The 65,349-nt window shown below is 35.6% G+C and overlaps 3 protein-coding genes and 1 long non-coding RNA gene across 5 annotated transcripts; 2 read left to right on the top strand and 2 right to left on the bottom strand.

Moving 5' to 3' along the window:
- Positions 1 to 16,233: 16,233 nt before the first annotated feature.
- LOC121731520 (dnaJ homolog subfamily C member 7) lies at positions 16,234 to 28,561 on the bottom strand. Its single transcript, XM_042120978.1, has 8 exons — positions 28,384 to 28,561; positions 27,708 to 27,958; positions 26,866 to 27,064; positions 26,639 to 26,777; positions 23,995 to 24,112; positions 19,757 to 20,174; positions 18,529 to 18,707; positions 16,234 to 16,371 (listed from the first exon to the last, which is right to left on the bottom strand). The coding sequence occupies exons 1-8, from the start codon at positions 28,449 to 28,451 to the stop codon at positions 16,247 to 16,249; spliced, it is 1,497 nt and encodes a 498-aa protein (XP_041976912.1). The 5' UTR covers positions 28,452 to 28,561; the 3' UTR covers positions 16,234 to 16,246.
- Positions 28,562 to 30,864: 2,303 nt separating this feature from the next.
- Positions 30,865 to 33,224, top strand: LOC121731563. Of its 2 annotated transcripts, XR_006036253.1 has the most exons (3): positions 30,865 to 31,243; positions 32,180 to 32,368; positions 32,787 to 33,224. It is a non-coding gene; the product is annotated as an uncharacterized LOC121731563 (long non-coding RNA). The 2 variants fall into 2 exon arrangements; XR_006036252.1 differs by lacking the exon at positions 30,865 to 31,243 and having other exon boundaries at positions 32,096 to 32,368.
- A 6,695-nt stretch (positions 33,225 to 39,919) lies between these two features.
- LOC121731535 (dolichyldiphosphatase 1-like) lies at positions 39,920 to 44,523 on the top strand. The gene is made up of 5 exons (XM_042121014.1): positions 39,920 to 40,172; positions 40,249 to 40,349; positions 41,135 to 41,313; positions 41,516 to 41,743; positions 44,213 to 44,523. The coding sequence occupies exons 1-5, from the start codon at positions 40,076 to 40,078 to the stop codon at positions 44,343 to 44,345; spliced, it is 738 nt and encodes a 245-aa protein (XP_041976948.1). The 5' UTR covers positions 39,920 to 40,075; the 3' UTR covers positions 44,346 to 44,523.
- Positions 44,524 to 53,843: 9,320 nt separating this feature from the next.
- Positions 53,844 to 60,802, bottom strand: LOC121731555 (protein Dr1). The gene is made up of 3 exons (XM_042121037.1): positions 60,380 to 60,802; positions 55,933 to 56,096; positions 53,844 to 54,068 (listed from the first exon to the last, which is right to left on the bottom strand). The coding sequence occupies exons 1-3, from the start codon at positions 60,618 to 60,620 to the stop codon at positions 53,919 to 53,921; spliced, it is 555 nt and encodes a 184-aa protein (XP_041976971.1). The 5' UTR covers positions 60,621 to 60,802; the 3' UTR covers positions 53,844 to 53,918.
- Between the last annotated feature and the right edge of the window lie 4,547 nt (positions 60,803 to 65,349).

Genomic DNA, 65,349 nt, shown 5'->3' with positions numbered 1-65,349 from the left:
CGAGCGATCGATGTGAGACAGGCCGCATGTTACTTGTATTATCGAAGCAGCTTACTTCTCAGAAGTATTGTCAAATATGTGCTTTACGCTCTGGAGTTAAGGCTGAATTTGTTATGTTCAATTTTGGTGACTTTGGTGACATTGGTGAACTTGACGTGGTAATGATGATGATAATGAATGTAATTTGCATAGTAACATATGCTTTCAGTCCTTAAAACAGCGCCTAAACCCCCAAACTTGTATCTATAAGGAATCCGGAGTTCTCTTAGTATCTTCCGAACCATAGTATACCTCGGTGCAAAATCTTGCGTTTTGGTAGCATATGCTTAGGATGCTTCTCATAAAACCAAAATCACCATATGTTTCCATATAAATTTCGAGGAGTTCCCTCGTTTACTTCTGGTTCCCATCATCAGGTCACCACTTTTGTGAAAATGGGACCAAATTGGAGTGAAACCTAATACAACAAAATAAAAATTTCGAAAATCGGTTCACAAACGGCGGAGTAATCGTTGAACATACAAAAATAAAAAAATAAAAATACTTACCCACAGCCGAACATAATATAACCTCCTCGTTTTTTGGAAATCGGTTAAAAACGAACATCACTAATAGTAGACACCAATATGAACTAATTGTTGACATACAACATTACATTACATTTCGTCCTTCATCGATATTTTTAAAATATCGATTAATTTTTGTTAGGTAACTTCTCTACTATTGTCAATTATCCTACTAATATTATAAAGGCGAAAGTTTGTTTGGATGTATGGATGTGTGGTTGTATGGATGTTTGTTACTCTTTCACGCAAAAACTACTGAACGGATTTTAATGAAACTTTACAATAATGTAGCTTATATATCAGAATAACACATATGCTACAATTTTAACCGACTTTCAAAATGGGGAAGGTGTTATGTTCGTTTTTTTATGTTCAACGATTACTTCGCCGTTTGTTAACCGATTTTCAAAATGTTTCTTTTGGTATATAGGGTATCATCCCAATTTGGTATTATATTCACAAAAGTAGTGATCTGATGAATGATCTATAAGTAATCGAGGGAACTCCTCAAAATTTATAGGGAAACATGTGGCGACTTCGGTTTCGTGAAAAGTATTCTAAGCATATGCTACCAACAAGTAAGATTTTGCACCGAGGTATACCTGGTATACCGTGGTTCGGAATGTGCTGAGAGAACTCCTGATTCTTTATAGATACAAGTTTGGGAGTTTCGGCGTTGTTTTAAGAACGGAAATCATATGCTACTATGCAAATTACATTCATCATCATCATTATCATCACTAACCTATTATATCATGCATCGTCCCATGGTTATGACTTATGAGCCTATAATGACCCTGTTATTGGTACTTTTCATGGTCTTTTAGATCGAGACTCGAGTTTGTCAAGCGATAATTAAAAAAAATCTATACCTACCTACCTAATATTTTAAACCTGAAGAGTATGTTTGCTTGAACCCGTTAATCTCAGGAACTATATTCCGGTCCGATTTAAAAACTTATTTTAGTGTTAGATAGCTCATTTATCGAGTAAGACTATAGGCTAAATATTATCACGCTAAGACTAATACGACCGAAGAAACTCAGGAAAATGTGGGAAAAACGGAGGAAATTAAGAAATTACCATTTTATGGCAATCGTAAGCACAGATTATAGAGTAGACCAAGTGAAGGGAGTAGGGACATAAGCTATTTTTTATGGGAAAATGTACGGTTTCTGTAAAATTCCTAATTTACGCTGGCAAAGCCGCGCGGGACATCTAGTAAGTTCTTATATTTTTGCCTTATCAAAATGTAGCCTAGGTATGTACTTTCTCAGGCTCTAGAGTATAAAATTTTATTACGTGCAATAAAAAAAATCTCAGTCAAGTAACAGTTTTAAAAAATCAAAAACTCACTTATTATAGAAAATCAGTACCTACTTAATAAACTATTAAATGTACAAACTTCAAAATATTCCATTACATGAAAAAGCAATGGCCTCCCAAAACAAAACAGCCCCCCTACCATGAGCTCTTATAGCAGTAATAGCTGTTGCCCGCGATTTCGTCCGCGTGGACTTCAGTTGCGCGCGATGTCAACAAAATTGGTGTCAAAAGCTTTTATAAAAAAAAAAAACCCTGGTATCCCTTAAATCAAAACAGCTGTGCAGTGTGCACATAATATTTCATTTTTTTAAATTAAACTTTATATTTTATGCCAAATTTTTAAGCTTATTTAGCCCCCCAATTAGACAACTTTACCCATAAACTATTTATCATTGATAGGTTTAAGGTTACGTCACTGCATAGAAATAACAATCGAAAAAATCGAAAATAGAATGTAAGAATTATCTTACATTCTATTTTCGATTTTTTTCACAATCGAAAATCATTGTGAAGGTTACGTCACTGCATAGAAATAACAATCGAAAAAAATCGAAAATAGAATGTAAGATAATTCTTACATTCTATTTTCGATTTTTTCGATTGTTATTTCTATGCAGTGACGTAACCTTAAACCTATCAATGATAAATAAAATATGCCATACATCATAATTCATAATATGTAAGGATCGGTCACCGGTGTTAAGACACATTGTATATTACACATTTATTAAAAATAAGAAATGAAATGAAAAATATTTAAACATAAGGTTTTATTGGATATATTCTTGGTTGCAGCTTTTGAAGTAAATATAATATTAACTTCCATAAAGGTTCTCAATCGCCATCATCATCACATTGGCCTCTTCTTTAGGAGCATTTCTTTATCCTAAAAAAATATTTTGTTTAGTTATCAATACTCAAAAAGCATTTACTTATTCCATTTTTATAGCATAAGAGGACATGATGAAAAAAATATGAGATTTAGCAATTTAAAATTAAATTTTTACGAGGGAAGGTTGTCTGCTTTATAATTGGACGCTGTTTGATGACTGCATTTGTGTATCATGCTACAAAAAATTGCATATTGAGATATGCTTGCAGTCATGTTCTTTAAATCATTTAAAACTGCATTTATAACTCAACAAAAGAAATGTGAGTTGATCCACAATTGATGCAATACGAGTATGGAATACTAAAAATCATAATCTATACTTATTATTATAATTCTGCAGAGTTTGTTAGTTTGTTTGTTTGTTTGTTTGTTTGAACGCGCTAATCTCAGGAACTACTGGTCCGATTTGAAAAATTCTTTCAGTGTTAGATAGCCCATTTATGGAGGAAGGCTATAGGCTATATTTTATCACGCTAAGACTAATAAGAGCGAAGATATAGTGGAAAATGTGGAAAAAACGGGGGAAATTATGTGAAAGGGCTTATTTGAACGCGCTAATCTAAGGAACTACTGGTCCGATTTAAAAAAAATCTTTCAGTGTTAGATAGCACATTTGTTGAGAAAGGTTATAGGCTATATTTTATCACTCTAAGACTAATAAGAGCGAAGAAATAGAGGAAAGTGTGGAAAAAATGGGGGGAAATTATTTGAAAGGGCTTATTTGAACGCGCTAATCTCAGGAACTACTGGTCCGATTTAAAAAATTATTTCAGTGTTAGATAGCCTATTTATCGAAAAAGGCCATAGGCTATACTTTATTATTCTACGACTAATAAGAGCGAAGAAATAGAGGAAAATGTGGAAAAAACGGGGGAAATTATATGAAATTGCTTATTATCTTAAGATTCTTAAGAACTACTGGAGCAATTCTTATGTTATTTGGCAAACATGAAGAATAGACCACGTTAAGGGACATAGACTATTTTTTTTCGGAAAAATGTACGGTCGCGTGAAATTCCTAAATTACGCAAGCGAAGCCGCGCGGAACATCTACATATAATAAAATCGTAGGAAAGTGAATGCTGTACATTGAATATTTTTGTACAATAAATAATACTTGGGACGTGATCTACTATACTAACGCGGACGAAGTCGCGGGCAACAGCTAGTCTCAACTATTTCTGTACATACTACAGTCTTCATTATTTTGAAGTCGGTACCAGCTAATTTTATCGTGAGTTCAGTCAATGTCAGAATATCTGAAGCTTTTGGGACTGGTACCGACTTCAAAGTAATGAAGACTGTAGTATGTACAGAAATAGTTGAGATTTAGACGAATTCTGAAAAAGGCACTATTATAGAGTAAGAGTTATTTAATACTTTTTAGTTCATATTGTTGCGTGCTAGGGTTCGAGGATTTGGAGAGAAAGACCTGGTGACTCTCTTGAAGACTTTATTAACACTGCACTAAACACTAGGTCACAACACTTAGCACTAAGTCCAAACACTAATCACTAGGTCCAATCACTAAGCACTATCACTGTCCTAGGTCGTAGCCAAGTCGCAGGTTTCACTGGTTCACTCACTATTGATCACTTGTTGTCGCCTCGAAGATCGCTCAGATTGAACTGACTCGCCGGGCCTGCCTGCGGCTTTTTATATGGCGAGACGATTTCCAGAAAGTTCCCGATTCACGTAAACAAGTAAACAACCGTGGGAACTTTCTAGGAGGCTCGAGCATGTACCACAATAAAACTGCCGTCCTTACGATAAGTGCAGTAAGTTGAATTTAATTTAGACCTTATGGACTCAGTCATAAGGTCTAAATTAAAACACGTAAACACGCAAACAAATAAACGGTAAACACGTAAACAAACATTGGACCTTTCTAGAAGGTTCGAGTATGTACTTGCGCACCTCATCTAGTATTGAGTAGGGGATTTATGTTACCTGTGCTCCCTCGGTAAGCTTCGCTGGTTTGTCGCTAGATGGCACCACGTGTCTGTATACCATGTACCGTAACAATATTATCATTGTTTTTACCTTGGAAGTCGGTTTTAATTTTTATGTTAAAAATAATAATTTCACTCTTTTTAGTTATCTACAAGATAAGGCTTTATGTGTAAATAACCACTGCGAATGTTAGCTATTCACATTATGTTACTGTAAGCGAAATTTTGGTAAATGCTTGCAGTTATCTAAGCGATGCTGCAATTAAAAAACTTTTATCTTTAAAGGTTCAGGAGTCCTGTTCAGTGCCTTTGGATCAAGAGACACCTTCGTATGAACTTTCTCTTATTCGTAACATATGTTTAAGTTACTAGAAATAACATTTTAACCACTATAAGTCTTTTGATAAATTTCAAGGATTTCCCTCGATTGCTCATAGATCCCATCATCAGCCAACCACTTTCGTAATTATTATACAAAATTAAGATTATATCCTATAGGATATAATCTTAATTTTGTATACAACAACACAAGAATTTTGAAAATCGGTCCACAAACAGCAAAATAATCCTCAAAAACATCTGCTTCGATGCAAAATATCACGAAAAGCATCAACAATTGGGTCATAATGTGATGACCCATGTCATAATTATGATTTTCATGATGATGATCAAATAAATTGATGTGTTGGCTTATGCTTTCAGTTGTTTAAACAACGCCGAAATCCCCGAACCTGTATCTATAAGGATTCAAAAGTTCTGTTAGGTACCTTCTTCTTCTTACTTTTTGGTAGCATTTACCTTGAATGCACGGACGTAAATAAAGTACGGACGTAACCTTCTCTAATCACGAGTGAAGCCTAGTTATGGCCGCCCGTGTAGGACGTGTGCGTGATATGAGGGTTGCCATATAAATCATAAATTTGTAAAATTTCCCTACTTTTTTTTGGAAACTCAGACAAGTTAAATGTATTTTTTATACTTAAACATATTTTTATGTTTTTTTCGCTTCAGAAATGTAAGCGGTTGTTAAAGATGTCATAATGAAAATATTATTTTTATGACACTATAGATAGAAAAAAAACACATGTTACGTACAGAGAAGTATATTATTTACATAACATTATTAGTAATAACGATTATGTACAAACATTTACAATAATAAAATTATTACTAGCTATTTGACCGAGCTTTGCTCGGTTTTCGATAAAACACGAATAAAATGACATTTTCTAAAAATAATTCCTAGCTAGACAGATTTATCGCCCCCGAAACCTATATAAGAAACCTGTATATGAAAAGATATAAGATACTTAAGTCCCGTAACCCATTTCATCAAACAATCAAGTAATGTTAAATAAATAATGGCTTGTTAAATCAGTTAACGGCCTGTTAGAGCTATCGAGAGTTCTACCATGCGCTAACGTCAAATCAAATCACCTAACATGGTGTTAAATTTATTCCTGGTCCAATGACGCTCGGGTGACTACACCAATAGCACCTTCCCTCCCCTACTACTGAAGGAAATCTAAGACAACAATTTTATCTATGGACGCTTCACACCACGTCAGTCTGACCCCGTGCTAAGTACCTGAAGGACTTGTGTTACGGGTACCAGACAACGGAAATATATTTAATACTGTTATACTATACATATCTTTAAGATTTTTATTATATGATACACATATTTAATACACACTCATGACCCAGGAACTTTGAAAACTTTTTGTTCCGTCGGCAGGATTCGAACCCGCGACCTCCGGCTTGAGCTACCGACAGCCCACCCACTGAGCCACAGAGGTCGTCAAACAACAATTATATCCACTTTTTTTAGACTAGACTATTTTTAGGAAATATATTTATTTTACAGATGTACCATCAAGGAAGTTGATTCCTATGCAATTGACAGACCAACGTTATTTGGTCGAATACTTATGTCAATTCAATGTTAATTGTGATCTGTCGGCTGGGTTTGACGTAACGCAACCAAACTACTTATGTCCCCGATTTGCATAGGAATCAACTTCTCTGATAGTACATAAGTATTTTGTTACACCTAAAAATATGTATAAAAATAAATACACTCTTATTTCAATTAAAAAAATCACTTATTAAATTTAAAAAAATATTATAAAGTTATTAAGTAAAATATGTCCATTTTCGGTAATTCTATAATACAAACTCTCAAAAAAACAATAATTTGTATTAGATTTCGTTTACTGTCTACACCCCTATTATTGTATTCCTGCCTAATTACTGGTCAATAGTATGCTAAATACTTACATGACACTAATAAAAGACAATAAAATTAATTATTTGATTATTTAAAAATAATTTAAAATTTTCCCCGGTTTGGGGAAAATTTCCCCACTTTGTTATGGACATTACTGACCTGTTGAAGTTGAATTAATATTTACATTATTTTATCAAAATACTTTAAAAATATGTTATCTTACCTATGAAATATTATTCCTTGATGTTTTTTGTGTAAGGTTGTATTGTTCTTGCACCATTTTACAACACAAGATGTCATATTTATTTTTATTTATGAATGACAAAGACGTGTCACCGCGATGCAGTCTAATTGCGTAATGGCGGTACGATCGGCTTATTACAGTGCGAGTGTTTGTGCAAGATGTGTACATAATATGATCGCCTGGGCTTATTAAGGGTGCTTCACTCATTTCTTAATGGCGATCCGTCCGTATTTTTTTTACGTCCGTGCTTGAATGCTTCAGAAAAAATTGAAATCACTATATGTTTCCATACAAATTTCAAGGAGTCTCCTCGATTCCTCCAGGATCCCATCATCAGATCACCACTTTTGTGAACATGGTACCAAATTCGAGTTAAACCCTATACAACACAAAAAGAATATTGAAAATCGGATCACAAATGGCTGAGCTATCGTTGAACATACAAAAAAAAAAAGATACATACAGCCATGGAGGTATTATATCCTATATCCTTAATCTATGCATACAGCCGAACGTATAACCTCCTCCTTTTTGGAAGTCGGTAAAAAAAAGGCACAATGTGGACAAAGCCATAAACCTATAATGCTATATATTATGTCTATGGGACAAAGCTAAGTAATTGATTATACAAGTGCGTACTTACTACTTGTTTATTGGAGGTCAGTGATATTAAAAAATATTTCGTTGACAATTTCTTTATTACTTTTAAAAATGGCATTCATTTAAAATAGAAAAAATCTGTCACTTAGGTTTACTCTATGATATTCTATTAAAAAAAATCATCATTGGGTTTACTTACTTCCATAGTACCGTATAATTTTAGAAAAACATGGGACGCATGACTAGCATTAAATGGGAAAAAGCAGTGCCATGCAAGCCAGTGCATAATATAATATCTTCCGATTTCCCTAAATACAATCCTCAACCATGGAAATGTATGGTAAGGAGAAAAGATCGCATACGCAATTTAAATGTTTTTAAAATTTTAAAAGATTGAGAATGACTATGAAATAGGTTATAGGACCTTTAGTAATTAATATTATTCATAGGAAGGAGACCCTCACATTCAGCTGATATTATCTTATGAATATCAACGTATGTGGTTTCAAGAAAGAGAGGCATGGAAGAAGGGAATGTACGCTGAAAACGATACCGTCAACGTAGATATTGTCAAACGATACGTCCTAAATTTCAAAGCTCACCAAAAAACAAACAAACCAGGGCCAAAAAAACTATTCAAAATGAAAAAGTAAGTAAGTTTCACCACATAAAAAGTACCTACTTGAACAAGAGGATAATATTTTATTTTAATGGATAAGCCTCTTAAATCTCTTGTAGGTATAGATATTAATTATAATATTTAAATATTATAATCTAAGGCGCACTTATTTTATATCAACGGAGAGTTGTCGACCAAATCGGTCATGTGGCTTCAGCTGTACTAAAATTCCGTTAACTACCTACGTCTTTAAATAGCCCTTTCTGATAATCTGTGTGGGAGTAGGCCATGCCGACTGTATGGGCGCCGCAGACTCGATCGCACAAAAAGTCTGTCGTCTGCGATCTCCCTACTGGTGAGCGAGACACAATAGAATAACAATAGATTTCCAAGAATCCACGATCGAAGGATTAATTTTTTTCCAATCAGCTGCTCTTTACTTCCTGTGCACCCAATTTTTTTTCAATTTGATCGGGTGGTGGAAAGGGGTTGCCAGGGGTTAAAAGTAGGAAAATAATGTAACTTCGATGTCTGTTCGTCTGTCCGTATGTCCGTCTCTCCGTCAGTCCGACATTCAGACATCATTTCGTCGTGTGGCTGTGCGATGCGTGCGAGTGCTGTGCGAAAAAAAGCTAACATTTGGAGAAATTTAAACTGTTATAGCTGGCTCTCCACTCTCCACCGAGGTGCCATCAGCCAAATAGTAAACGTTGAATTCAGATTGGAGGGATATAATTGTAAAATGTATGGCAAGGCTGAAAATAGTGGGGCCCAGATGATTGCCTTGCTGGCAACCAGTATAGGATAGTAATTATAGGCGATCACTGTTGTATAGAAGTGTCGAATTGGCGCCATAGCTTTGGAGGATGTATTCATATTAATTTGAGAATGTAGTTATGGACTTCTTTGAGCAGAGGACTTCTAGATAAGGAGTGAATGCATTTTTACATCAACCTTCACGATCACTTGTCCGGTATAAGTGCGGAGGTTGTGGACGGCGGCTTCACGGATGTGAAGTGAGTAAGGGTGGATACCCTTACTCCCGAAGCCAAGTTGTACAGGCTGAAAAGTATCTCTAAGTCTATTCGTAATGTGTTTGCAACAACTTTTTCATGCGATTCTACGGCAGGTGCACCGACCGCTATGGGACGTATACCACCGTCTTTTTTCTTTAAAGCGCATAAATTAGCGCCATATAATATACTCGTAAAATCGTGGTGGACCTTGTCAGATAGCATCAAATTTATTAAGGCCATCAAGTCCTCTAGAAGCGCTCTTAAAATTAGAACCTAATTGTTATTTTCACACAAAATACTACTGTTACGCTTATTCACTACACCCACGATCGTCCTGCAAAAAGCCAGGAAGATAGCCCGCTTTTTACCCCCCAGGATGGATAGCAGATTCTCACCAGTTGGAGTTTATTATTATTTGGCCCCTAGTATCAAAATTCTCAGTAAGAATCCCTCTGCCTTCTAGGTGCCCCCACTGCCCCCATACACAACGACGGTTTTGAGCCTTACGTGTCGGAAAAAAAAAACAAAAATTCGTAAAAACTCGTCGCATTAAAATCCCATGTGGCTTACCAAATAATTCGGTTTAGTTTGTTTGTGCTCCAATTTACATATATTATGTCCTGAGGTGCTCCCCTCTATGGGAGTACCTTCTTTACTATTTAGACACCGTAGAGTAACTTAAATATAGTTGTGAGACACTATTTTAAAAGACACCATAATGAATATTTTCAACTGCCGAATCTCTGACACCTCCTGGGCCCAATCTACTCTCCCCATTCGTTTCGGTGGTCTTAGAAGTGTGTCCAGCGTATCTCTTCCCGCCTTCCTTTCTTCAGCTCACATCATTCATCCTCTTTTCAACAAAATCATCACCAATTCTTTTGGAAACATAGGCATTGAGTCACTAGCTGAGGCGATCAACGCTTGGAAACGTGTTTGTCCCAGTGACGTTCCAGTTAACCCCAACATCCAAAAGAATTGAGATGAACCCCTAATCAATTTGGCACAATCAGAAATTCTAAATTCCTCGTCCACCACAGATCGTGCGCGTCTCCTAGCCTCCGCTGAGCCGGAATCAGGCTACTGGCTCTAGGCAAACCCATCATCCAATACCGGAACACTGTTAGATAATCATACATTCAATCTATCACTCAGTTTGCGACTAAGAGCCAATATCAGCGAACCCCACCGCTGCCTCTGCGGCGCCGCAGTAGAACGTCAGGGTCACCACGATCTGTCTTGTCGACGCAGCGCCGGCCGCCAGTCTCGCCATGCTTCCTTGAACGACGTGATCCGTCGGGCCCTCGTCTCCGTCAACGTGCCGGCCACTCTCGAGCCGAACGGTATTGCATCATATCGAACGATATCGGCGTTGAAACCCTGGGTCCGTGGGGCCCAGGCGCGGTCGGAAGAGGGGGTCACGGGCGACATGACCCCCCCCAAAATCTGGGGCAAATAGATAAATCTCAAAATCTTGCCAAATAATAAAAGGAAATTTCTAGCTACCCCATAGCAGCGACAAATATTATGTCGTTTCTATAGAAAATGGCAAGTTTTTTGTCAGAGAGACAATGACCGCTACTGTCTCCCCCCCTCCCCCGCTACTGTCTGACCCCCTCCAAAATTTTAGGCTGCGACCGCGCCTGGTGGGGCCCTGGTGCCAAGCTACTGTTCAAAGAGTTATCCCAAAGACTGGTTTAGAAAACCAACGATCCATAAGCTGGCGCTTACCTCGGCCAATCAGTATCAGTCTTGCGATACAGCGAGGTAATGCTGCCAGCCTCTTGGGTACGAGTACATTGCCCGCAGACTCCGACTTAGATTTAGTTTTTAGGGTTCCGAACACAAAGGGTAAAAACGGGACCCTATTACTAAGACTTCGTTGTCTGTCCGTCTGTCTGTCTGTCTCCAGGCCGTAACTCAAGAACCGCTATAGGTAGCTAGACTTCTGAAAATTTCACATATTGTTTATAAGCTACATGACCAATTTGGTTAGTCGAATAGTGAATTCCACTGCTCGGAAAATAATTTCTAGGTACTTACATATTTTAGATTTGATGGTATTGGGAGTAAACTTACAACCAAGCGTTCTCCGGAAGATAAGGTAATTGCATACAAAAATAAAAATAAAGAAAAATCAAATTAAGTAATTGAATTAAAACCTAAATTAGGTTCGACACATCACGCGGCATGCTTCTATAATCTAGATTCTTGGGTACCTACCGTTTATAATATTATAGTTACTATAAATTGTCTTCATGCAATAAATACTTTTGATTTATATGGCCTTTTCTTTTAAATCCTATTTTTTCAGTCAGAATCACAGGTCAGAATAAATTACAATACGGCATGATAATAATTAATAGGTAATACAATAAAAAATCGGCCAAGTACGAGTCGGACTTTCGGACTTTGTCGGACGAGGTGAACGAAGGTACCGAGAGCAAAAATAGGCCAAAATTTTGTTTTTTGTATGAGAGCCCCCCTTAAATGTTTATTTTATTTTAATATTATTTTTTTATATTAAAGTACACGTATATAACAAACGACTTTGTAATAAATTCAAGTACCTACCTCTTTTTCCGAGTCTTGTCATTATTGATAAGCAAAAAAGGCCGAAATTTTTTTTATTTTATTGTCAGTATTTCTGGTATAGCGGCAACACAATTTGTGACAATTTCAGAAGTTTAGCTATAGCGGTTCTTGAGACACAGCCTGGAGACAGACAGACAGATGGACTTTGGATCGGGCACTGACCTCCATTATGCCAGTACGCTGGACTGATGATACCCTTTGAAATGACAGCTATTTTTTGTGCCTATTTGAAGCGGAATCAGCTCTCCGATTATTAGGGATAGGGATTAGGGACTAAATTTGACGTAAAAATGACGTTTGAAAGTCGCCATATTTGCGCTGATAGCAGTAATACTCCCAGTATTTGGAACTAATACTAGTTATGTACAACTGTCTTTTCTATTATCGATGAAATGTTTCCAGATTCAGATAATGTCGACCATTAGGACAAAAATATTAAATTGAATAATATAAACGCTACATATTTGTATTAAAGATTACAGAATTCCTCTCCGTAATTTAGATAGGCGTAATAAATTAACAACGATTTCATACGTAGATAACAAGAAGTAGCAGTACCTATCTATAATTCATTTATTTTTACCTATTAGCACTACAAAAAACTAAAAACAAAACTGAAGATAAGCTTCTAACGAAAACTTTGTTGTACTGTATTTTCTAATTTCATTTCTAATATTATCAAAGTAGTGCTACAGTGTATCGTATTAAAGCTGAATAAGTGTTCTGTGTGATTAGACCCTAACTAATCTCATCATATAATATTATAAAGCGGACTTAGGTGTTATTTTTGACAACCAACTCTCCTGGAAACCGCACATCAACGCAGTCAGTAGCACGCTATTCCGTGCAAGTGGATCTCTTCGTCTCTTCGGTAATTTTCTTCCAATAAAAACTAAAATTGCATTGGTTCATACATTGCTTATGCCAATATTGGATTACGCATGGATTACGCAGACATCTGTCTCATTGATATTACCGAAGAGCTTTTAAATAAACTTGAGAGACTGCAGAATGTTTGCATCAGATTTGTCTATGGCCTGCGGAAATACGATCATGTCACAAAATTTCGGAGGAAGCTTCGTTGGCTTCCTATTCGCTTGCGTCAAGACTGTCTCGTCCTCTCCCTTTTGTACAACGTCCTTTTTGTTCCATCCTCCCCGTCCTACCTTAAAAACCGCTTTAAATTTTTGCATGATACTCACCAGCTAACATTACGCTCTTCAAGCAATCTCACTCTCGAGATCCCTCTGCACTCTACTTCTTTATATTCTAAATCTTTCGCTGTTCGTGCTGCTACTCTTTGGAATACTTTGCCTCTGGGTATTCGACGAGCCGGTTAAATAAATATTTTTAAACATAAACCTCATTTTCTTAATATGCACTAGCCTATTTCTGTCACATCTCTGCTTTATCATCAATAATAATTATAGTTAACTGCCAACATAAATAGACCTGGTTTTAGTAATACAGTAATAGTTTTAGAATTTGTCTTAGTTTTAGTAATATAAGCACTAGTATTAGTTTAGTTTGCGCACCTACACGATTTTTATATCATTCCAATTTTCTATCGTATCTACAAAAGGTTGACTGGTAGAGATTGCTTAGTAGCAATAAGTTCGCCTTTTGTACATCAATTAGTAATATTCATTATTGTATTTTTCGTATTATGTAAGTACTGTATTTTGGTGTGCAATAGAGTTATATTATTACTATTATTATAAAGCGTAAGAGTTTGTTTGTTTGAACGCTCTAATCTCAGGAACTGCTGGTCCAAATTGAACAATTATTTCAGTGTTAGACAGCAGTTATATATTTTATCACGCTGAGACTAATAGGAGCTAAAAAATAGAGGAAAATGTGGAAAAAGCGGGGGAATATATAACGTGAAGGTTTAGATAGGCTATTTTTGTAGACCAATTTCTCGGCGTAATTAGATATTTACGTGGGAGAAGCCGCGCGGAAAGTCTAGTAATAATATAAAAGTTCCCTATTTATTTATGGATCTAACAAGCCAATTTTTATCGATTTACTTTATCTCATTTGATTTTCGCCATTTTGGCGCTGATTGCAGAAATGCGAGGGAAATTAACTAATTGGATAATGCGATCCATAAATAAATATGGAGAAGAAGAGAAGAAGAAGAACAACGTTTGAATACATTTTTTATTGGGGTGGAGTAGGTAAGGTATTTATAAATAATAAAAATATATGTGCGATACTTTAACATTCTATTTTATTAGTTACCGTTACACAGTTACAGTCTGTCTAGGAAGAGTAGACGCTGAAATAATTTTTCCAAACATAATCACGATCAAATGGTAGTTTTGCGCCTTGTATTTTCACAGAGAACGTTTGTACACTTCAAATAGTAACGGCAAGCGGTAGTAGCAATTTTCGGACGCCAACCAGGCTTTTCAATTTTTTTCAACCATAATTCAATCTTCCTTCGTCAGACGGAAACCTGTCAATTATTTTAAGAGCATAATATGTATTTGATAATAAAAATCGGTTATCGGAGATTTCAATACAATTATTATAGATATGGTTTTATCGACAGAAAACCCCAGCACTATTGAATTTTATTGTTTATCAAAAATCGGTAAAACAAACATTTATGTGGTGAATACGGTACTTATAATAAGATTAGTGCCACATTTTTTAGTGCCTATATTATCAATAAAAGTTTAATATCGTACAAATGAGCTATTAAAATCACTTACTTGTGAAATGTAACCCACATCCCCTTTTGTACCGTGTTTTACATAACATACACCCTTTCATAGTTTAACTATGAACTACCACCACTTATTTATATATTATTTAATCGCGTAAAACCTTTTAAAACACTTTAAAAACACGAAAACAATTCGAACGATTAAGCCATAGAGATTAAAATACATACAAGGTTACCAATGGTTACGTCAAATTTAGTTCTCTACCCTAATAATGGGGGCGCTAATTCCGCTTCAAATGGCACAAAAAAAAGTGGGTATCATAGATCCAGCGTACTTGTATAATGGAGATCAGTGGGATGGGGGCTATGTGGCACATAAGGAATTCCACAGAAACCGTATTTTTTTTCGAAAAAAAGTGCCTTTAGCATAATATATCTTTCCTCGTGGTCTACTCTTTAACTCTGTCAAGTTAGTTCGAGATTAGCGCTTCCAAACTCTTCAGCTTTATAATATTATTGTAGATTTTGTTGCATGGAGGACCATAAAATTACTTAATTAAAAACTTAACGAACTTCTTTTGGTTTATCTACGAACGTATACGTTCGTAGATAACTTAAAGAAAGTTCGTGAATTATAATTTACATTGGAAACCCAGATCTATTTAATATACTCATTTTTCTAACTTTGAAACCTACAAAAGGTTTGCAACATCTGAATAAAAAAATCGCTTACCTGCCATTTTCAGGTTAAAACTTTGTAAAACTACTCAAAATCAACTCAAACAACGTTTCAATTAAATAAATCAAGTTATTATTAACTTGATTTATTTAATTGAACTCAAACAACCAACACGTAAAAACCAAGAAAAACAGTAAACACGGCTCACGTGTCACGAGAAAATTGTATGCCGTCACGACTGAAAGTCTAAGTTAAAGGTGTGCCGCAATGAATCGGTTAAAAAAACAAAGCACCTATAATAAAATTGTTTATTTTCGCGAGTTTAGTATTATTATAATAATCATTAAACATTATAATCTATTTTCTAACATTTATAAGTTCCACAACTCCAAATTCTATTGTTGAGCTAAGTCATTATGAATTAAACAAAACCAATAAGTGCATCTAACCGTTCGGAAAAGACAACATTAGAGTATAGACTATAGATAGACTATAGACAATATTAGTTTTACACACGAATACTTAACCAAATCAGTCAAAACTAAAGTACCTCGTGTCGACTATTGTTATCGACACTTCAATAGTCCAATTATCTATCGGAATATTGTTTGTACTCAAATAATATTGGATATATCCCAAAACCTACGACCAAGGCAAGAAAATTTTAACTGGATTGTCTCAATAACACAAAGCAACTACTACTTAACAATATTATTTTTGGTTTATTTAGGTAATTTGTGAATATAGAGTACATTATGTTAAGAATGGAATGATGGCCATATATTGTTAAAATGTTAAAAGTATTTCTATTTGAAACACATTACATCTGCTACTAGGTAAGGTTTGGGGATATTTAGCCGAAGCGGAAACTGAAGGACGAGACGTCGGGGCCGCAGCGGCCGCCCGCGCCGAATATGTCGCCGCCGAAGTCGAACGTCTGCCGGAGATTGAAGTGGCCAAACATGCTCGGATCGATATCTGAAACATACCGAAATCGTTTATATAATAAACAAATAGGCTACTTGACCTACTTTTTTTCTTAATGCTAATTTTCAATTACATAAAATTCTTACTGCCGCACTCAGAGTGGAACATTAATTACTTAAATGTAATTAATTCAAAATTTTGACATAAGCCCCATACATTATCTGTCAAACTCTTCATTTAATTGAAGGTTAATCATGACTTACTGCCGTACTCAGAGACATTAAGTTATGATTAACCTTCAATTAAATGAAGAGTTTGACAGATAATGTATGGGGCTTATGACAAAATTTTGAATTCATTACATTCAAGTAATTAATGTTCCACTCTGAGTGCGGCAGTTAATGTCTCTGAGTACGGCGGTTAATCATTCATTTTCACCAAAAAAACTAATTATATTTTAAACAGCAGAACCCCATAAAAATATTAATTTTATTTTGTTTTTAGTATTTGTTGTTATAACGGCTACAGATATACATATAATCTGTGAAAATTTTAACTCTCTAGCTATTACCGTTCTTGAGTTACAGCCTGGAGACAGACAGACAGACAAATAGACGGACAGACAACGAAGTCTTAGTAATAGGGTCCCGTTTTTACCCTTTGGGTACGGAACCATAAAAACGAACATAGCACCTCCCCCATTTTGAAAGTCGGTTAAAATTGTAGATATGTGTTATTCTGATGTATCCTACTTCCTACTAATCCTACTAATATTATAAAGGCGAAAGTTTGTTTGGATGTATAGATGTATGGATGTATGGATGTTTGTTACCCTTTCACGCAAAAACTACTAAACGGATTTTAATGAAACTTTATAATAATATAGCTTATACATCAGAATAACACATAGGCTACAATTTTAACCGACTTTTAAAATGGGGGAGGTGTTATGTTCGTTTTCTTATGTTTAACGATTACTCCGCCGTTTGTTAACCGATTTTCAAAATTTTTCTTCTGGTATCATCCCAATTTGGTATTATATTAAGTGGTGATCTGATGAAGGATCCATAAGTAATCGAGGGAACTCCTCACAATTCCATCCCAATTTGGTATTATATTAAGTGGTGATCTGATGAAGGATCCATAAGTAATCGAGGGAACTCCTCACAATTTATAGGGAAACATGTGGTGACTTCGGTTTCGTGAGAAGTATTCTAAGCATATACTACCAACAAGCAAGATTTTGCACCGAGGTATACCTGGTATATCGTGATTCGGAAGGTGCTGAGAGAGCTCCTGATTCTTTATAGATACAAGTTTGGGAGTTTCAGCATTGTTTTAAGAACGGAAAGCATATGCTACTATGCAAATTACATTCATCATCAACATCAACATCACTACCATATTACACCATGTTATTGGTACTTTTCATAGTCTTTTAGATCGAGACTCGAGAATACCTACCTAATATTATAAACCTGAAGAGTATGTTTGCTTGAACGCGTTAATCTCAGGAACTACAGGACCGATTTAAAAACTTATTTCAGTGTTAGATATCTCATTTATCGAGTGGGTGTGAAAATGTGGGAAAAACAGGGGAAATATTAGAAATTACAAACTACTGGAGCAATTTTTATGGCAATATTTGGCACAGATATAGAGTAGACCAAGTGAAGGGAGTAGGGACATAAGAGCTATTTTTATGGAAAAATGTACGGTTTCCGTAAAATTCCTAATTTACGCGAGCGAAGCCGTGCGGGACATCTAGTAAGCTATAATCTATATTATTGTATTGTTTCATTAAAATCCGTTCAGTAGTTTTTGCGTGAAAGAGTAACAAATATCCATACATACATCCAAACTTTCGCCTTTATAATATTAGTAGGATCAACAGTTTGTGGAAGTTGATATTAGATGGCAAAATGCAGTCATCATGACATTTCGGCGACAATCGAACTGAACTTCCGTCGCGTATAATGTGTTGTTATACAAAACATTACTGCTGAATCGCTGCCGAACTTTACGCTCGACGGAAGTTCGGCTCGCGACCGAATTTCGGCATAGTGTGTCATCGGTAATTTAAAATATAATTGCGGGCGTAATCATGCGGAATTAACGGCCGCGTAACTTCGGCCTAGTGTGTTTAGACACTTAGTTTTGTTACAACCTGTATATGTTTGTCGTCAAATACAAACAGCAGCCACTCACCGCTCATGCCCGCTCCGTCGTCGTCGAAGTCGTGTCCGTGGTCGTATCGTGCGCGTTTCTTGGGATCGCTGAGCACGCCGTACGCCTCGCCCACCTCCTTGAACCGGCGCTCCTGCTCCCGCCGCTCGAGCTCCGGGGCTCCCGCGTGACGATCCGGGTGATGGACTAAAGCGCGTTTTCTAAAAAAAATTACTATCAATTAAAGTTTATGCAATGATATATTTTATAGCCACACTGCAAACAATATTGACTACAAAATAATACATACCATTAACAAATCATCTAAAACAAAGTAATTTTGACATAATCAGCAGCAGCAGCCTCGCGAGGCAAATCCTCGGGTGGTCAAACGTGCCTCAACAGAGGCAAACACACGCGCTGCCTCGCCCGAGTGTGCCGCGGCCCGAGCCCATCGTCGTCGGTTTTTGTCGATGCTCAAAGGCGCCTCGGTACGTTTGCCGCGCTCACTCAAGGCGGTAGTGTTTTGCCTCGCTTATTTGTTGCGTGTTAGTTATGCGTTTTAAGTTAAACTGAGCGTCCTTGCCGACTAAGCCTTACGGTGGCTCGGCCATTCCGCGCGAGGCAGCCTCGGATTAGAAAACTTACAAACCGCTTCGCGCAATGTGTACAGCGGCAAATGCTCGAGGCTGCCTCAAGAGGCCGCTCGCTTGGTTAGTATGCGGCTGTTCACTGTATTCTTAGCCGGAATAAAATATTATAGTGGTAAAAACTACTGAAAAATCTCACGCGATAACGCGTTATCAGTATAGTTTTATGTGACTATATTCTGGACATTTATTTTCTACTAGCTGTTGCCCGCGACTTCGTCCGCGTCAACATAGTATAATAACAAAGCTGGATAGTCCGCTACCAAATATTACGAAAAAAGTAAAATATAATCTCCTCCTTTTTGGAAGTCGGTTAAAAAGTAGCCTAAGTTACACCTTACTACATCAGCTATCTACCAAAAAAAGTCCCGGCAAAATAGCTCCAGCCGTGTCAGAGATTAGCCGGAACAAACAGACAGACAGACAGACATACAGACAAAAATTGTAAAAAATTTTGTTTTGGTGTATGTACCGTATATACATTCATATGCATGTAGTAAAAAACGGTTCTTTCAATATTACAAACAGACACTCCAATTTTATTTATAGGTATAGATGTATAGATGTATAGATTGCAGACTTTAAATGTATACAAAAGCTATGAACAAAGAGCACCATACCTGTATGCTTTCTTGATATCATCTTCAGAGGCTGTCTTGTCTACTCCAAGAATTTTGTAGTAATCTTTGCGTTTCGATTTTTTGAGAGCTATCTTAGCCTCATGAAGCAAATGTTTGTGTTCTTTGCTCTTGTCGATTTTGTTCAATTTTTCGTAGTCCTTTACAGCTTCTTCATACTCTCCTAGTTCTGTGTAGCATTTGGCACGTCGTAGAAGCGCTTTGATGTAGTTTTCGTCAAGTTCCAGGGCAGCTGTACAGGCATCGGCTGCTTCCTTCGTTTGATTCAATTTGGAACACACTGTGGCTTTGTTGTAGTATAGTTTCGCATTTACCTTTTTGTTGTTGTTGTCAATACTCAGAGCCTCATTATACAATTTCAAAGCTTGCTGCCACTGACCCATTTTGAAAGCCTCATTTCCTGTAATAAGGGTATAATACTGAGTAATTTTAACACTAGTCACTGTAGACAATAGCTAGGATATAAATATATTTAAAAAATCATGGGGCTTATGTTAATCCATGTTGTTGTCTTTGTTGTAACATGTTTTTTCTAGCGTTTGAAAAGCAGCATAATGGTGTAGAAGCAAGGAGTAAATAATTCTATTAACAAGCTAAAAGCCAAGCTTGGTCCTCACCAAGCTTGGCTCGCATCGTCACACCTTGACTGACTAGTGATAAGTGATAACACATTTACATATAAAAAACCTTGACTGACAGATGATACCACGCACTACATTTTTTATAAAGTCTGGAAATTTAAATTATTAATCGGCAATACTTTATTTGATGTGTCAGTTGAATTTCGGTAAATTTTGAAATTTGCGAAATCAAATCGATAAAAAAGGGCGGGCATCTTAGTGATCGAAGCGGCCATCTTAAATCGCCGGCACCACTGAAATGTCAGTACGAAATCGATAATTTCGATTGCAATTCCTTTACGAAGTGATTCGATATTTTTAAATTATCGATTAATTTTTGTTAGGTAACTTACCTACTATTGTCAATAGGCATGATGACTATTTTTTTTTCTTATCGGTAATTGAAAAACACTTAAAAAATTGAAACATCGTTGAAAGAATGACTCTGATAGCTTTAAAATTCACCAAGATTCAAATATCTCATAAAAAAGACCTGCCCGAAACGCTCCATACAAAGTGCTACGAAAGTATGACGTCAGTCTTTCGTAGTTTGTACGCATCGGTAGACAACTTTGTTCGACAGGTATATTAAATATTGCGTTTATGAAAGTGGTTTCATAACAAAAGTTGCTTTTAATTGCATAAGTTATCAAATTGTATACAAATATAATTGTAAAAAAATTCGACTTGAATATCCAACTTTGAAGGCGCATAACAAAAAAAATACAAATGCTATCAAGCTGAATTTTTGGGAACACATCTTTTTTACCGTAATTTCTTTATTTTATTAACAAAATTCGCAAATCTTTGACCTTGTCATCATCCCTATTATAATATGTCACGCATATCATCATAAAACGCACAAACTATAGATGTCCCGCGCGGCTTCGCCCGCGTAAATTAGGAATTTTACGGAAACCGTACATTTTTCCATTTAAAATAGCTTCCCTACTCCCTTCACTTGGTCTACTCTATATCTGTGCCAAATATTGCCATAAAAATTGCACCAGTAGTTTGTAATATTTCCCCCGTTTTTCCCACATTCTCCTGAGTTTCTTCGGAAGTATTGGTCTTAGCGTGATAATATATAATAGCCTTACTCGATAAATGAGCTATATAACACTGAAATAAGTTTTTAAATCGGACCTGTAGTTCCTGAGATTAACGCGTTCAAGCAAACATACTCTTCAGGTTTATAATATTAGGTAGGTAAAGGTATAGATTTTTTTATTATCGCTTGACAAACTCGAGTCTTGAGCTCAAAGACTATGAAAAGTACCAATGACAGGGTCATTATAGGCTCATATTAAGTCATAACCATGGGACGATGCTGGTGAGTGGTTAATACCACTTCTTATAGAAAGACTTTTGGGCAAGCGTTAGCGCGATGTAGGAGACGCACGCAATCGAAAAAAATCGAAAATAGAATGTAAGATAATTCTTACATTCTATTTTCGATTTTTTTCGATTGTTATTTCTCTTTGACGTTATTTAATAAATCAGTACTTTATCTATGCAGTGACGTAACCTTAAACCTATCAATGATAAATAGTTTATGGGTAAAGTTGTGTAATTGGGGGGCTAAATAAGCTTTAAAATTTAGCATAAAATATAAAGTTTCATATAAAAAAATGAAATACTTATTGTGTGCACACTGCACAGCTGTATTGATTTAAGGGGTACCAGGGTTTTTTTATAAAAGCTTTTGACACCAATTTTGTTGACATCGCGCGCAACTGAAGTCCACGCGGACGAAGTCGCGGGCAAATAGTTTTCTATGTAATTAGTTCACAGTACGCTCACCGCGGCGCTTCAAATCGGCACAAGATAAGAAATAGCTGTCATTTTGTACGGCATAACCAGTCCAGTGTATATAGAGGTCAGTGAGCTTAAAGGTCATAAAATTAAATTAAGAATTTAAAAAAAAAAAACCCCGCCAAACAACTTTAAAAAGTAATGAAATAATATATTTGTTTTTTTTTTTAAGTTTAATGAAATAAATGTCCCCCGACACACCTTGACAACAATTATGGACTAAAATATCACTTTACACTTAGGAATTATTTAAACTTAAAGTCAATAAAATATATTATTTCATTACTTTTTAAAGTTGTTTGGCGGGGGTTTTTTTAAATTTCTTAATTGATTCTTGTGTTGGTTATAGTGCAGAATGATTCATATCAACAGGATCATAATATTAGATATATCCCAATGAATACCATCTAGGAGTGTCCTTTTGGATGAGGCCGTCAATATGAGTCCAAACATGAAACCTCCACTTTGGGTTCATAATATGGAGCTCGGCTCCTATAGAATCCAGGTAATGCTACAGCAGCAGCATGCAAAAATTTATTGGTTATCTACGTCTTACTAGTTGTCGCAATTAAAATGAGCCCAAACACGAAACCATTTCTACGAAAAGTTGGTGAGGAGTTGGGTATCCTATTGATTACCAGGTGATGCTGCAGAACCAGATCAACTTTCCATTAATGTGTAAATATTCATAAATGGATCATTTAAAATCACGAACTAGAATGCAATAAAGCCCACCAAACGACTGCAAGTTGCTAATCGGTCCTTCACGAACCAGATGAACCGCGATTTTTCAGCACGGAGCAGGCTGATGATGATGAACTATAGCTAAGAACACTCTCAATTAAGTTAGCTTTCAAACAAAAAAAACTAGATCAAAATCGGTCCACCCGTTTGGATGCTACGATGCCACAGACAGACAGACAGACAGACCGACAGACTGACACGTCAAACTTATAACACCCCTCTATTTTGTCGGGGGTTAAAAATAAAAGTATTAATTTGTGACAACTCTTTTACCATTTATCGAAGAAGGCTATAGGCTATATTTTATCATGTTAAGACTAATAGGAACGAAGAAATAGAGGAAAATGTGGAAAAAACAGGGACAATTATTTGAAAGGGCTAACTTGAACGCACTAATCTCAGTAAATACTGGTCCGATTTGAAAAATTATTTCAGTGTTAGATAGCCCATTTATTGATATAGGTTATATTTTATCACGCTAAGACTAATAGGAGAATGTGGAAAAAACGGGGGAAATTATTTGAACAGGCTTATCTCGCGAACTACTGGAGCAATTTTTATATTATTTGGCACAGATAAGAAGTAGACCACGTGAAGGATCATAGGCTATCGATTTTAATCATTTTTTCAGTGGCTATATATTTTAGACCCGTGCGACGCTGGGGCGGGTCGCTAGTATGATTTAAATGAATATTTTCGAAGATATTACAGATTAAAAATTGCGAGACGTAGCTTTTGCGGCAGTACCGACCAATGTGGGCCACAGCCGTAGTAATGAATATAATTAAAAACTACTGAATCGACTTTAATCATTTCTTCAGTGAGTGTTATACCCGTGCGAAGCCGGGGCAGGTCGCTAGTCTACAATATAAATAAAAATTACTATGTTAAAGCACAAATCAATAGGCGTGATAGTTTTTCCGTAAAGTGTATTACAAAATGTAAACATTGTTGGATATACTAGATAAGAGAGATTAAGAGTAGAGGATTACTGTGTAACCACTAACCCTCAAAGTAGAAATAAAATTAGGGTGTTCATACCTTCCTCCTTTTTCTGCTTTAGTAGCTTTGCCCTCTTATATGTTTCCATGGCCTTCTTGTGATCAGGTGCAAGCCTTAGAACTTGTTGGAAATGTTTGAATGCTTGTTCATCTTTGTCCTAAAATTCCATATCAAAGTAATAAACAAAGTTAGAAATAGTAATCTTATAAAAAATACAATGTCATACCACCTTACCCACTTTCTAGAGCAGTGTTTTTCAACTTTTTTTAATATGTGACCACATTATTATGGTATAAAAAGATATTTCGCGACCACCCTTTGCTTTTTTATCATGCATGTATGTTTATGTTAAAATTCTTCTGTCTACTTTATATACCTTTTTTTTCAATTCTTAGCCCAATAGCGCACTAGCGGCTAGGCCGCAGCGGCCAGGTCACGGTGTCCATCGAGATAGATACGTTAGTATGAAACCGCCATAGATCACGCGCACCTGGCCGCAGTGTGGCCAGCGGCCACACCACACTCTCGATGGCCGCCGCGACCTGGCCGTTGCGGTCTAGCCGCTAGTGCGCTATTGGCCATAGGCCGGGCGCGCACTAGCGGCTAGGCTGGAGCGGCCAGTGCGCCTAGCATGCTCCAACGAGAAAATTTCATCTATATGTTTTCTCGATGTTTGATGGTTTGTCTCTTCATCTCTATTGATCCTAACATGACATGCATTTTTTCTCGTGTAGATCTGTCGTCAAAATTAGCGAACGCTAACATGTTAACATATTTTTATCGAGTTTTGCGAAATTTTGACATTTGAGAAGAGTTAAGTTTCAACGAGATATCTCGAGAGTGAGATATCTCGTTAGTCATGAGACGCATGCTAGACGCACTGCCGTGCTAGCATACGCCAACGAGATATCTCACTCTACACGTTTTCTCGATGTTAACTGGTTTATCTCTTCATCTCTATTGACCCTAACATGACATACATTTTTTCTCGTACGTCTGTCGTCAAAATTAGAGATAATTTTGTTCATTTTTTATGTGTGCTATTTTTGTCTATATACTAATGAACAATATACGAACGAGAAATTTATCTCTCGAGTCTCGACGTACGCATGTTAGCGAAAAAGAGATATATATCGGTATCGACAATATCACTACGCTCGAGAGTGAGATATCCACGAGATATCTCGTTGGCGCCCAAGCAGCAAAACAGTCGAATAAGGATTTTTTTACTCAGCCTTTAATCGTATAAGAGCCGGGTAACCGTTCATAAAACACCCATTTATCGTATAATAGCGGTTATCTCGACTATTTGGCAATATTTGCTAATGTGTGCTTTAAGGACGTCGAATAAACGTTTACAGCACTATGTTTTAGCCCTTTTACTCCACCTTTTAGCAGATGCTGAATGAATATAGCTAAAATACTCGTTATTCGATCGTTTGATCTATAACAGTCGTATAATAGCTGTAGAATAGATGATTCGCTGAATTGGGTGCTTTTATACAGCCGTTACTCAGCTCTTTTATGTTTCTATAAAAGCTCTATAAACGCAATCGAATTGCTTATGGCAACATTGCTGCTTTTACTGCACGCTTATAGACTAACTCTTATAGTAGAATTAAAAACGTTCGTATAGGAACTGTAGTGTAATTAAGAGCTGTTATACGATATTTACGAAGCGAACCCTAAATCCTGTTATCATGGCGACACCTTGTGCTATAAATGTGGTGACCAGCACTCTTACTCGACTTTTAATGGAATAAGTTAGCTGTAACTGCAACTAGATTATCAATATGGACAATGGCAGTAAAAAAATATATTTTAAGTATATTTAATTATATTAATTAGTCTTCAAATTTAAGAAAATAGGCAGCGCATGAATGTTTATGTAAAAATGCCTTTGGGTTTATCAATAAAACTTGTTGCGCATGATGTTTTGGAGTAGCTACACGAACAGAAAAAATAATCACATATTGATTTCTCAAAAACTTGATAATATAAATAAGGATTGAGATGTAGTTTAATAACTATAATTGTTTTACATTAAATTTATGTAGCACACAAGCTCGCACTCTTTACAGCACTAATTTGTCGAGTAAAAGCATTCTATTCGCTGTTATAGAACTAAAAAGGAGAATAAAAGCAATTTGTCTGCTATTATAGCACACTTTATCTGTATAATAGCAAATCAATTGCGTTTATTGAACTAAATATCCTATATACGCATTTTGGTTGCTCTTAAAACACTCTTAGTGTTTTCTACCACTTTTACTCAAATCTTACAGCATTTTTTTGTTGCTTACTCAGCGCTTATTCCACTTTAATAGGACTTTAGTCTGAATAATTTGCGCCTTTTTCGCGTCGAGTAAACGTTTACAGCACTTTTACTCGACTGTTTTAAGAACTTTTATAGAACTTAAAGCGAAAACAAGAACGTGCTCTCGACCATTATAGCACGTCCATTTGCTGCTTGGGCGTATGCTAGGAGGGCTTGTGGCGGCGGCCATCGAGATAGAAAAGTATTCTCGACATTTGGTGACAGAAGCTTCGTGACTCACAAGTCACAGGTTGACAAGCACTGTTCTAGAGGTATAAAGCAAGCAGCAATAGGCGAAAAGTGTAGTATTAAAAAAAAAGTTAAATCTTAAAAAGAATAGTCTTTAAAAAATAAAAATTATCTTACCTCGAAATACAGACATAAGCCCCTAACAAATATAGCTTCTGTTTCCATACTGTCAAATCTTAAAATATCATTTGCAATCTCTTGAGCTTCTTGACATCTCCCAAGCATAGCCAAGCTTTCAGCTTTAATCAATTTATCTCTATAACAATATCAGCCAAATTATTATTGTCCTTAAAATATATACACATTATACAAAAAAAAAAGTAATAAAAAAAAAAAGACCTTACTTTGTACTTGATGGGCTGTATTCAAGGCAACGGTCCATGCAGAACACAACTCTTCTGTAGTCAGCAGTTTCCAGGGCTTTTTGTGCATCCTCATGTAACTTTTTTAATGATTCAAGAGCACGTTTCTCATTTGCTGCACAATCTGCTCCACCTAGCTCACTAGCATGTTTCACTGCTTGCTCCACACCAGACAAGTCACCTGTTAATTAAATATATAATGTAGAAAAAAAAGCGTGTTTCATGTAAGTGTTACATAATTCTTAAATTAAAATAGTTACCATTGAAGGTTATTGTGGTATCTTATCACACTTTTTTGTGACAGAAAAACCACAAAAAGTGGTTTTTTGGTATATTTTTTCATCATTTTTATGTTGCATTTTAGTCCCACAGACATAGATCAAGATAGATACCGCATGTCCCTCCGTTTGTATAAAAACGAGCATGCCACTTTTTTCCTACCTACTGTGAGTTGACGTACCGATGATAAGAAATGTGTCCATTATCTAGCCAACGTTTCTATTCAAATTTCTACAGCTCAATACTGCACAATTACGTATTTAGGCATTTGTAAGATTGAGATTGACGTCTGATTCCGATAGCAGACTTTCAAAAGACTTGTCATTTGGGAACACAATATGGCAAACAATGAATGTCATCCAAATAGGACACATGCAGTATCTATCTTGATCTATGTCTGTGGGTAGTCCCGTTAATTACTATCAAAACAAAAAAAAACTTCTTTTAAATTTTTTTAAATTACTAAAGTGATGACCAACACTATTACGAACAGATTTTGGTTTAAATTCTGAAAAAAGTGCTATGGAAAGTTGGCTAATACATACCTAAAGCTAAATAACATTTGGCCATTCTTATATAGCCTTTTGTGAATGTAGGATCCAGAGCAACTGCTTTCAAAGCATCGTCTAATGCTTTTTTGTACATGCCTAACATCATATAGCAGGCAGAGCGGTTTCCATAGTATGCAGCATTCTCTGGTGCCAATTTTATAGCGTCATCATATAAAACCAATGCACCTTTGTAATTTTTAAATTTGTAAAGCTGGTTCCCGCTTTCTTTTTTCTCCTCTGCAAGCCTTAATTAATATTCCCAACATGTTATTATCTTTCACAACTCATTTTAAATAAAAGTTTTCATATTTAGTTTCGAAGTCACAATATTTATGTATTTTCATATTTTTTTTTACTGTTGTGTAGGTAGTTACTGTTGTGACTTTTGTATGAATCAAAGCACAATAAAGAGATATTAATATTATGATGAAATATTGTATTAAAATATGAAATCGAGTTGAAATAATTAGTATTTCTACGATGATCTCATTAGAAATTTTAATACTTACCTACTAAAATGTTGTAAAGTATGTCAACAATGAATGTCATCCAAATAGGTCAATCAGGAAGTAGGTAGTACCGTACGTTGACTTGAAAGTATAATGAAAAACCTTTTCAAATCCCTAGTTTCAATGTAAGTGCTAATCGATTTAAAGTTGATGCCTCTTACCTTTCAGCACTTTTTGGGACTAAATCGTCAATAGTCAGGTCGAGGTCCACTACATCAGGCTCTGCCATTGTGCTGTTGGTCTTAGGGTAGAATTTGAAACTGAATAACGCTAATTCAGCTAAAACACTACAATCTTAAACCAAATGGCTATAAAATACAAATGAAAGAGGAACACAATTTTTTTTTTTTTTTTTTTTTTTTCTATTTTGGCAACTTGACACAAAGAATGCGTATTGTGCCACAGACAGGGTAAAAAGGTAAGGAACGGCGGAAGGAAAAAAAGGAAACGGAATTTGGAAGAAAGTTAATTAAAACAGTGTGGTAAATAATTAAATTCTACAATAAACTAAATGACATATAACTTATTCTAAATATTAATATTATTTAATGTTAAGTAATTAGATATACAATTATATACATATTTATCATTGGAAGCAAGTAGTATATTTACAGAAGTAGGAAATGGAATAGGGATTAAAGATAGTTTATTATACAGTTGGGAATGATCATGGAGGGAACACGATAGGATAATGTGGTTTAAGTCACCTACTTCTCCACAGTCACATAAATCATCATCTTTAACGCCAATTCTCCTAAGATGCGTTGGAATGCACATATGACCCAGTCTCATCCGAATAATTGATGTTGTTATATTTTTAGAGAGGAATATTTTAGAAAACCAGGGCTTAGTAGGGATCTCTGGTTGAATTTTACGATACTGTATAGCTTTTGTTTGGCTACTCAAGGCCCACGACTTATTCCAAGATTTCAATAGGGAACTCCGTGCCAGAGCAGCCAAATCATGCGCATAATTATTAAAAGGGAACAAATCACCACTGAAAACAGCCTCTTTTGCCAATTTGTCGGCAATTTCATTGCCAACAATTCCGCAATGGCTCGGTATCCATATAAATGTTATTGAAAAGCCTTGAAGTTTACATTGATATAGAAGGTTTCTAACTTGGACAATAATTGGATAACAATTTTTTGATTTAAAAGGAAATTTAATCAGGGATTGTAGAGAGCTTAAAGAATCTGTAAATATTAGTGTCTCTTTAAGCCTGCCAAGTAAAATATACTCAACAGCCTTAAAAAGGCCGTAACACTCTCCTGTAAAAACAGATGTTTCAGGCGGAAACTTTACTTTTTGTACAATTTTATATTGTAAATGGTAGACACCAACTCCAACACAACTATCTGTAGAATCCTTAGATGCATCTGTATACATGTGGTGGTAACCCTGCCAATTGTTATTCGTGATGTACTTAAATATATTGTTAGCAAAATATGTATCTGATTTTTGAATGCCAATGTCAAGTCTAATATCTGGCACAAGCGTTAGAGCTTCATATACTGAATCAAATAACGGAAAAGTTTGAGAACGAAAAGTGGGGGCGTCAATTACTAAGAATTTCCGATAACTAGTAAGAAGTAAGGGATGAGATTTATGATGCCAGTATTTATTATTACTATGACATAGTTGAAATAAAGTTCTAAGTTTTGGAATTAAGGGATGATTTTTAAATTGATAACAACGAACAAAATATTTATCCGCCAGATATTGTCGACGGAGTTGAAGAGGAGGTTCGCAACATTCCAACTGAAGTGCGTTTATTGGAGATGATCTCATAGCTCCGCAGATTATACGCAAGGCTTTCGCTTGTATTTTGTCCATTTTTTGTAAACCAGTTACGCTACACGGCTCCAAAAGAAAAGTGCCATAATCTAGGACACTCCTAATTATTGCATTATAAATTAATTTCATAGTAAATGGATGTGATCCCCACCAGACACCAGATAAACACCTTAACATATTTAGAAGCCGCTCACATTTGGAACAGATGTAATCGATGTGTGCGTTGCCATTTAATTTTCCATCTAAATATAGCCCTAAAAATTTGACTTTGTCTTTAACGGGAATTGGCACTCCATCATAAATAATAGTAATAGGAGGAGGCATACGCATACGGGTAAATAAGACGATGGAACTTTTATTGATGGACAAGTCTAAGCCATGCTTGTCCATCCAAGATTTTAACTGTTTCAAAGCGCTAATAAGATCTTTACATGCAATATTTATCGAACTATTGATTACATAAATAGCCTTGTCATCTGCATATTGAAGTAATTTTATGATACTTAAATCTAGACAATTTTCTAAGTCGGAAAGGCATTCCTCAGGGGTCAGTCTTAAGTCCACTACTTTACGATATATACACATATATCGTAAAGTAGTGGACTTAAGACTGACCCCTGAGGAATGCCTTTTCGAACAGTTCTAGTTTCCAAAGAGTTATTTAAAATTATTATTCTTTCTATTAAAATATTAATAATGAAATTTACTAAAATTAAGGGCAAACCAAATTGAATTAGCTTTTCCTTTAGGATACTTATAATAATATTATCATATGCAGAATTTATATCCAAAAAAGATGCAACAACAGATTTATTTTCTGTGAATGCTGTGCGTATATCTGTGGTTAATATAGCAATATTATCTATGGTACCTCTACCTTTGCGGAATCCAAACTGTGTATTCGAAAGGAGGTTATGTTTTTCTACAAACCATTCTAGTCTGTTTTTAGCTAAATGTTCCGCAATCTTTAATAAAACAGAGGATAGAACAATGGGGCGATATGATGTAGCCAAAGAAGGGGGTTTGTTGGGTTTTGGTACTGGAATAACTTTTTGTTTTCTCCATGAAGTGGGTAAATTACCAGTTATTAAAATTTGGTTTATTAACTTGAGGTAGTATTGTAAAATTTCCTCATCAGCATGTTGAAAGAAAGAATATGGAATGCCATCTAATCCGGGAGAAGAATCTTTTAAGTTTTGTACTACCCCTTTTAACTCTTCTATTGTAAAAAGCGAATTTAGGTCTTCAAAATTTACATTTTGTAAAGGAGGAGGAGGTTCAATAGAAATAGTGGGAGGAGCTAAATTATCCAGAAACTCAGAAGCTAAAGAGTCAGATATAGGATGAGATGGGGTAGTGAATGCAGATCTATACCGTCTTATGTTTTTCCATACTATAGTAGGATGAATACCTGGATTTAATGATAAGCAAAAATTTCTCCAACTAAGTAACTTCTTTTTCCTGAATAATTTCTTAGTATCCTTAACACAATCAAGATATAGCTGATAGTTGGCTATGTTTGGATTTGTATTATATTGTTTTTCAATCTCTTTCCTATTCTTAATGGCAACTGTGCATTCTTGATCCCACCAAGGTGGAGATGGTGTATGATGACAGCTTTTATAAATGCTGCAGTCAAAGCCTCAGCACATAGTGACTCATTTTCTGATGATATTTCAGGAAGAAAAGATAACTGATTCCTGAGTGAAGTTTGAAATTTATCCCAGTTAGAATTATTGTTAATATGATACTTTATTGATTCAGACTGATTCGATTTACTTTTATCTTTACCTGGAAATGATAGAATTATAGGAAAGTGATCACTTCCATGACTTGACTGTAACACATTCCAATGAAAAACAGATGATAGATTTGGTGAACATATTGACAAATCTGGTGCACTACAACCTTCATGAGGAGCAGTGCGCCGAGTAGGTTGGCCGGAATTGAGAATACACAGTTTATTATAATCTATTAAATCTAAAACTTCGTAACCCCATTGATTGTCTTTGTGACTCCCCCATGACTGATGCTGTGCATTGAAGTCTCCTAGAATGACTACTGGTTGTGGTAATTGGCTAATAATACTTTTTATTTCAGAGAAGATGTAATATGAAGGATGAGGTATATACAGTGAAACAAAACATATGTTATTTACAGATGCAGCAATGATTGAAAAATCAGAGTGATGTGATGGAAGAGGAATGTGATGAAATGATTGATGGTGTTTGATGAGCATGGCTGTACCACCATACCCATCTGATCTGTCTTCCCTGAGACAAGTGTAGCCAGAAATCCTGAAAAGTGATTCCGGCTTGAGCCATGTCTCTTGTAAGGAAAGAACAATAGGTTTGTATTTATTAATTAAAAAAATAATTTCGTGTTTTTTACTAACCACACTGCGGCAATTCCACTGGACTACGTTGTCCATTGTTGGAAGTGGTATTAATTTGTGATTCAGTGGTGAATATGGCAGCGTTGGACGGTGATAAAGATGATAATGATGTAATCAGTTTGTTTAATGCTAAAATTGTTTCTTGTATCGAATCCATGTTAATACCGGGAGCTGGATATGCAGATCCATTATCTCCTAATGGAGGATTATAATCTTTTATTAAGCTATTATGTATTTGTCTGTCATACCCATTTTGTTGTTTCTGTGGCAATTTTGGTTGTTTGAAAACAGTTTTTTTATATGACCGTTGTATTAAATTCAAATTCTGTTTATTATTATTGTTGTTGAAAAATGATTTTTGTGTATTTACAGGTGATGATGATGAAGAAGTAGATGATATTAACACGTCAGAATATAATTTTGAAATGGGAGGATGTAACTTAGAAGCTTCTGAGTAGGATAGACAATTGTGAGCCATTGACTCCTTAATTGATTTTTGGCGTTGGAATTCTGGGCATTTTTTATCAGTTGCAATGTGCGAACCGTGGCAAATACAACAGTAAATAGACTCCTCTTCAACTGAGCAACTATCACCAGCATGCCCTTGGCCACACCTAAAGCATCTAGGTGTTGACCGACATTGGTTTTTGACATGTCCGTATCTACAGCAATTGAAGCACTGTATTGTAGGGAAAATATATAAATCTACAGGAAGTGCATTATAGCACATGAAGACTCTCTTTGGTAGCGTCTGTCCGTCAAATGTTATTACCACAGATTCGGTGTTATTAAATTGAGCGGTTCCATTCACTATTGTTTTTTTCTTTAACCTCCTAATTTTTAGTATTTCACCACATCCAATTGGTAAAGTAATGTTATTTATAACATCATCATCGGACCAATCAGCAGGTATGCCTCTAACTAATCCTATTCTACTTACCTGAAATGATGGTATAAAAGATTTAAATTGTTCTGAATTGAATTGAGGGTTACTTATAAAACTATTGGCTTCATTATATGAAGAAAAGGCTACAGATAATCGGTTTCTGGCTATTTTCTTAATACTACCATCTACAATATTTTTAATGTTATTTGTTTTCAAGTAATGGCCAAACACTATAGGGTGAAAGTTTATGTTTTCATTAGGTGACTTTGGTACCTTTTGTATATGGACAATATACGGAGAGGAGTCTGTATCTTTATACAGCATCCTACCGATCCGTGAATCTAAGCCCTGGGATTTTTGAGTTGTATTCACATTTGGTTGAGTTTCAAGGATAATGTCTTGTTTAGGAATATTGTGGTTTTCGGTATCGCTAAGACACATGCAATTAATATCAGGCTTGGCCTTTTTCGGGTCTTTTTTTATTTTTTTCTGGCACTTTTTGCAACGCTTCCTAGGAATCGCTGGACGTTTTCTGGTATTTACAGAGCATGAGGTGTCGGTGTCCATGCTCGAATCGTTTGATATAGTAACATAATGACCAACGGGGGGACCAGGTCCCCCCGGGTCGGGCTCCTCCATAATATTCTTATGAACTACTATATAAATAAAAACTTACCAAATAAAATTAATATGTACAAAAACTAAGAAAATTAAAACTAAAACTACACTATTTAATTAACTAATTATAAATATAAAAATAATTTTAAAATTTTCCGAAAAAATACCGCGTCCGCCCTTTGCGAGTTCCCGCGCTTTTTTTTTCAAAACACAATTTTAATTTGTAATCAAATAAAAATTTTGGTAGTCCTCTTTCTTTTTTTACGAGATAAGGGCATAGACCATAGTCCATAGACTACATGCGGTTGTCAAATGTCAACAGCAAAAACGGGTTTGCAAATTGCGGCAATTGGCAAATATACTAGTAATCGGTGGTTTGCCCCCGTTTGCGGCTTTGCGTTTATATTGGTAGAATATTAATAACCATTGAAATTTGAAATTTGAATATTCGTTATCGTGCAAAAGTAAAGGAAAGTGATGCAATATCCAGAAACGTGCTATTTTGTGTTCCCTCCAAAACATGGAGTAGTAAAGCGTCTACCACTTTACTGAATCGTCAATCGACTGACTTGAGTTCTTGACTGTATATATTGACTTTTACTTAGACTTTGACTAGAATTTAGACCTGACAATATAGAAAAACAATGCTGAAAATTTTATTTTAGAATATTATATTTTTCCGCCATATAATATTTTATACTCGACACTGGCCATGGTTATATAGCCGAAGTGCCATAAGAAAGAAGAAAAAAAAGACACTTCATTGACATTTTATTGACAGATAAGCAAGGAACAGCATATACTTGACACTGGCAGAATGTTGCTAAAAAGCGATTGTTTGCCATAAATAAGAAGAGAAAAAAAAAGCGCGGGAAACCTCGGAGTAGGCGGGAGTGTTTTCTCGGAAAAATTTTTGCAAAATTATTAAAAATAGGATAAGGAGGGTTAAAGTTGTAAATTATTAAGTATTTTTATTATTTATTACTTGTATAAATAAATTTAGTGTAGTTAGCTGTATATAATTGGTAAGTTTTTTTTTCTTGTATATATTAGTAGGTCCTGTTGTATAAATTGTAAAAATTAATCTATTTTGGGTGGTTCAATGAATGAGCCGCCCGACCCTACGTCGGGGCCGGGCCCGGGGCCCGGTCCTGATGTAGGCCTGAATGTAACTATTACGACGGATATGGACTATGAACATGATATGAGTGGGAGCCGCAAACGGCCGAAAACAACTTTCAAACAAGACTTTTTAACAGATAATATAGTATCGAATACGCCAACAAAACTATCGGAATCTATTGATTCGCAAATTATTAAACCTCGTATGTACACTAATACTGATAGTTACCCATATGTTGTACACGTTCAAAGGATAACAACATCTTTACAGGATGGTACCACTCTGCACCCCCTTATTTTAGGCAAATTTTTTAAAACGAATAATGTAAGTAATATAGTACCAGGTAGTATTAAGAAAATAGGTAGGAACCGATGTACAGTAGCTTTTAAGTCATACATAGATGCCAATAATTTTGTTACTAATAAAAATTTAGAGTCTTTTAAGTTAAAGGCATTTATTCCTAATTTTAATGTAACCAGAATGGGTGTAGTTAAAAATATTCCAACAGAATGGACTGATACTGAAATATTAGAAAATTTAGAAACACCAGTAGGTTTTGGCAAAGTATTAAAAATTAGGAGGATTAATTATAAGGTCAAAGTAGAAAACATTGTCGAATGGAAACCTTCTCGTTCTGTGGTTGTTACTTTTGATGGACAAATCTTGCCTCCTAAAGTTTATATTTGCTACAATTCATTACCTGTAGATTTGTATATATATCCGACTATTCAGTGCTACAATTGTTGTAGATTTGGCCATACAAAGACAATTTGTCGTTCAACGCCACGTTGTTTCAAATGTGGTCAAGAGCATTCAGCAGATTCATGCGTGAGTGAATCAGAAAATTGTATAAATTGTTTAGGTAATCATTATGCTACGAATAAAAACTGTTCCGAGTTTTCTAGACAGAAAGCAATAAAAACTTGTATGTCAATTCTCTGATTCTTTTATGACATCTCAGGATAATAATGTTCGATCTTTACGTCCGTGGTTCGATCTTATAAAAAAACTTTTTATTCAAAGCGTACTCCACAAATTCCAACTGGTAAGGGGTATGACAAAAATTTTCATAACAGTGTTATCAGAGAATATCAAATTCTATATCAAATTTTCTCATTGTATATAGCACAAAATTCTTCTTCCACATTTTTAGATGTAAATAATTTGCTTAATTCTTTTTCTGGCCCAAAGTTAGTAATGGGCGACTTTAATGCTCATCATCAGTGTTGGGGAAGCGATGTGTCCAATAGGGATGGTGAGGATTTATTAGATATCATAGATAAATTTAATTTATGTGTACTTAATACGGGGGATCCCACACGGGTCGTGAACATTAATGAAAACAAAAGTGCAGTTGATGTTTCCATAATATGTTCTCCTTCATTAGCACCGAATATATCTTGGAAAACTTTGTCTTCTTCATATGGTAGTGATCACTACCCTATACGTTTATCTTTGGCTTATAAAAGTAATAGTATAAATAATAAAAGAATAAGAAATAGATTTAAATTGGATAAGGTTGATTAGAGTAATTTTAAAAATGAAATAGATTGTGAAGTTAAGAATCTTCCTGAAATTCGAGTAGGAAACGAAGTAACTGCTTCTGAATTGCTAGCTAAGACAATTATTGAAGTTGCTGATAAGCATTTCCCTACAAAAAAAGCAAATGGGAACCAAAGTTCCATTCCCTCCGTGGTGGGACTCGGAATGTTCGGAAGCAGTTAAAGAAAGAAAAATCATTGAGAAGGAATATGCTAATAATATGTCTAATGAAAATTTTGATAAATTAACACAAATTAATAAAGCCACTCGAATTTTTTTAAAACAAAGGTAGCAACAGGGTTGGAAAAATTTCTGTTCATCTCTATCCCCATCCACATGTCCATCAGAAGTGTGGAAAAGTCTAAAACGATTTAGATCTGTATTCAAAGAACAGACCATGGTACTTCCTAAAGACTTTTTAAGTAATTACGTTGATCTATTAGCCCCATCTTCAGTAGCAGAATATTTTCCGATCCCTTCTCCATCCTGTTACATAAGAGAACATTCGTATTCTGCATTAGATTCTCCATTTACAATGGTTGAGCTCAAAGGTGTTTTATCAAGTGTAAATGATTCTACTCCAGGCATGGATGGTATTCCGTATTCTTTTTTGGCTAACTTAGGGGATAAAGCATTAGGGTACTACTTAAATCTTATTAATACGGTCATAATTTCTGGAAACATTCCTGGCTCTTGGAAATCTCAGGAAGTAATTCCAATATTAAAACCTAATAAACCCGCAGACAAAATTACTTCATATAGACCAATAGCACTATCATCAGTGTTAATTAAAGTTGCTGAAAACTTAATTAAAAATAGATTAGAATGGTTCCTTGAGCATCATAAATTATTGTCAAACAGTCAGTTCGGTTTTAGAAAAGGTAAATCCACCATGGACAATTTAAGTATATTTACTACAGATATTCGATTAGCTTTTATAAATAAACAATACGTTGTAGCTGCCTTTTTAGATATTAAGTCTGCCTATGATAATGTTATTATTTCAATTCTAGAGAAAAAAATGTACAAATTAAATATTCCTCCCATCCTTATTACGTTCATAATTAATTTAATTAAAGAAAGATTAATTTCTGTATTTTTTAACGATATTGAATGTCTTATTCGTACCATATTTAAAGAACTGCCACAGGGTTCGGTTTTAAGTCCTGTTCTTTATAATATTTACACGTATGATTTGGCTTCGGTAATTGCGAAATTTGTGAAAAAATTACAATACGCAGATGATTTAACTATTTACGCTATCAGTGCAGACGTTCATGCCGCTTGCAATTCATTAAACCAAAGTCTTGTTGCCCTTAAACAGTGGCTTTTTGATAATGGACTAGATTTAACTGTGGAGAAAAGTAGTGTAGTAGTATTTACCAAAAAGCTTTCTATTCCAAAAGTAAACATCTCCTATGATAATAAATCAATTCCGGTTAAAACAAGTGCAAAATTCCTAGGTGTTCATCTTGATAATAAATTAAATGGTAACTCACATATTGATTATGTGATTTCTAAATGTGAACGTAATTTGAATATGTTAAGATGTCTTGCGGGAGTTTGGTGGGGAGCTCATCCGTTCTGTTTAAAACTCATTTATAATGCTGTTATTAGAAGTGTCTTAGACTACGGTATATTTTTATTAGTAGGTGATAATTTATGTGTAATGAAGAAATTAGATAAAATTCAATCTAAAGCTCTCCGAATAATAGGTGGAGCTATGAAGTCAAGTCCCATTAATGCCTTACAGGTGGAATGCACTGAGCCACCTTTGAGTCTAAGGAGACAATATTTAAGTGACAGATTTGTTTTTCGTTTAAAACAGTACAAATTCCATCCTTTATTAGAAAAACTAGCTCAACTGAATACTGTTTTAGAGTCACATGACACATCCCTTTTATAAAAGGTCTCTGCCATGTCTTATTGTAAGTTATCGTAAACTTCTTTCAATATCTGCTCCTATTTATCAATCTGATGTACTACCTTTGTTCTCTTATAATTTTGAAAGTCTGTTGATTGAACCGGATGTAAAATATAATTTAGGTGTAATTAAAGATAATAATAGAGATAATTTTATAAACACCCAATATAGTAATTGGCATCATATTTATACCGATGCTTCTAAGTTACAAGAAACAGGAAATGTAGGAGTTGGTGTTTATCACAGTCAATATAAAATACATCAAAAAGTTAAAATGCCTGTAGAAAGTTCAGTATATTCCGGGGAATGTTTAGCCATATTCAAAGCTTTAGAATACGTATTAATGTTTAAATTAACACAAACCATTATCTTTTCAGACTCAAAAAGTGCATTACAGGGTATTGAAAAATTTCCATTTCGCAGTAAACCCTATCACCATATTATTTTTGATATCAGATATAAACTTTATAAATGCATTGAGAAAGGATATACAGTGTCATTTTCTTGGGTTCCTAGCCACTCAGGAATTTTAGGCAATGAAAAAGCAGATGAAATAGCTAAGGATGCAGTACAGAGTGGCGACATGTATCCATTTCAAATTTATCCCAGTGACCTTTTGAGTTTACCGGCAATTGATTTATACAGAGAATGGAATAAATATTGGGAATTTACTGGACAACATAAGGGTAACCGGATGTACAATCTGCAGCCTCTAGTACCAAAAAAGTCTTGGTTTAATAGAATCAATAGTTCAAAACGAGTGATTTCATCTATAATCAGAATGCGATTAGGACACGCGTGTATACCTAGCCATCTAAATAGAATTGGCGTATTTACTAATGATATGTGTGATTGTGGGGAGGACACGGGAACTTTAGATCACATATTTTTCTCGTGTCCTTTGCTTGATCATACATCGTTTTTATCCTCTTTACACTCCCTTCATGTTCCTCTTCCTACTAGTATGATGTGTATATTATGTGACCCTATTAAATATTTAAGTATTTTATCTGAATTTATATTAAGTAATAATTTAAGTTTATAAAATATGTAATCACTGATGTTTCGTATTTTATTATTTTTATTATAATTAAAAGTATATTTTATTTGTATACCAAAATTTTCCTGATCCTATCCAAAATTTCGTCCCTGCTATCCCTTCCTTTACCGCGTCATAAGTTTCCCAACCTTTAACACTCGACACTGGCAATAGTTTTATGCTAGTCGCCATATAAAAAAAAAAAAAAAGAAGAAGAAGAAGAAGGAACAGCATAGCAATCTATAATGAATAATCTGTGGTGATCTGTGATCTACAAATAGGTATAAACTAGTAATCTGTGATCTGTGAACACTGGTGATTGGTGAAAACTTCTACAAATATATACTAGTAATCTGTGGTGAAAACTATATACCGTGCTAGTAATCTGTGTGTGAAAAGGAATCAAGAGCAATCAAGAGAAAGTTTATCAGTTCTGGAGAAATATAAAGAATTAATGTAAAAATAGTATAAATGTTCTCAATTAAAACTATGCGATTTTAAACTATCTGTTACAAACCTAATTAGAAAAATGGTCGAGCACTCTGTAGCTAACGAAAATTTCTTTACTGAAAGTAATAAAATTGAGTGGCAACCTCTTTCTCTGACTTTGGTGGAATATCCTAAAGGTAATATTTAAATAATAAAAACATAAAGATATTTTCAAACTCAAATAAATATCTGTTACAATATTAATCATTGCAGGAGACCTACTTGGGAAATTCTTTGCTTTTATGAGTTTAGCTCCATTCGGCATTGGAGCAGGATTTGTTACTCTTATTTTGTTTCGAAGAGATTTGCATACGGTATGTTTTAAATACTTATATATATCTATACATATTATATGTCTCTTTGTTCCCTTTAATCTTTAAAACTACACAATGGATTTTGATGCGGTTTTCTTTAATAGAAAGAGTGATTCAAGAACAAGGTTATAAGTATAATAACATTTATTAAAATATAGTGGAGAAATTTTATTGTTGGGGGTTTCTAATGCAATGTCGTAAATAATTACATATTTTTCGCTTACATTGCAAACGCAGGCTGAACCCTACGAGATTTATCAAAATAATGTACCAAGTATTGTACACATTGAAAAGGTGTACTGAAAACTCCGCGATGGTATATGTCTATCTCTTATGGATATCCCACAATAACATTTTTTGGTCATTTTCTTTTTACAACAAATAATAGCCAATTTTCGAAGCAATTTTAATAATTATACAGCATTAATCCTTATCCAATTAAATAAATACATTGTTCATTATGTAGATCTATATGACCCTTTACAGCATATTATGATTTAAATGAATATTTTCGAAGATATTACAGATTAAAAAATTGCGGGAAGTAGCTTTTGCGGCGGTACCGACCAATGCGGGCCACTGGTAGTAATAATGAATACAAGTCAAAACTGTTGAATCGATTTTAATCATTTTTTGTTCGTTAGTATGCGGGTCGTTAGTATTATTATATAAGAGATTCCAAACTTATTAGCATTTTCAAACGACTTTTTACATTAAACTTGACTAGCTTTTGTGAGGAGGATGTTAAGAAGATCTCTAATATTTATGATTTTTTTAAATTTCAGATATCATTCTTTTTGGGAACACTAGTCAATGAAGTTATAAATATTATCCTAAAGCATATTATTTGCGAAGCAAGACCATTGGCAAGAGGAAATTTATATAATGAATATGGAATGCCATCATCACATTCACAATTTGTCTGGTTTTTCAGTAGCTATGTCTTGTACTTTTTCATTATAAGGTAAGGTACAATTTTTTCAAAGTTGATGTCGTATTTAATTCAAATTCAACATAGGAGGAACAATAAGTATAACATGCTTAGACCCCAAAAACAATTTTACATTAATTTAAGGTTATGTTGTTCATATTGTAATTAATAATTTAAATATTTTTTTCCATATTTTGTTTGATCAATGTTTGTAAAAATACAACTTAAATTCCAGGCTCCATCATATAAATAACAATAATATTATATCTCTACTTTGGAGGGTGATCATTGTTGGTAGCTGCATTAGTCTATCTCTGATTGTTAGTGCAGCAAGGGTGTACCTGCACTACCACACAACATCACAGGTTGTGGTGGGTGCTATAGTTGGAATTATATTTGGAACAATATGGTTTACTATTGTCCATCGAGTTTTTACACCATTCTTCCCACAACTTGTATCATTGTAAGTATTGTTATAAGTTGTAGTTTAATTAAGATGATTTTTCCACATTGAACACAAAATGCATAATTATATAACACTAGAGATCGCCCAATGGTCGCAATTTGACCTCTGTTAAAAAAATGAATTATAAGTTTCAAATTTTATCATTTTTCTATTGATATCATAGAGAAAAATAAACATACCGGATGGTATTATATTGTCAATAAATTGACTTTATTATATTTTAGACATAATTCCTGCAATAGGCTCAGATTAATAAGTCAAATGATGACAGACTGGTTGTGTAGTAATTGTCTAACAGTATATTTAAGGCTGGCCTCACACAGCCGGAATTTCATAATCGGAAATTCATATTCTTACAGATCAATCTATGAAATTCGTAATCTGAAAAAATCTGAATGTATGTGGAGCATACTGATATTATATGGTATTCTGGTCTTTCTGAATTAATAATATGAATTATGAAATTCCGGCTGCCTGTGTGAGGCCTTAAGATTCAATAAAAAAAACTCCAATCTATTTTCAATTTAACAACAGACTTCAACCATAAATATAAGAGACGATTCGTATGTATAGGCTTGTCCCTAGTGTGTGTAATGTTTTATTTGTCAAAAATTTGTATGATAAAAGCATAATTTCAAAATAATATTAGCTCAGTGCACTCCTTCACGATAATATAAACTATAACAACAGCGTAATAAAGATACAGTTGGACAACGCGTTTGAAGTCGCCCGAAATGCCGCTTTTGTGTAGGTATTCCGTATTCGTCATTGCTGCAGGGTTGTCACTATAATGTGTTTTATTATAATCTGTCTGACACCCTTGGCAGACTGTAAGTTTCATAGACTGTTCTATAACTGTGGGAAATTTCATGCACCTATGTTTCCCCATTAAAAAGGGTTACAAAGTTTTTCGCTCGCGTTTTATTTTTAGTACCTGGATGACCAATCTTTGCTCAGTATAGCAAACACTCATTGCTTCGTGTTACTTAACAACGCCATCTGCTGGAATAGCTTTAGCTGAAGTTATGCCGTTGAAGCAATTAGTTGCTCACAAAATAGTATTATTATTCGCCAATAGATGTCAGGAAGAGTCATATTTTTCAGTTTATCGATTATCGATAAAACACGAATAAAAAGATTTTTTTTTAAAATGATTCCTACCTAGATACGATTTATCGCCCCCGAAACCACCTATATACTAAATTTGATGAAAATCGTTGGAGCCGTTTCCGTTTCACAAAATAGTATTATTATTCGCCAATAGATGTCAGGAAGAGTCATATTTTTCAGTTTATCGATTATCGATAAAACACGAATAAAAAGATTTTTTTTAAAATGATTCCTACCTAGATACGATTTATCGCCCCCGAAACCCCCTATATACTAAATTTGATGAAAATCGTTGGAGCCATTTCCGAGATTCCAATTATAAATCTATACCTACTAATATTATAAATGCGAAAGTATCTCTGTCTGTCTGTCTGTCTCGCTTTCACGCCAAAACTACTTTTGGTCTTTCAGCGCTGCTAATTTCACAGTGAACTCTCTACAAGGAACATGTACACACCCTAAAGTATTATCACTTATTTTTGTTCACTGTGAAAGTAGCAGCGCTGAAAGACCTAAATTTTTTTTCACTTTTGTATGGGGAAATCGTGACGCTCGGGCCCTTGCCCATACAAAAGTGAAAAAAAATGTTCGTCTTTCAGAGCTGCTACTTTCACAGTGAACTCTCTACAAGGAACATGTACACACCCTAAAGTATTATCACTAGTTTTTGTTACACACTGTATACGGGTGTAACAAAAATAAGTGTTGAAATTTTTTAAACTTTTATGGCGTGCAGATCTTGTTAAGTATGTTTATATCAAGGGCTCCACGAAGTGAAAATTTTTTACAAAAATTATTTAAACATTTTTTTTAATGTACAATGAGGACGGAAGTTCGAAAAAATTTCGATAGTTAACATTTGTCTAATTTGCTGAAAAATAAACTATAAGTTAAATTTCCAGCGGGGGCGAATTCTTTTAAGTGTTCGGTATACACCATAAGTTTTTTAAATTTTTTAATTATTATTTAATACCTTAAAAAAATAATTATCTAAAAATGCCGCGCGGGGGCCTACTTTCAGCGTTAAATTAAAATTATAAATAATAGAGATAGAATCCGGGAGTAGGGAGTTTTTTATGGAAATTTCCTGCCCTTAAAGAATCTTTTCTTTAAATTTCTTAAATGTTAATAGTTTCGGAGTTTTTAACAAAAATCCTCATACCTTTTTTTTGCAACCTAATTTGCTTATAACTTTTGCAATTTTTTGTGTGCTAATACACGCTTCCGATACATTTTTCTAGACGTCTTCCCGAATCTAATGAGCTATCGCACGTATTTTTAGGACCCTTATATATCTATATCTCGCCATTCTCAACTTATCGCTTAGACTAAACAGTGCTGTTTATTTATTTTCAGAAAATTTTGTGAAATGCTAATGATACGAGACACAACGTTAATACCGAATGTGTTATGGTTCGAGTACACGACGTCGAGGCAGGAAGCGCGTGCACGCGGCCGCAAGATGGCAGCGCTGAAGCCGACTCAATGATGGTGCGCCCGCGTGCTGCCGCCGCAGCCGGGCTCTGCCTTCTGCACGTGACGACTGATCGCCGCCGGCGCAGTCGCGCTGATCGGCGGCATATTACTTAATCAGAAATACTACTGTTCTATTGACACTATATTTAATATTTTTAAATGTGAATAGAATGTTTATTTTCTTTGTTTTATATTTGAATATTGTGAAATAGTGTAAATAAATAATTTATATTTTTATAAATGTAGAAGATAATATTTGTATTATGGTATTAATAAGAAAAAGGACTGGGCTTGTAAAATTAATTGTAGTATTAAATATTTATTCATTCATTCAAAGTCATTTGGCAATAATTTGTTTCTAAAGTAACATCCTTGAGCAGTGTTAGGAACTAAGGCCGGTATAAATAGTCAGTACTTAAGATGCGACCCAGTCTCAAGACGCGGTTCGGCTCTGTGATTGGTCCAAATTTTGGCAGCTAACCAATCACAAAGCCTCAACCGTTGTCTGGAGACCGAGATGCATTTTGAGTACTGACTATTTATACCGGCCTTAGAGCGCTTACAAACGAACGGCACGTGTCGGCGGCAGTCGACGGCAGATTTATGTATATATATGATACCGACCTGTGGACGCTTACCTTTAGGCGGTACCTCACAACTGGCGGCCTACCACCATCTCTACTAAGCGACACCGTTTGACAGATAAGCAATATTACCTTACCGTCAAGCTAGCGATCTTAAAAAAGTTATATTTCACAGCGGATTTAACAACATTGTTTTGCATTTTTACTGTTTTTTAGTAAAATTATATTTAAAAAGTGAGTACGGTAATGTTATTTTAATTACATTATAGTTTTAGGAAAGGTCGTGGTTAGGCCCCCTGCAAGCGTCAAACTGTCAACGGCTATCGGCGACTGCCGCCGACACGTGCCGTTCGTCTGTAAGAAGCTTATTTTCCTGTTCTGAGGTAAGAAGCCTTACTTACCTGTAAGACTGTACAGACTTTTGTTAGTTGTCTTATATGTATGTTATATTGATTATTGATTCATGTTATTGTGTAAAAGATTTGCTAGATTTCTATTATTAGGAAATTTTTATCTGTTTGTATAGATGCTTTAGAATCTTCTTTTCATAGAAATGAATCCAATAATTTTGTACAAAATTGTAACATAATGGTACTGAATAATTAAGGATTTAGGTAAGCTTAATATAGCAGAATACACTTAGCAAAAAGTTTAATATTTGTATGTCCATTTTCAAATGTTTTTTTTATTATATTAAGATAATCCTGATTAACTTAGCTTAATTTGCGCCTCGAATGTCATTTACATGTCAGGTTATAATTAAGTATTTGCATCTATTACTTACAGTATAATAGAAGTACATAGAATTTAGAGACATCAGAATAGGCTGCGCAAATCTTTAAGAGACTAAAGAGAGCTTAAAAAAACGAATATGAAGCCTTCTCTTCCAGTTGCACCAAGCGATCTTTAAGTTTTGCGCGGCCTATCGCACAGATGCAGTAACATCTATAGATTATCATATTATTCATCATACAAAATTAGGTCAGGATAAAGTATGTAACTTTATTCTGACCTAATTCCCTTTTTTGTTAGATTGATTTGAAAGGGATGACACTACGATGTTGCCACTGTTTAATTTCTTCACTTTCTTGACAGACTATAGGTAGATTAAGTGCCTAAAAGCCAATTTACTATTTAAAATAATACAATTTTGCATAAATAATGCAATTTGAGTGGGAGCTACACACCAGATCGAGGTATACAGTTACCAAGGCAGGTGCGGCCGGGGTATTAGTCTTGTACATATACGAGGGCTGCTATTTATGTATCCGGAATTAAAAAAAGAAACAAACATATATCATTTAATATGGTTTTATTGCTTTTCAAAATATTCGCCGCGATGATCGACACACTTTTGCATACGCTGGAACCAATTTTCATAGCACTTTTTCCATTCTGATTGAGGTATCTCCAAAACGTGCATTTTGAACGCATCAACAGCCTCTTCGCGGCTCGAAAAACGTTGACCACGTAATTTGTTCTTCGCGTATGGAAATAAAAAGAAATCGTTAGGTGCCAAATCAGGGCTGTACGGCGGATGACCAGTCAATTCGATCTTTTGACCCTCCAAAAACTGAGTTGTTTCAGCTGAGGTGTGACAGCTAGCATTGTCGTGATGTAATATGATTCTGCGTTGTCGGTTGTCCTTTCTTATTTCTTCAAAGACTTCTGGTAAACAAATGGTCGTATACCATTCAGAATTAACCGTTTTACGATTCTCTAATGGCACTGTAGCCACATGTCCATTAATTCCAAAAAAACAGGCGAACATTTGCTTCAAAGTACTTTTTGTACGAGTAACTTTTGTTGGTTTCGGCTCATCTTGGAACACCCACACCGTTGACTGTTGTTTAGTTTCGGGGTCATATGCATAGATCCAAGATTCATCACCTGTGTAGATATTATAAACGGCTTTTGACGTACCACGGTTGTATTTTTTTATCATTTTTTTGCACCAATCGACACGAGCCCGTTTTTGATCGATTGTCAAATTGTGCGGAATCCAATGCGAACATATTTTTTTTACAGCCAAATGTTCGTGTAATATCTTATGTACGCTCGTCATACTTATGCCTAAGGACGCCTCTATCTCGCGATATGTAACATGACGATCACGCATTATTAGTTCCCGCACAGCATCTATATTTTGTGGGACAACAGCTGTTTTTGGGCGACCTTCTTTATTTTCATCCGTGAGCATAGACCGCCCACGATTAAACTCACTGTACCAGTGATAAACAGTGGTTTTTGATGGTGCTTCATCTCCAAAAGTTGCGGTGAGTTGAATAAAGCACTGTTGTTGATTTAGCCCACGCCGAAAATCGTAGTAAATCATTGCACGAAAATGTTCACGCGTTAAATCCATAGCAAATGAAGACACGCAATTTTCAAAATGACGCCACAATGGAAAAATAATTGACAGTCACATGAAACAAAATGTATTCTTCAACCAAAGAGTTCTATTTTCAAATGTTGTAATTACTTTTTAAATATTGTTCTTGTAAGTGGCCAGTTCCGGATACATAAATAGCAGCCCTCGTATATTATGTCTATGGTCTTGTAATAATATTAGACATTGTCTTCCATGTTTTTAAAAACAGACAGTTCGACAAGGCTTTAAATGAATATGTCAATGATGTCAATGGGCGCTGCTGGTAAAGGAGAACTGTCAAAAATGACGTTTTTGTATGATAGAAGTATTAGTTCCTTTTCTCGCCGCGTTCATAAACAGCCTTGTCGAACTGTATTAACTTATATTATTGCCTATTATATACCATTGAAGCAGTGGCGGGGCAAGAAATTATTGATGTGGGCAAGATGTATCTTGCGAAGCCCGAAGATGGATGACGCAAGAGAACGGATTTGTTGAGAGAAATAATTTTTTGATACTCAAACTTTTGTTTAATAAAACTTTATTTACGAATATTTGAGTATCAAAACTCGTAAACCCTTATAAAAATCTCGTGGTGCAAGGGGCGCGAGGCCCCTTAGATCCGCGAAACCGTAGGCGTTCGCCCACGTCGCCTAAGCCTTACGCCGCCTCTGCATTGAAGTTCACTATTTATTTTTCTGTAAATCGTGAAAATCTTTTGTTAAGTGTCACATACAGTAACATGCAGGAGTAAAATCACAGTTCATAGGTATACAGTACAACAACAACAGTTACAGAGTATTTTTGTACTTACTTACAAAGTTATAAACTTTTTTAGACTTGTAAGTTACTTACGAGTCTTAAAAAGAAATGAAAAGTGTACACTAGCGCCATCTTTGTATTACACTCAATTTTAGATTTTAGCATTTTAGTAGTCTAGATCAGTGTTTCCCAAACTTGTCGGGACCGCGACCCATCTACAAGAAAGTTTAAAGTTCGCGGCCCACCTTGTGTCATGAAGACAAAAAGCGATATGTTGCTGCCGCTGGGCGCTGACCATATCATCATCGTCAGCCTACTGCCGTTCACTGCTGGACTTGGGCCTTTTCTAAAGCTCCACACCACACCCATTTCAATTAAAAAACGTACCGTACGTAAGTACGACAATCGTCCTATAGTTTCAGGGCCCACCCAAAATCTACCCGCGACCCACCAGTGGGTCGCGACCCACACTTTGGGAAATGCTGTTCTAGATAATAATATTAGTCTATACCTATAATATTATACCTATTACCTACACATGTCTGGTCACAAGTAGTCACAACATGGCCAGATTTGTTTCAAAACTCATCTAGCCTGTCTTTTTGCCTCTGCTATATAAAATAATAATCAAAATCAAATACATACTATAACAAGTACAACAGTGTTAGGAAATAGGAACTTAGAATCCAATTAATTTTTAAAATAATAAATGCTAGGTTCATAGTATCTCTCATGTAACGCAAAAAGTAAGGTAACCTTTACGGGCCGCGGGTTGGGGATAGATGGTCTAAGACAGTGGTTCCCAACCTTTTTTCCTGCGGGCCACAAACATGTTTTGGTCTTGGTGTCGCGGGCCGCAACAAAATTTTTTAGGATTAAAAAATAACGTTCTTCAAAATTAAAGATTTAAAAGTGGAAAAAAATTGACACGACTTTCACGACTACACGAATTACAAAATGTTAAACATCACGCGGGCCACAAATACAGTCCCGGCGGGCCGCGGGTTGGGGATAGCTGGTCTAAGAGCTAAAATCTAAATAATAAATGTGTGTGCTAATGATGCAGCTTTGAGTTATTTATAAAATTTTAGTGATGTAATTCTTGTTTTCAAGCGAAGTCATTTTTAATACCTTGGGTACTTATTGTACATGATATTAAGCTAGATTTCAAGAACATAAGGTTGTGCTATAAAGTTAGTTTACTAAAGAGGTATCAATAATATAACTATTATGATATTAGATTGTAGTATTAAGTTTTATTAATATACTATTTTATTTTAGCTTATTGTACACATTATGCTATGATTTTAATTTCCAACTGTTAATATGGTTGAAAAAAATGATGAAGAAAATGCATCCCTCATTGTATGTTGCTTAAACTTTACTTTGTATTTTTTTAATGTGGATATTGTATATATAAGTATAAATATTATTTATCATTCTTTTTACTTTTAATTAAAGTAAATAAATATTTTTTTTCTATATGTAACATTTTATTGTATTTTCTTCTTACATCTAACTCCAATTTTAGTCCGTCGATAACTTAATTACAAAGTAAAATGGTTAGTTAAAAAACTATAAATTCCACCTTAATAATACACCGTGTAACTCACAGTTACAACCAATGGTTACAACAAATATAATGACACCTCTCAAGCTACAATCCATAAAGCATAGTATAACTCAATAGTTGGGGAGGGGAAGAGGAGATTTTGGGACAAGCTCGAGCGTGTCTGATTAAGCTAGTATAGGCTTCCGACATGTGTCTAGTTATCATGGTATAGAAACCAGATTTCTCACATGTAGCCTTAGCACGGCCACCAGTAGAAATGCGAAAGTATGGACAAACTGTGGAGATAAACTTAATGGTGGGTTAATTTTTTTTTTATTTTGAAATGTCATCGGATCTGTCAGATTAAGAGAGGGGATATTTAGTATACCTCAAATAAGCTTCCATATAAAGCACTGACGATTCAAAGGTTAAGTAAGCCTGTAGGGACATTTTAAAATATAAAAAAAATAAAGCTTCATATTTTCCAGAAGAATCAAACCGTTTCTAGAATAAAAGGTTGTCTAGGATAATTATTGCGTATCTATGAGGCCCTTTTATTTCACACTTACATGGTGGTCGGTATAGTATTAACTACTTAGACAAAATCCAAAGTAAATGCCTCAGAATTATGTGGAGCAATGAAATCTAGTCCAATCAACGCTTTACAGGTCAATATTTATCCGACAAATATCTCTTTCGATGCCTTCAGCTTTATGATCACCTATTATTGCGAAGCTTCAAATGCTTTCCTATCATATTTCCGAAAATTCATACTGGTTAAATAAACAAAGCCCGTGTTTAATTGTGAGCTATTTTAAATTTAAATCTCTTACTGCACCTATTCATTCTTCTTCTAAATTACCGATTTTTTCTTCTTCTTATTATGATATAATTAATACACAATTTAAAGATCATCATCTTTACAGATGCTTCTAAAAGTAATATTAATGGCCATGTTGGTGTAGGTGTATTCCATTCCCAGTACAATATTGTCCAAAAAATTAAACTCCCTCCCAAATGTACCGTATTCTCTGGAGAATGCTTAGGGATCTTAAAAGCTTTAGAATATATTTTATTAGCCAAACTTAAAAAATCTATAATTTTTACAGACTCTAAGTTCTATTCAAGCTCTTAACAAGAATCCATTTAAAATTAAACAACAACATCCTGTTATATTCGATACATTAACGGCCGTTCCCAATATTTGATCTATCTCTGGTTTTGCCCTGCTAGAGATAGGAATAGGCTAGCTCACATTAGACATTAGAGACATATATTTTATGTCAATTGTGAGCTATTCCTATCTCTAGTAGGGCAAAACCAGAGATAGATCAAATATTGGGAACGGCCGTAAGACAGTTATTAACAGATGTTACCAAGAAAGGAACTTCAGTTTCATTTGCTTGGATCCCTAGTCATTGTGGAATAGAAGGAAACGTTAGAGCGGATTCTCTTGCCAATGATGCACTAAAGTGTGGTGACTTAAATCCATACAAAATCTACTACCCTGATTTATTAACTTTACCCAAAATTCATTTAGAGACGTCATGGAAATCGTCATTTAATCAAAGTCATAAACAAAAAGGAGTACATTTCTATAGTATTCAATCCGATTTTTTTTTATGAAATAAGGGGGCAAACGAGCAAACGGGTCACCTGATGGAAAGCAACTTCCGTCGCCCATGAACACCCGCAGCATCAGAAGAGCAGCAAATGCGTTGCCGGCCTTTTAAGAGGGAATAGGGTAATAGGGGAGGGTAGGGAAGGGAAGGGAATAGTTGAGGGTAGGGAAGGGAATAGGGTAGGGGTTAGGGGATTGGGCCTCCGGTAAACTCACTCACTCGGCGAAACACAGCGCAAGCGCTGTTTCACGCCGGTTTTCTGTGAGAACGTGGTATTTATCCGGTCGAGCCGGCCCATTCGCGCCGAAGCATGGCTCTCCCACGTATAAATTGTATCAAAACCATGGTTTTATAGTATGAATTTCAATAGAAAATGTAGTAGTATCATATCACGATTAAGACTTAGCCACACTTGCTCGCCAGACCATCTTGCTAGACTTAATATAATTCCCTTAAGACTAAATAAAACAATCCCTCTTGTGCCTGTGGTGCTGAGGTTGGGGATGTCAACCATATATTCTTTTCTTGTCCTCTTTACAACCGTTCCCATTTCCTTGATTCATTGTTAAAGAATAAAATTCCTTTTCCTACTTCAGTTATTTGTTTATTGCATTCTAGAAAATATATTATATACTATCCGTGTCTGCTATAATTATTATATCTATTAGTAATTTAAGTATAGTATCATTCTATTATATTTATAATATATATGTAAGTATAGTATTATTGTATATTTTTATTATGCATGTTGTGTTTTTTTTTGTATTCTTTTGTTTGCACATGCACGTTTCTCTTCTTTACTGCAATCTCACCTTTGCCCGTGGTGGTTGCCTGGAAGAGATTACTACCTAGTAATAAGGCCGCCATTGTGACACCTGAATATTTTGTCCTTTTCCTTGTACTCCTTAATTTGTATCTTTATAAGTGTGCACAATAAAGAATATTTCATTCATTCATTTCATTCAAATATTAGCTGATTTTATATTACTTAGGCTGGTTTTATTGTTAAGCGTTTCAGCAGCGCCGTTGGAGCGCCGCGCGTTCGAAGATGTATGGGGGTAGTAGTTGCGTTTCTAAGTCGCGCGCTTGAGCAGCGGCGTTCGCCCGTATGTTCGTTAGGCTGGTTTTATAGTTAAGCGTTTCGGCAGCGCCGTTGGAGCGCCGCGCGTTCGAAGATGTATGGGGGTAGTAGTTGCGTTTCTAAGTCGCGCGCTTGAGCAGCGCCGTTCGCCCGTATGTTCGTTAGGCTGGTTTTAGGCTGGTTTTATAGTAGAGCGTTTCGCAGCGCCGTTGGAGCGCGCGCGTTCGAAGCTGTAACAAACGTATGGACGAACGGCGCTGCTCAAGCGCGCGGACTTTAAAACGCAACTACTACCCCCATACATATTCGAACGCGCGGCGCTCCAACGGCGCTGCGAAACGCTCTACTATAAAACCAGCCTTATAGTTAAGCGTTTCGGCAGCGCCGTTGGAGCGCGCGCGTTCTTAGATGTAACGAACATACGGGCGAACGGCGCTGCTCAAGCGCGCGACTTAGAAACGCAACTACTACCCCCATACATCTTCGAACGCGCGGCGCTCCAACGGCGCTGCCGAAACGCTTAACTATAAAACCAGCCATACATCTTAGAACGCGCGCGCTCCAACGGCGCTGCGAAACGCTTAACTATAAAACCAGCCTACATCTTAGAACGCGCGCGCTCCAACGGCGCTGCCGAAACGCTTAACAATAAAACCAGCCTTAATAGGCTGGTTTTACAGTCACGCGTTTCGGCAGCGCCGTCGGAGCGCCGCGCGTTCGAAGATGTATGGGGGTAGTAGTAGCGTTTTAAAGTCGCGCGCTTGAGCAGCGCCGTTCGTCCATACGTTTGTTAGGCTGGTTTTATAGTTAAGCGTTTCGGCAGCGCCGTTGGAGCGCCGCGCGTTCGAAGATGTATGGGGGTAGTAGTAGCGTTTTAAAGTCGCGCGCTTGAGCAGCGCCGTTCGTCCATACGTTTGTTACAGCTTTGAACGCGCGCGCTCCAACGGCGCTGCGAAACGCATAACTATAAAACCAGCCATAATATTGAGATTTGATATTTCTATATTTAATTATAAGTATTCTTTTGTAAATATATATTTTTTCCTGATCCTGTCCTGAATTCCTTTTCCAAATTCCTCGTTTTTCGTAATAATTTAATTTTTTACATTGTTTTTCCCGTTCGTCATTGGCAATGTACTAAGTGTATGCCATTAAAAAAAAAAACTTTAAGTTTTAACTGTCACAACCTACAATTTACAAATAATAAAAACTAAGGAAATGTAACTCCCATACCTACCGTACTTAGATCGTTTTGAATTTGGTTCTCAAGGTTCTTTTCGCACACTAAAATAATATGACAATAGCTACGAAACACTACATTCAAATTGACAAAGTAAAGCTGTTTACAATAATTGTCAACTTCTATAATTAAGTACGCAAAATTCTTGCATGTATTCGGGTCAAATTTTGTAGAATCGGTACAAATTTTTTGACACAGTTACTCTTCCTTAGTTTTTATTATTCGTAAGTCACAACTCATTGAAATATCTCTGCCACTAATGAACAAAATATAACAGTAAATAAATTCAATAAAAGTAGTAAGTTACAAAAGTTCATATAATTTATTTAAATATACATATTTAAATAAGAAATTACTAAATACAGGCATCCAATTTAGGAGTAATCATCATCTTCATCCTCATCGTGTTTTAGTCCAGAAGGTGGGGGGACGTACGGGTTGGTGATGCCTTCAGCACCCGCCAGCCCCTGCTGCTGCAACAGCAACCATTGCTGCTGTTCCTGTTTTGCCTGTTCTTCCCTTGCCTGAAATATGAAAAAGTCCTCATGCACTAAACATTATGGTATTCTTGAAGAAATGGACATGAGATTGGTAACTTTGACAACATAAAATATAAGTTAAGAATTTACCTTGTAAAATATAACAATATAGCATAATACTGCGAGAAATAATCTTCATTATTGCCTAATAAAGTTTTGGTGGAATTAAATTAATTTAATGCAAGAAAATGTTTCTTCAAATTAAGCATGAGAGAATTAAAGTACTGCTGTACAAGTACAAGGAAAGAATACACTTCTAACATTTTCTTCAAAATTGAGTTAGGGGGCGTCCACAAATTACTTGAGGTGTTTTTTTTACATTTTCTGACCCTGGTGAGATTTCGTGAGATTTTATTCAACCCCCTCCCCCACCCACTTTTCAGAGATCACGTAGATCACGTAGATGTATAACGTCAAAGTAGTTTCGTTCGAACGAATTAGTGAATAATCATAATCGTATTACGATTACGCTTATGTTATAGGTACATAACTACAATCTGGATGAAATGGACCAAAATAGTATAATTTTTCTTGTAATGAGAAAAAAAAATACCTGAGATTTGCTGAAACCCCCCCTCTCCCCAACTTGAGATTAGATGAGATTTGACTCGACCCCCTCCCCCCCTTAAACACCTTACGTAATTTGTAGACGCCCCCTTATATCACACATTCAAAACCAGTAAAAAAGGTGCCTCTACTGGTTTAGTATATAAACTTTCTGGTTTTTTCTAGTTCTGCATATGTATTTTTTTTTTCTACTCCAAATAGAACCCTCATGGGCGTACCCAGGTTCTGGGCCAGGGGGCGGCAAAATACCCATGTCTGGGCCAGGGGGGGGGGCAAATAACCCAGGTTCTGGGCCAGGGGGGGGGACAAATCAGATTTTTTATAAGCTAGGAGTTTATAAAAAATAAAAAATAAATTTTAGTTGTAAAAATATTGTATTGCAAACAAATGGCAAAAATTCGTTTTCTTAATTTTTGATTTTTATAGATAAAAGTACTAGATAATATACTTAGTAGGGACGTCAACATGATCCAGGGGGGGCAGCTGGCCCCCCCTGCCCCCCCCCCTCGGTATGCCCATGAGAACCCTATTAAAACCACTGTGAAATAAGACTCATCTCTAATATTGTAATACCTCGATCGTGGGAATGGGGATTGTCCATTTTTTTTTAATTTTGCTCATTACAAAAACATTTCGTGGAATAAGGTCAGTGACCGTTTTTCTGTATATAAACGAAATAAATACCCATTAGTTACAAATATTTTTGAACAAATATGTTTAACCTTTGTTTGACCTTCAATGGCGTTAAATTAGCAATAAATTCGACCAACATTACGTTTCGAACTTTTGGTAAGCTTCTCGTATCAGCTTTCACATAATGAGAACTTGTATTTGACGAACCAGCCATTATAAATAAGATTGAAAGGAAATTTAAAACATACTACAGAGGTCAATTGCGGCCGATGATGACGTCAGAGCGAAACTTTAAAAATTTATTGAGAAAAAACTAGCCAACGAATTTCAAAATTATTTAATTTGTATTCTTAAAATACCCTATTTTAACGAAAAAAAAAATATAAAAAGTATATGTGATTTTTTTTGGACAATGCCTATTGCAGACACAATAGATTTTCAATTGTTACGCGACAGCCAGGTGCTGCTTGGGGATTGATGAGATAATAGCATTTTGGATATCTAAACATACATTTTCTCAAATTTTATATTTTGGTAGAAGCATTTTTTTCCTAATCATGGCAGAGTAGTAATGCTAAATAATAATCCTTTAGGTTAGCTAAGTACAACCAACTCAATTATGTAAAGAGGAGAATCAATTCAAAGTTACCTTTGCAAATAATTCTTGCTGTTGTCTTAATAATTCTTCTTCTGGTATTCCTAGGTTTTCTAATCTTGTACTTTGTCTTCTTCTTTTAGCAGCAACAGCTTTACAATCTTTTAAGACTGCTTCTGCTTCAACAGTATAATCACTGAAACCTAGTCTATCCAGAGCTGAATCAAAAATATTTTATTAATATTTACGAGCGTCTTACTGGAGGTTTTTCAGAATATAGGCTGGGGAGACAAGGGGATGTTATCGGCAAGAAAAGGTTAACAAACCTTCGCTTCACCAATGACATAGTTCTGTTTGCCACTTCATCTCAAACTCTACAGTCAACGCTAGATGACCTCAGCATGGCGAGCCTCGAGGCGGGACTTCAAATGAATCGAAAAAACACCAAGCTCATGTCAAATAGCATGAAATGTAGAGTCGAAGTAGATGGGCATGAGATACACTATGTCGACAAGTATGTTTATCTAGGCCTACTATCTACGAGGGCTGCTATTTATGTATCCGGAATTAAAAAAAGAAACAAATATATATCATTTAATATGGTTTTATTGCTAATAATCAGAATAATAAAAAAAGAAACAAATATATATCATTTAATATGGTTTTATTGCGAATAAATCGAATCAAAATATTCGCCGCGATGATCGACACACTTTTGCATACGCTGGAACCAATTTTCATAGCACTTTTTCCATTCTGATTGAGGTATCTCCAAAACGTGCATTTTGAACGCATCAACAACCTCTTCGCGGCTCGAAAAACGTTGACCACGTAATTTGTTCTTCGCGTATGGAAATAAAAAGAAATCGTTAGGTGCCAAATCAGGGCTGTACGGTGGATGACCAGTCAATTCGATCTTTTGACCCTCCAAAAACTGAGTTGTTTCAGCTGAGGTGTGACAGTTAGCATTGTCGTGATGTAATATGATTTTGCGTTGTCGGTTGTCCTTTCTTATTTCTTCAAAGACTTCTGGTAAACAAATGGTCGTATACCATTCAGAATTAACCGTTTTACGATTCTCTGATGGCACTGTAGCCATATGTCCATTAATTCCATAAAAACAGGCGACCATTTGCTTCAAAGTACTTTTTGCACGAGTAACTTTTGTTGGTTTCGGCTCATCTTGGAACACCCACACCGTTGACTGTTGTTTAGTTTCGGGGTCATATGCATAGATCCAAGATTCATCACCTGTGTAGATATTATAAACGGCTTTTGACGTACCGGTTGTATTTTTTTATCATTTTTTTGCACCAATCGACACGAGCCCGTTTTTGATCGATTGTCAAGTTGTGCGGAATCCAACGCGAACATATTTTTTTTACAGCCAAATGTTCGTGTAATATCTTATGTATGCTCGTCATACTTATGCCTAAGGACGCCTCTATCTCGCGATATGTAACATGACGATCACGCATTATTAGTTCCCGCACAGCATCTATATTTTGTGGGACAACAGCTGTTTTTGGGCGACCTTCTTTATTTTCATCCGTGAGCATAGACCGCCCACGATTAAACTCACTGTACCAGTGATAAACAGTGGTTTTTGATGGTGCTTCATCTCCAAAAGTTGCGGTGAGTTGAATAAAGCACTGTTGTTGATTTAGCCCACGCCGAAAATCGTAGTAAATCATTGCACGAAAATGTTCACGCGTTAAATCCATGGCAAATGAAGACACGCAATTTTCAAAATGACGCCACAATCACGGACGTAAAAAAAGTACGGACGTAACCTTCTCTAATCACGAGTGAAGCCTAGTTATGGCCGCCCGTGTAGGACGTGTGCGTGATATGAGGGTTGCCATATAAATCATAAATTTCCCTACTTTTAAATTTTGTAAACAAAGACAAGTTAAATGTATTTTTTATACTTAAACATATTTTTATGTTTTTTTCGCTTCAGAAATGTAAGCGGTTGTTAAAGATGTCATAATGAAAATATTATTTTTATGACACTATAGATAGAAAAAAAACACATATTACGTACAGAGAAGTATATTATTTACATAACATTATTAGTAATAATGATTATGTACAAACATTTACAATAATAAAATTATTACTAGCTATTTGACCGAGCTTTGCTCGGTATTCGATAAAACACGAATAAAATGACATTTTCTAAAAATAATTCCTAGCTAGACAGATTTATCGCCCCCGAAACCTATATAAGAAACCTGTATACGAAAAGATATAAGATACTTAAGTCCCGTAACCCGTTTCATCAAACAATCAAGTAATGTTAAATAAATAATGGCTTGTTAAATCAGTTAACGGCCTGTTAGAGCTATCGAGAGTTCTACCATGCGCTAACGTCAAATCAAATCACCTAACATGGTGTAAAATTTATTCCTGGTTTAGAGGTCCATTCAATATTTTCATTCCTACTAGGTCTCAATGACGCTCGGGTGACTACACCAATAGCACCTTCCCTCCCCTACTACTGAAGGAAATCTAAGACAACAATTTTATCTATGGACGCTTCACACCACGTCAGTCTGACCCCGTGCTAAGTACCTGAAGGACTTGTGTTACGGGTACCAGACAACGGAAATATATTTAATACTGTTATACTACACATATATTTAAGATTTTTATTATATGATACACATATTTAATACACACCCATGACCCAGGAACTTTGAAAACTTTTTGTTCCGTCGGCAGGATTCGAACCCGCGACCCCCGGCTTGAGCCACCGACAGCCCACCCACTGAGCCACAGAGGTCGTCAAACAACAGTTATATCCACTTTTGTAAATTAAGAAATTAATAGGGGTGTAGACTATTTTTAGGAAATATATTTATTTTACAGATCATCAAGGAAGTTGATTCCTATGCAACTGACAGACCAACGTTATTTGGTCGAATACTTATGTCAATTCAATGTTAATTGTGATCTGTCGGCTGGGTTTGACGTAACGCAACCAAACTACTTATGTCCCGATTTTCATAGGAATCAACTTCTCTGGTAGTACATAAGTATTTTGTTACACCTAAAAATATGTATAAAAAATAAATACACTCTTATTTCAATTAAAAAAAAATCACTTATTAAATATAAAACATATTATAAAGTTATTAAGTAAAATATTTCCATTTTCGGTAATTCTATAATACAAACTCTCAAAAAAACAATAATTTGTATTAGATTTCGTTTACTGTCTACACCCCTATTATTGTATTCCTGCCTAATTACTGGTCAATAGTATGCTAAATACTTACATGACACTAATAAAAGACAATAAAATTAATTATTTGATTATTTAAAAATAATTTAAAATTTTCCCCGGTTTGGGGAAAATTTCCCCACTTTGTTATGGACATTACTGACCTGTTGAAGTTGAATTAATATTTACATTATTTTATCAAAATACTTTAAAAATATGTTATCTTACCTATGAAATATTATTCCTTGATGTTTTTTGTGTAAGGTTGTATTGTTCTTGCACCATTTTACAACACAAGATGGCATATTTATTTTTATTTATGAATGACAAAGATGTGTCACCGCGATGCAGTCTAATTGCGTAATGGCGGTACGATCGGCTTATTACAGTGCGAGTGTTTGTGCAAGATGTGTACATATGATCGCCTGGGCTTATTAAGGGTGCTTCACTCATTTCTTAATGGCGATCCGTCCGTACTTTTTTTACGTCCGTGGCCACAATGGAAAAATAATTGACAGTCACATGAAACAAAATGTATTCTTCAACCAAAGAGTTCTATTTTCAAATGTTGTACTTACTTTTTAAATATTGTTCTTGTAAGTGGCCAGTTCCGGATACATAAATAGCAGCCCTCGTATAATAACTAATATCTTTTTATAACAGGCAAGACAAAGAAATAGACCAACATGTTGAGATTTTGAGAAGGCATGAAGAAGCTTTTGGTCAATGAAATATCTGATGAAATAACCTACCAATATGCCTAAAACATAAATTTATGGACATGTGTATCTTGCCTTTTCTGACCTACGGTACCCAGTCCTGGTCTTCAACCGTTTCACAGAAGTCCCGACTCGGAGTTTGCCAACGAGCTATGGAACACAGCATTCTAGGTATAAAAAGGATTGACCGCGTCCGAAATAACACCCTGTGTTTCCAAACAAAGCTTGTTGACGTAGGCAGAAAGGCAGCTAGCCTTAAGTGGAGCTGGGCAGGGCACGTCTCCCATATGCACATTGCACTCAGACAGGTGAGCGCATCTAGTTTCGGAGTGACTATCGACTGGTCGGCGTAACAGAGACCGACCCAAGAAAAGGTGGCGCGACGAACTAGATGTGTTTGATAAAGAGTGGCCAGCAACATCACAGGATCGTGAACTTTAGAAAAAAAGAGGGGAAGCCTTTGCCTAGCAGTGGGACACTGTAGGCTGATAATAACAATAATTGAATTACAACAGATTCTATATAATTCTGGCAAAAAAAAAATATGACGCACCTGTTAGTACATGTTCAGCATTGATTGTTTTTTTGTTGCTTTGGTTGCAGACTTCATTCGCTTCAGAACTTATAAGATGAATAAATTCTGTACAACAATTTAAAATTAATTCTCTGGATTCAAATGCAACTCGAACAGAGGGTACTAGCTCCTTAATCATTTTGTTTATACTAGCTCTCGGTAATGTGAGCTCATCCTCTTCTGAAGGAGGCGGGCATAATTCTCGTTCAGGACTTCCCATTGCTAATATGACGATTAAAATTACGACGAGTAAATATTTTAATTAATAATAAGATTGGAGTGTACCGAGTTTCTTGTTAACAATAATAATCTATAAAACTTAAAAACTTTACTTCTGTAATTAATACAATGGTATCGTTATTAATACATATTTTGGATTATCAATAATTTATTCAACCTTGTTATTTTTAAACTTTATTCTGGAATTATACCGTGTATTGTTAAAAATTTATAACAAATTACAAATTTTGAAGTGTCAAAACTCAAACATGAAAGTTGAAACACAGATTAGGTAGGTAATCATTATTATTATTATGTTTTATTTTTTTATTATGGCACTTCGGAGTTCGGCTATATAACCATGGCCATTGGCCAGTGTCAACTGTCAAGTATTAATAAGTTTATAACCTTAGCAAGCAAGCTATAGAGCGCGCGCATCGCTCGTTCCCCGTTGTGCCGATCGTAAGCAGAAGTTTTATAGATACTTGTCAAACGTATAACGCAAGTCTAGTGATGTTCCATGCGCCATCGTTTGACGCTTATAGGAAAATATGTTCACACTCGTGCTTACAGTTCATACCTTGTTAGAAGCACTCTATAGCTTGCTATAATGTATACTCTATGTTTATAACGCATTTCAGTGGACACTTTTTACATAGAGTTCGACAAGGCTGTTTATGAACGTGGCGAGAAAAGGAACTAACGCTTCTATCATACAAAAACGTCATTTATGACAGTTCTCCTTTACCAGCAACGCACATTGACTGACATTGACACATTCAATTAAAGCCTTGTCGAACTGTACAGAGATAGTTCCATTCATAAACTTAAAATGCATAGACCATGAAGGTATAATACTATTGGAGGGAGCCTTATATTTTGACAGTTAATAATGTTACTCTTTCTTACTAACGATGCAGTAAGTTGAGTGAAAGAGAAAGCTCATATCGGTGTATAAACGTCAAAAGCCTGTAATGTTATGTCCTACCGAGTAGAACATAACAAAAAAGTCGGTCTGCATATTTCATGTTTTAAAAGTGCTAATTAAAGTGTTTAGTGAACGTTAAATGCAATATCTTGTTGGGTTTTGTGGTTCCGCTAAATAATAAACCATGAAAACGGCCAAAGAATGCCTCAAACACGTGGATTTAACATAACATACGTAAGTTTTCAACAACGTTTTTTGGGCTTATCAATCGGTATTTTTGTAAGCTAAAAAGAAAATTTATAAATTTAATAATCCCTAAATCTGCTATATAAGGCATTAGTGATAAAAATGTCACATCAAGTAATAATTTGGCTACAAATATTGCATAGGTAGCTTTTTACGTGTACTTTAGGGATGCACCTTACTTGAAGTACCGTATATATTTATATCGATAAAAATATTGTCATGGACTAAATGTTTTTTTTCAGGATTTGAAAATGCTTCAAAATAGACGACGAACAGAAATATTTAGACGTAAGTTTCATGCAAGTTTTTAATCCTTACTCCCTTAAGAAGGTATCACAATATTGGGATTATCATTTCAAACGCACCAAACGTAAGTTTGAAACAATGATTTTATTGAAATAAAAAAGTTCTAATGGAGAGTAAAATTATCAACAGCTCTTACACCTCCCCCCTGTAAGTACTCAAATCGTTACTTGGATTTACTTTTTGAATCCTGGCATTACTCTTTTTTGATAAATACCAGTTGTTATGTGGCACCTGGGTTCCACTTGGGGCTTGATGGGTTAATTTGTCGATATTTCCGATTGCATGTTTTGTTTGGTTTTGGATTAAAAAAATAAAAACCTTAAAATGAAAACTATTTTATTGTAGGTAAAATATCGACACGGTGGATCAGAAAAAAAGCTTGAAATATACCTTATTTAATAAGCTTTCAGGTGGAATACAAAATTTTATTAATTACGTAAAAATTTTGGAGATATATAGATTTTTCGCTTCCGGCCCGCAAAAAATCGCTAAACTTTGGTAGCTCGTAGAATAAAAACTATTGGATGGTGAACGGAGGAGACGAAAAATCGGAAATTGTTTCAAATAATATAATGTATTTATTTTTCTAATTATATACTTGGATAATCTTGCTGAAATAACAAAAAACAAGCCATATTAAAAATGACGATGTCTTTTGACAAATCGAATTCTCTGAGATCTAGTAACCCTGACGTCAATACCTGTCAGCGTTAGCGCTCTCCATTGGCTATTGAAACCACATATGACGTAAAATAGGATCAATGAAATATGATAATGTAATATGCAGATATGATCAAATGATCATATAAATTGGATCATATATATGATCCAATATAAATGATAATATAATACCCCCCTTAACAATGACATTTGACAGTCAATTGTCAATTATTTGGGGAGGCTGAAGTCTGAACTGTCTGCTTTTTCGGTCGAGTGCCTAAACAAGTGTTTTTTTTTCATTTGTTGTTTATAGCGCATTTTTCGGGATATTTTGTGAAATTCTTGCTGTTGAAGTGTCTGGTATTGGTCGTGGGTGTATATTATTGTGATTGTCCTGGTGTAAGTTTAGTTTTAATTAGTTTTTGTATCTTTTAATACCGGCATGGACGCCGAGCCACCCGACCCCGGGGGCGGGGGTGCCGGAAGCGATGGAATGTGATATCAATTCCGTCTCTAGAAAACGTACTAATCCATTTGATAGTAATACTTCTGCTAAAAGACAGACCGACAATGCTCATTCCACCCCTTCCATACAACTAACCTACATTTTTCCCGATTTCAATAACAAGAAAAAGTACTTACAGTGAAAATGATGCTGCGCCATTCCTGGTTCACGTTTCGAAGACAGACTCTGAAAATAGAAATATATTGCGACCAATGGAATTCGGAAAGTTTTTGTTCAAAAATAACATAAAGAACGTCAAAATGGACGGTATAAAAAAATCGGTCGTAACCGAGTTTCCATCGAGTTCGATACTGCTGTCCATGCTAACGAATTTTTGGAACATGGAAGTTGTTACCGAGGCTGGGTATGCCGTATCAATTCCAATGTACAGTGTGTCTCGCATGGGAACAGTTCGCGATATACCTGTGGAGTGGTCCATGGAAGAGCTCGTGTGTAATTTATCAGTGCCATCGGGTTATGGCACAGTTATTAAAACCCGGAGATTAAACCGGAAGACATATAATGATCAGCGTCAACCACTTTGGACTCCTACCCGATCCGTCGTAATTACCTTCTCTGGTCAAAAACTTCCCCCCCCCCGAGTATACTGCTATTACACTTCCCTACCTGTTGAGACATACCTATTATCAACCATCCAATGTAACAAATGCTGTCGTTTTGGTCATGTGAAAGCCCAATGTAGATCACAACCCAAATGTTACAAGTGCGGATTATCACATGAAGGAGAAACTTGCGAGATGTCAAAACCTACTTGCCTATACTGCTCTGGCTCACACACAGCAAACAATTCATCCTGTCCAGAGTATGCACGCCAAAAGGAAATAAAACTCGTAATGTCTCAAGAGAGCATCTTGTACATGGAAGCTGCCGCTCGATTCCCCCAAGTGAGACGCTCTTTTGCAGACAAGGCCAAAACTTCTCCTTCATCATTTACCACATCATATTCCAGTTCCCAAAGTTCCTTACCTCAAACTCCCATTACTACATCCTATAGAAAAACAGTTTTTACTCCCCGCCGTCCAATTACCCCTGTGTCTCCTGGTTATGACCATCAGGCACATAGGAGCATTATTGAGGAACCTAAATCTCAACTGCCAAATGGTTGTGCTTTCCCTTCTCCTTCTGATATATCCCCTAATGACAACTTCATCGATGCCCTCATTAATACTCTGGTCCACATACTCTCCCGGTTTAGTGACTCCGGGCTACCGAACAAAACTCGCGCTAACTTAACTCAGCTTTTAAACACCGTGCTCAATAATGGATCAGTTCACAGTGATCCAGTGGAACTGTCGTAGCATCAAAAATAAGAAACAAGAAATCTTTGACATAGTCAACTTTCATAAGCCATCAATTATTGCCATCCAGGAGACGTGGTTGATGCCTGGTTCACGTTTTCGTGTATCGGGCTATGCATGCATCCGGGACGACAGAGTTGATGGTAAGGCTGGAGCAGCCATTTTGGTCTCCAGTCAATGTAAATATGCTGTACTTTCTCTACCTGTACATAGTAGTTTGTTTAATATTGTGGCTGTCCGTCCGTGTTGTAAATACTGTATATATATATCTGTATATATTCCTTCTCCTAATCCTTCCGTCCTTTCCGAACTTTCATCCATTATTTCTTCTATTTCCCTTCCTCGGTTTGTATTAGGTGACTTCAATGTCCACCATACTTCCTGGGGTTCCCATTCCAATGACTCCAATTCCTCACAGCTCTTGGACATTTTGGATGATAATGACATGGTTGTGCTTAATGATGGATCTCCCACTCGTAGGGTATCTCCTTTGCAGAACCCGAGGAGTGTGGTAGATCTTTCATTGTGCTCGCCGTCTATTTCTTCCTTGTGTTCATGGTCTATCCTTCCTAGTTCCCATGGTAGTGATCATTTTCCTATTAAAATAACCATATCCTACTCCACTAGACAAACAATGATCCCACATTCCCCAAGACAAAAATTTAAGCTTGCAAAGGCAAACTGGGATGAATTTGCAGCAGTCACAGATTCCGAAACCCGCCATATTTCCAATTTAAACACAAACGATCCACACACAAATTATCAA

This window comes from Aricia agestis, chromosome 1, assembly GCF_905147365.1.
Source record: "Aricia agestis chromosome 1, ilAriAges1.1, whole genome shotgun sequence".
NCBI classification, from domain to species: domain Eukaryota; kingdom Metazoa; phylum Arthropoda; class Insecta; order Lepidoptera; family Lycaenidae; genus Aricia; species Aricia agestis.
Note: the sequence above shows the minus strand (reverse complement) of the source record. Positions and strands in the feature narration are given on the sequence as shown.

Bases quoted from the DNA above. Each gene is read 5' to 3' on its own strand.
- LOC121731555 (XM_042121037.1), bottom strand. From the start codon at position 60,620: ATGGGAAGTCCTGAACGAGAATTATGCCCGCCTCCTTCAGAAGAGGAT. The intron at 56,097-60,379 runs GTGCGTCATATT...TTTTTGATTCAG, and splicing joins TGCTGAACATGTACTAACAG to CTCTGGATAGACTAGGTTTC. The intron at 54,069-55,932 runs GTAACTTTGAAT...TTCATATTTCAG, and splicing joins AGCAAGAATTATTTGCAAAG to GCAAGGGAAGAACAGGCAAA.
- LOC121731535 (XM_042121014.1), top strand. From the start codon at position 40,076: ATGGTCGAGCACTCTGTAGCTAACGAAAATTTCTTTACTGAAAGTAAT. The intron at 40,350-41,134 runs GTATGTTTTAAA...TTTAAATTTCAG, and splicing joins TTCGAAGAGATTTGCATACG to ATATCATTCTTTTTGGGAAC. The intron at 41,744-44,212 runs GTAAGTATTGTT...ATTTATTTTCAG, and splicing joins TTCCCACAACTTGTATCATT to AAAATTTTGTGAAATGCTAA.
- LOC121731520 (XM_042120978.1), bottom strand. From the start codon at position 28,451: ATGGCAGAGCCTGATGTAGTGGACCTCGACCTGACTATTGACGATTTA. The intron at 27,959-28,383 runs GTAAGAGGCATC...ATATTAATTAAG, and splicing joins GTCCCAAAAAGTGCTGAAAG to GCTTGCAGAGGAGAAAAAAG. The intron at 26,778-26,865 runs GTAAGGTCTTTT...ATATTGTTATAG, and splicing joins TACAGCCCATCAAGTACAAA to AGATAAATTGATTAAAGCTG.